General features: G+C 51.3%; 1 protein-coding gene across 2 annotated transcripts; it reads right to left on the reverse strand.

The window, feature by feature from the left end:
- Positions 1–12195: 12195 nt before the first annotated feature.
- On the reverse strand, positions 12196–36004 carry LOC119975246 (lens fiber membrane intrinsic protein-like). Of its 2 annotated transcripts, none has more exons than XM_038814931.1 (5): positions 35853–36004; positions 29164–29385; positions 26487–26636; positions 16562–16696; positions 12196–12485 (listed from the first exon to the last, which is right to left on the reverse strand). In XM_038814931.1, exons 2-5 carry the CDS (start codon positions 29336–29338, stop codon positions 12424–12426), a joined length of 522 nt encoding a protein of 173 aa, XP_038670859.1. In that variant the 5' UTR covers positions 29339–29385; positions 35853–36004; the 3' UTR covers positions 12196–12423. The 2 variants fall into 2 exon arrangements, with proteins under 2 accessions (XP_038670859.1, XP_038670858.1); XM_038814930.1 differs by lacking the exon at positions 35853–36004 and adding an exon at positions 35579–35846.
- Positions 36005–53169: the final 17165 nt, after the last annotated feature.

Raw genomic sequence — 53169 nt, forward strand, 5'->3', positions numbered from 1 at the left:
GAACTTTTGAGGCTTTCCACCGGGGCTGTATAAATCAGAGCCTCCGAGGAGGGCTCGGGGTTGGAGCAGTTTTTGGAGGGGCTGGACTTCCCATTGGTGGAGAGGGCAAGGGGCAGGGGTTGGAGGCGCCGTTGGAGTTGGTGGAGGTTATGGATGTATTGCTCCATGCAGTGGGGGAAGGCACCGGGGCCGGATGTTTTCCTAATGGAATTTTAAAACAATTTGAACTACTGGTGCCACATTTATTGGGATTTCAATGATTCTTTGTCAAAGTGTGCTGCAGGCCACGTGGGCACAGGCGTCGTCGATCTGTCTGATCCTGAAAAACGGACAAGGATCCCATGGGACTTACAGACCTATTTTATTCTTGCTTGCCAATGCAAAGACCTTAACTAAGGTTCTGGCGAAGCGTCTGGGGGTGTTTGCCAGAGGTGGTATGAGGACCGACAGTTTGGCAAGGGTTGACAGTTGTCGGCCAATATCCAGAGATTGTTGACTCTGGTCCTGTTGCCCTCTGGGAGGTTGCCTGAAGTAATCATCTCCATGGATACAGAGAGGCTTTAGATCGGGTGGAGTGGAGGTACCTGTTTGAGGTCTTGGACAATTTGGTTTGGGCGAACATTTATCTCCTGGGTGAAGTTTTGCATGGTGCCTGGAAAGGGGTCCAGAGATGAGACCTCTTAAAACTGAAAAACAAGGAAAACACTAGAACAGTTCTACATATTAAGGATTGAGTTAATCATAGAAAGTATACCAAGTAATCATTATTAAATATTAAACATGTATTTTAGGACATAGCAGTAAAAAGCATTTAAACTCTTGCTACAAGCAGTGGCCATAATGCATGATGGGATTCAAGCTAGCTAACTTGCCCATGTTTTTGAGAAAACTGATTGTGTGGTCAGCAAATTACACGGTCAACGCAGTAAACAGTTCTTATCAGTGCCCCCAATATCCTGTCTCAAACAATCCATGGTGTAAAGGAAACCAACTTTGGCATCCTGCCCCTGGATGAACAATGAGTGGACAGAACTGACTGTGACACGTAGGATGTAATGTCAAAAAGCAACTTTAGAATGGACACAAGATCCTGGTAAACAACAGGCGACGGGATAGGTTAAATCATGAGCTGATCACAAGTCAACATTTTGCTTAAAGTAATTTTACTGGTAATAGAAGTGACAGCTCCAAGGATTGGATCAAGTCCAACTGGGGTGGGCTACTGATTTTTGGGAATCCTATAATTTTATGTGTCAGCCAGATTGATCGTGACATTTATCCAGATCCTTCTCCCATGCACATGAACCAAGCTTGGAATAATAGAGCCGTCTTAACCAGGTTGATGTGTCTGCTGAGCTGTGTATTAAGCTAAGCCATAACTATGAGTGAGGAACCCTACGTAAAAGCTGGCTCAATACTCAGGCCTTGGAAACAGTCCTACAGTGCCCCTGGCGAATGTCCGGGCAACGCAGTGAGCTCAGGGTATTTCTGGTTATATTGAGGCGCAAGGCAGAGATGCCCATTGTCCTTGTTGTTGTTTGCACTGGCGATCGAGCCTTTGGCCATCGGGTGGGTGGAGAGGTATTCAGAAGAGGGGCAAGGAGCATCGGGTGTCCCTGTATGTGGACGATCTGTTGTGCGTTCCAGATCCTCTCTTCCGTGTGGGAAGGATAATGGAGCAGCTGAGGAAGTTTGAATCCTTCTCCGGGTACAAGCTGAATGTGAGCCAGAATGAGATTGTCCTGGCGAATCCCCTGGGAAGGGGGCAGAGTTGGAGAGGCGGCCTTTCAAGCTGGCCAAGACAAACGAGATATTTAGGGATTTAGGTGGCGAGTGACTAGGCCCTGTCACACAAGCTGAACTTGGCCAGTCTGGTGGGAGGGATGTAGGGGGGGTTAAAGAGGTGGGATGCCCTCCCACTCTCTTTGGCGGGCAGAGTACAGACAATCAAAATGAACATTCTGCCGAGGTTCTTAGTTGTGTTCCAGTCTCTCCCGATCTTCCTTCCCAAATCTTTTATCGTTAATTTAGCGTGGCCAATTCTCCTATCCTGCGCGGAGGTAAGACACACGGGGGAAATGTGCAAACTCCACTGAACCACAGTGCCGCCAGCGTTACCAAATCAAATGTTCGATTACTGGCAACGAACATCGAGAAAGTGCGAGGGTAGTTTCAGATGGAGGGGTGGGGGCAGATAAAGGAGGCCTCCTGTGTGGATTATTGTCCGTGAGCATTGGCTACGGCCGTTCCTCCGCTCTCTCCGACCAGATTCACGATAACCCCATTAGCGGTGGCACCTCGAAGAATCTGATATCAGTTTAGGCAGCTATTTAAATTGGGAGCAGCATTTAAATTGGGAGGAATGTTATTATTGTCACGAATCTGCGGGAACCATAGGTTTGCACCTATGAATGGATAGCAATGTATAAGACCTGGAAGAGGGAGGGGGCCGAGAGGTTCAGGGGTCTGTTTGTGGAGGGAGTTTCACGGGGCGGGAGGAGATGATGGAGAAACTTCAACCCAAGGGGGACTACGTTTAGGTATCTGCCGGTGAAGGACCTAAACTGATGGGCAGGATGATAGCTCTGGAGGAGATGGGAAGGGAAGACATCCGATATATAGGGGTGGTTGCTTGGAGACAGGAAGGCTCCGTCAGAGGAAGTAAGGGGGAAGTGGGAGGGGGGCTGGGGCTGGAGGGGGGGATATAGAGTGAGAATTTGCACAGGATGAATTCCACCTCTTCTCATGCCAAGCTGAGCCTGACACAGTTTAACGAAATCTATCGGGCACACTTGACTAGAATTGAGCATGAGGGGGATCTACCCCCGACTAGAGGACAGATGTGAGTGTGTTTGAGAAGGGCGGCGAACTACTCACACATGTTTTGGTCCTGCCCTAAGTTGATTAGGTTCTGGGGTCTGGTTTTGTTGAAGCCATGTCGGTGACCGTGGTGGTCAGATTGTAGCAGCGCCCATTGGTGGCGATCTTTGGGGTATTGGACCCAGCAGAGGTTCTTGAGGGGAGGAAGGCTGATGTCTTGGCCTTCACCTCTCTGATAGCCCGGAGACGGGTCCTGCTTGGCTGGAGGTCATCGGCACCACCTGTGACCTGGGCATGGTTGGGAAACTTGGCACAGTTTCTGAGATTGGAAAAGATTAAGGATGCCACCAGAGGGTTGGAGGAAGGGATTTACTTCAGGTGGAATCCGCTCATCGCCTGCTTCAAGGATCTGTTCATGGCCAACAACTTGAGGGGGTAGGGGATAGAGGATGGGGTGCAGTGTGGGGGTGATGGGGTTGGGCCAGGGGGGTGGGGGGCTAGGGAGTTTGAGGTTTTTTTAGTTTGTTAAAACAAAAATGGCAAATTGTTTGTATCATATTAAATATTTTTGACTGTGCATTTTCGGCAATACTTGGAAATATATTTTTTAGAAAAGATCTTCATCCCCTCCCTTTTCTACACTCAAGTGGAAACAAACCCAGTCTGTCCACTTATCCTCATAAAACAAACTGCTCATTCCAGGTATAGACCTCGTACACCTCCTCTGAAACGCTTCCAATATATTCCATTTTTACTGAAATAAGGAGACCGAAACCGCACACAGCGTTTGAGATGTGGGCTCACCAATACCCTGTATAACTGAAATACCTTCCTGTTACGGCAACATCCGTAGGAGGGGAGAACTGTGTTTAATGTTTCGAGTCCATTGGGTTCTTCATCAGAACTAAGAGACAGGGAAATGTGTTTGATATTAAAGTGTAACCTGGGAGTGATTGTAACAACAAGCGAGAGAAACAGAGTGAGTGAGCGAGAGAGACAGAGATAGTCAGCGAAAGAGAGCCATAATGAAAGCAGAGAGGGTGAGAGAAAGGGAAACAGAGGGAGAGTGAGCGAGAGAGACAGAGACAGAGAACGAGAGACAAATAGACCAAGAGACAGCGAAAAAAAGAGTGAGCAAGAGAGAGAAAAGAGAGTGAAAGACAGAGCGAGACTAGAGAAATGAGAGAGGGGGAAACAGAGAGACAGAGAATGAGAAGGCAGGAAGAGAGCAAAACAGAGACAGAGGGAGAGAGGGAAACAAAAAGAGAGTAAGCGAGAGAGTGGCAACATGGCCACTTAGCGAGAGCCAGCCAGAAGTGGGGCGAAAGGAATATGGCGATGTCGATGCTGGTCGGGGTAAAAGGGGTGAAAGACGACGTGGTAAAGTTGAGAGGCCCTCAGTCTGGCGGGAGTAAAGATCCTGTGACACCCCCAAATAGGGAGAGGAGAGGGGGTGGGAGTGCTTCAAAACCATTTGACCCTTTGAGTCAAACTTATCATCAGAATGAAGCAGTTCCCTAAACACTGACCCACTGACAGTGCAGCACTCCCTCAGTACTGACCCTCTGACAGTGCAGCACTCCCTCAGTACTGACCCTCTCACAGTGCTGCACTCCCTCAGTACTGACACTCGGACAGTGCAGCACTCCCTCAGTACTGACCCTCTGACAGTGCAGCACTCCCTCAGTACTGACCCTCTGACAGTGCAGCACTCCCTCAGTACTGACCCACTGTCAGTGCAGCACTCCCTCAGTACTGATCCGCCGACAGTGCAACATTTGCTCAGTACTGACCCTCTGACAGTGCAGCTCTCCCTCAGTACTGACCCTCTGACAGTGCAGCACTCCCTCAGTACTGACCCCCTGACAGTGCAATGCTCCCTCAGTGCTGACCCTCCTATAATGCAGCACTTATTCAGCAATAACCCTCTGACAGTGCAACACTCCCTCAGAACTGTCTCTCTGACAATGCCGCACTCCCTCAGACCTGACCCTCTGACAATGCAGCACTCCCTCAATACCGACCCTCCGAAAGTGCAGCACTTGCTCAATACTGACCCTCTGACAGTGCAACACTTCCTCAATACTGACCCTCCGAAAGTGCAGCACTTGCTCAATACCGACCCTCTGACAGTGCAGCACTCGCTCAGTACTGACCCTCTGACAGTGCAGCTTTCCCTCAGTACTGACCCTCTGACAGTGCAGCACTCCCTCAGTACTGACCCTCTGACAATGCAGCACTCCCTCAGTCCTGACCTTCGGACAATGCGGCACTCCCTCAGTACTGACCCTCCGAAAGTGCAGCACTCCCTCAGTACTGATCCTCCGACAGTGCAGCACTTGCTCAATACTGACCCTCCTATAATGCACCACTTCTTCAGTAATAACCCTCTGACAGTGCAACACTCCCTCAGTACTGACCCTGTGACAGTGCAACACTCCATCAGTACCGACCCTCTGACAGTGCAGCACTCCCTCAGTACTGACCCTCTGACAGTGCAGCTCTCCCTCAGTACTGACCCTCTAACAGTGCAGCACTCCCTCAGTGCTGACCCTCTGACAGTGCAGCACTCCCTCAGTACTGACCCTCTGACAATGCAGCACTCCCTCAGTCCTGACCTTCGGACAATGCGGCCCTCCCTCAGTACTGACCCTCCGAAAGTGCAGCACTCCCTCAGTACTGATCCTCCGACAGTGCAGCACTTGCTCAATACTGACCCTCCTATAATGCACCATTTCTTCAGTAATAACCCTCTGACAGTGCAACACTCCCTCAGTACTGACCCTCTGACAGTGCAGCACTCCCTCAGTACTGACCCTCCGACAGTGCAGCACTCCCTCAGTACTGACCCGTTAACAATGCAGCACTCCCTCAGTGCTGACACTCCGACAGTGCAGCACTCCCTCAGTACTGACCCTCCGACAGTGCAGCACTCCCTCAGTACTGACCCCGTTAACAATGCAGCACTCCCTCAGTGCTGACACTCCGACAGTGCAGCTCTCCCTCAGTACTGACCCTCTGACAGTGCAGCACTCCCTCAGTACTGACCCTCTGACAGTGCAGCACTCCCTCAGTACTGACCCTCCGACAGTGCAGCACTCCCTCAGTACTGATCCTCTGACAGTGCACACTCCCTCAGTACTGACCCTCTGACAGTGCAGAACTCCCTCAGTACTGACACTCTGACAGTGCAGCACTGCCTCAGTACTGACCCTGTGACAGTGCTGCACTCACTCAGTACTGACCCTCTGACAGTGCAGCATTCCCTCAGTACTGACCCTGTGACAGTGCAGCATGTGGTGGACCACTGTGTACTCCTGTATTAGGGGATGTAAGGTATCAACGGATCTCCTGGATTCCGGATCCCACTCTGTCCCAATCCAAGGGTTCTGCATGGTCACTCTCACTGTCCAGGGCGTAGAGTTCAGCGGTTTCCACCTCTACGTCCTCCCCAACCTCTGCGCTGCACTATTGCTGGGCCTGGATTTTCAGTGCAATCTCCAGAGCCTTACCCTGAAATTTGGCGGGCCCCTACGTCCACTGACCATTTGTGGCCTCGCAACCCTCAAGGTTGACCCCACCTCCCTCTTTGGTAATCTAATTGCGGATTGCAAGCCCGTCGCCACCAGGAGCAGATGGTACAGCACCCAGGACAAGACCTTTATCAGGTCCGAAGTCCAGCAGCTGCTTCGGGAGGGTATCATCGAGGCCAGCAACAGCCCCTGGGGAGCTCAAGTGGTAGTAGTAAAAACGGGGGGAGAAACACAGAATGGTCGTGGACTATAGCCAGACCATCAATCGGTACACGCAGCTCGACGTGTACCCCCTCCCACGCATATCTGAGATGGTCAACCAGATTGCGCAGTACCAGGTCTTCTCAACAATGGACCTGAAGTCTGCCTACCACCAGCTCCCCATTCATAAATCAGATCGTCCATACACTGCCTTCAAGGCGGACGGTCGGCTCTATCAATTCCTTCGGCGTCACTAACGGGGTCTCGGTCTTCCAAAGGGAGATGGACAGAATGGTTGTCCGCTACGGTTTGCGGGCCACGTTTCCATACCTAGACAATGTCACCATCTGCGGCCATGACCAGCAGGACCACAACGCCAACCTCGCTAAATTCCTCCGGACCACCACTCTCCTCAACCTTACGTACAACAAGGAGAAGTGCGTATTCAGCACGACCCGCCTAGCCACCCTCGGCTATGTGGTCCAAAATGGACTTCTGGGGCCCGATCCCGACTGCATGCGCCCCCTCATGGAGCTTCCCCTCACCCACTGCCCCAAGGCCCTCAAACGCTGCCTGGGGTTCTTCTCCTACTACGCCCAGTGGGTCCCAAACTATGCGGATAGGGCCCGCCCACTCACACAGTCCACTCAATTCCCCCTTGCGGCCGAGGCACAACATGCCTTCGCCCAGATCAGAGCAGACATAGCCAAGGCCGGGATGCACGCAGTAGACGAGGCACTTGCCTTTCAAGTAGAAAGTGACGCTTTAGACGTCGCCCTCGCCGCCACTCTAAACCAGGCAGGCAGACCCGTGGCATTCCTTTCCCGCACCCTTCGGCACTCATCCGTTGAAAAAGAGGCCCGAGCTGTCGTTGAAGCGGTGCGGCACTGGAGGCATTACCTGGCCGGCAGGAGATTCACTCCCCTCACTGACCAACGATCGGTAGCCTTCATGTTCAACAACACGCAGCGGGGCAAGATCAAGAATGATAAAATCTTGCGGTGGAGAATCGAGCTCTCCACCTATAATTACGAGATTTTGTATCGCCCCGGCAAACTCAACGAGCCCCCCAACGCCCTTTCCTGAGGTACATGTGCCAGCGCACAAGTAGACCAACTCCAGGCCCTGCATGACAGCCTTTGTCACCCGGGGGTCACACGAATGTACCACCTCGTCAAAGCTCACAATCTGCCCTACTCCATCGAGGAAGTACGGACAGTCACCAGGGACTGCCTGGTCTGTGCGGAGTGCAAGCCGCACTTCTACCGGCCAGACCGCGTGCGCCTGGTGAAAGCGTCCCGCCCCTTTGAACGCCTCAGCGTTGTTGCTCGTTTTACTGGAGTGTGATTAACACGCCTCCGTTTAAAGGCCGTGTGCTTAACACTACTATGGCTCTGTGTATGTAATTATGCTCGGAGTCGCCAGGTGCCGTATTGAGACACCGTCACAAGTATATCAAGGTCAGGTTCAAAGTAATAAATCTGTAGACCGATTAGTAAGTCCAAACGATTGGTGTTTATTATAACAAATATAATAAATACACATGCATACGCTAAAGAGACTAACTTACTTCTAATACTAAACAACTAAATACTTATCTAGACAGGAACAGGCAAGGTCAGGGAACAAGGCCTTCGTCCCGTTCTTGGTCTGCAACTCTCTGAATCGTAAAGTTGTCAAGATCTAGCAAGGTCTGGATCACGTAGCGATCGTTGTATTGGCACTTACAGTTTGATGGCTGATGGCTCAACGGCTAGTGATGAAACTGGAGTCAGGATGCGATGTAACAAACAACAAACTCGGGTCGGAGTAAGCAAGCAGTCCTGAGCCGGAGCAAAGCAGAGCAGAGCCGGAGCAACAACAGAGCAGAGCCGGAGCAACAACAGACCGAACCATGTGCGGGGTCTACTCTTATAGGTCCTAGAAGTCCGTGCCCCCTTGGGGCGGTTCTTTTACCTGCCAGGTATCGATTGGGCCTCTCCCAATCAATATCTTCCAAACCCCCCAATCTGAGGGTCGTTCCTCGATGGGTGGGGCGGTCCCTACGGCTCTTTGTGTTGGTTACTGTGGCGCCATTCTGTCTGGGCGTCTACGGAAAAGTATCCATTGATACTTAAATGTTTCTATTGTGCGGGGTCTGGATCTGGACCTCATTACTATGCAGATCTGTTTCCCATTTGCACCTTTGGCTGAAACTCTGCACCTGGCCAAAAACTAGTTTCTGTACATGCAGAATGCAAATTAGTCTTCTGCAAGCTGCTTGTCCTCACTAAGACTGTTTTTCCCTGCAGCCTTAGCAGTTCTCCATTTTGTAGCCCAGTGTCCATCTTAGATGGCTACAGCGTGGATTCCAAAGGTCCCCTCCCCTCCACCGACCGCAACACATATATTCCCATTGTGGTCAATGAATTCTCCAGATTCCCCTTCGCCATCCCATGTCCCGATTATGACGTCTGCCACCGTCATCAAGGCCCTCAACACAATCTTCGCTCTGTTCGGATTCCCTGCCTACATCCACAGTGACAGGGGATCCTCATTCATGAACGATGAGCTGTGTCAGTTCCTGCTCAGCTGGGGTATAGCCTCCAGCAGGACGAACAGCTACAACCCCCGGGGAAAAGGGCAGGTAGAGAGGGAGAACGGGACGGTATGGAGGGCCGTCCAGCTGGCCCTACGGTCCATTACCTCCCAGCCTCTCGCTAGCAGGAGGTCCTCCCTGATGCACTACACTCCATTCGGTCACTACTGTGCACCGCCACAAATAACACACCCATGAACATGTTTTCACCTTCCCTGGGAAGTCCACATCCGGGGTGTCGCTCCCGACTTGGCTCGCAGCTCCAGGACCAGTCCTTCTATGTAGGCACGTCCGACTCCACAAGGCGGACCCCTTGGTGGACAGGATACACTTGCTCCACGCCAACCCCCAGTATGCCTACGTGGAGTTCCCGAACGGCCGCCAAGATACTGTCTCCCTCAGTGACCTGGCTCCCTCAGGTTCCACTCCAACACACTCCCCCACCCGCGCGTCACCCTCCCCTACCCCAGCGCTCCCAACATTAACCCCACCAGGTCTATCCCTCCTTCCCCCGCCCACGCAAGAAGACAAGGAAGATTTTGGCACGCTCCCGGGGTCATCCGACTACTGGCCAGCACCAACACCGCCAGCACCGACATCGGCGACACCAGCACCGACATCGCCGCCACCGTTACCTCGCTCCCAGCGAACCATCAAAGCACCGGATCGACTTAACCTCTATCCCCAATGTAAATTATTTGCAAAACTGTGTATAGTTCCACGCCACCCCCACTGGACACATTTTTAACAGGGGGTGAATGTGGTGATCCGCTGTGTGCACCTGTATTAGGGGATGTAAGGTAGGACCTGCACTACAGGTTCGCCGGTAGCCCCTACCAGCTGGCTCCGCCCACAAGGAGCCGTATACATATGCGTGTCCTCCTTCTGATCAGCCATTTTGCCAGCTGCAGCAGGAGGCCATGCATCTGACTGTAATAAAGCCACAGTTGTACCAATCTGAGTCTTTTGTGCAATTGATCGTGCATCACAGCTCTCCCTCAGTACTGACTCTCTGACATTGCAGCACTCCCTCAGTACTGACCCTCTGACAGTGCAGCACTCCCTCAGTACTGACCCTCTGACAGTGTGGCACTCCCTCAGTACTGACCCTCTGACAGTGCAGCACTCCCTCAGTACTGACCCTCTGACAGTGCAGCACTCCCTCAGTACTGACCCTCTGACAGTGCAGCACTCCCTCAGTACTGACCCTCTGACAATGCAGCACTCCCTCAGTACTGACCCTCTGACAGGTCAGCACTCCCTCAGTACTGACCTTCTGACAATGCAGCACTCCCTCAGTACTGACCCTCTGACAGGGCAGCACTCCCTCAGTACTGACCTTCTGACAGTGCAGCACTCCCTCAGTACTGACCCTCTGACAGTGCAGCACTCCCTCAGTCCTGACCCTCTGACAGGTCAGCACTCCCTCAGTACTGACCTTCTGACAATGCAGCATTCCCTCAGTACTGACCCTCTGACAGTGCAGCACTCCCTCAGTACTGACCCTCTGACAGTGCAGCATGCCCTCAGTACTGACCCTCTGACAGTGCAGCACTCCCTCAGTATTGACCCTCTGACGGTGCAGCACTCCCTCAGTACTGACCCTCTGACAGTGCAGCACTCCCTCAGTACTGACCCTCTGACAGTGCAGCACTCCCTCAGTACTGACCCTCTGACAGGTCAGCACTCCCTCAGTACCGACCCTCTGACAGTGCAGCACGTCCTCAGTACTGACCCTCTGACAGTGCAGCACTCCCTCAGTACTGACCTTCTGACAGTGTAGCGCTCCCTCAGTACTGACCCTCTGACAGTGCAGCACTCATTCAGTAATGACTCTCTGACAGTGCAGCACTCCCTCAGTACTGACCCTCTGACCGTGCAGCACTCCCTCAGTACTGACCCTCTGACAGTGCAGCACTCCCTCAGTACTGACCCTCTGACAGTGCAGCACTCCCTCAGTACTGACCCTCTGACAGTGCAGCACTCCCTCAGTACTGACCCTCTGACCGTGCAGCACTCCCTCAGTACTGACCCTCTGACAATGCAGCACTCCCTCAGTACTGACCTTCTGACAGTGCAGCACTCATTCAGTAATGACTCTCTGACAATGCAGCACTCCCTCAGTACTGACCCTCTGACAGGTCAGCACTCCCTCAGTACCGACCCTCTGACAGTGCAGCACGCCCTCAGTACTGACCCTCTGACAGTGCAGCACTCCCTCTGCACTGAGCCTCTGACAGTGCAGCATTCCCTCAGTACTGACCCTCTGACAGTGCAGCACTCCCTCAGTACTGACCCTCTGACAGTGCAGCACTCCCTCAGTTCTGACCCTCTGACCGTGCAGCACTCCCTCAGTACTGACCCTCTGACAGTGCAGCACTCCCTCAGTACTGACCCTCTGACAGTGCAGCAGTCCCTCAGTACTGACCCTCTGACAGTGCAGCACTCCCTCAGTACTGACCCTCTGACCGTGCAGCACTCCCTCAGTACTGACCCTCTGACAGTGCAGCACTCCCTCAGTACTGACCCTCTGACAATGCAGCACTCCCTCAGTACTGACCTTCTGACAATGCAGCACTCCCTCAGTACTGACCTTCTGACAGTGCAGCACTCATTCAGTAATGACTCTCTGACAATGCAGCACTCCCTCAGTACTGACCCTCTGACAGGTCAGCACTCCCTCAGTACCGACCCTCTGACAGTGCAGCACTCCCTCAGTACTGACCCTCTGACAGTGCAGCATTCCCTCAGTACTGATCCTCTGACAGTGCAGCACACTCTCTGTATTGACCCTCTGACAGTGCGGCACTCCCTCAGTACTGACCCTCTGACAGTGCAGCACTCCCTCAGTACTGACCCTCTGACAGTGCAGCATTCCCTCAGTACTGACCCTCTGACAGTGCAGCACTCCTCAGTGTGTGAGGGGACGGCAGGACCAAAAGAGGGAGTGTGGGAGAGAGACCGTGAAAGGGAGTGTGAGAATGGAGGATTGGGGGGGCTCATGTGCGAGAGAGACACGGGGAGTGCTGTTGCCCCTGAAAATAATTGCACATTGCTGACACATTTTTGCTTTCCAGGTTTTTATTCATGTTTCGAGAGTTTTCCCGAATGTTTCAATTTTCACTCCAGCCTTATCTACACGAGGTTTGACATTCAACTTCATAAAACCAGCAAGAAGATTATCTGGAGAAAGGCAAAAGTTTGAATCCAATAACAGTTTCTAGCCAGGATGTGGATGGCCTTGGCAGCTTTACCAGGTGAACTGGTCTTTCCCATTCCCATCATTCCCTCCTAGCGTGATCCGGACATTCTCCGACACTCGCTCATCCTATAAGCACACATATAGAAGATTCCTGGAAAGGTGGAAATAGGACATGGTTAACAGGGCAATGAAATCCATCGCAATCTTCCCTCCGGCCTCAACTCTCCCAACCCCCGCTGGAAATTCCAGTTCATCCCAAACTCTGCTGCCATGATGTCCAAACTGGCATCACCCCTGTTAGCTCATCACATTTGGTTACTCATTGACCTCCATTGGCTCTCAGTCCGCATATGTCTCCATTTACAAATTCACATCCTTGTTTTCAAATCTCCCCTCACACTATACAACCCTCCCTATCTCTGTAGCTTTGTCCAGCCCCTACAACCCTCCCTATCTCTATAACCTCCTCCAGCCCCTACAACACTTCCTATCTCTGTAGCTTCGTCCAGCCCCTACAACCCTCCCTATCTCTCTAACCTCCTCCAGCCCCTACAACCCTCCCTATCTCTGTAGCTTTGTCCAGCCCCTACAACCCTCCCTATCTCTGTAGCTTCGTCCAGCCCCTACAACCCTCCCTATCTCTGTAACCTCCTCCAGTCCCTACAACCCTCCCTATCTCTGTAACCTCCTCCAGCCCCTACAACCCTCCCTATCTCTGTAACCTCTTCCAGCCCCTACAACCCTCCCTATCTCTGTAGCTTCGTCCAGCCCCGACAACCTTCCCTATCTCTCTAACCTCCTCCAGCCCCGACAACCCTCCCTATCTCTGTAGCTTCGTCCAGCCCCGACAACCCTCCCTATCACTGTAACCTCCTCCAGCCCCTACAACCCTCCCTATCTCTGTAACCTCCTCCAGCCCCTACAACCCTCCCTATCTCTGTAACCTCCTCCAGCCCCTACAACCCTCCCTATCTCTCTAACTTCGTCCAGCCCCGACAACCCTCCCTATCTCTGTAACCTCCTCCAGCCCCGACAACACTCCCTATCTCTATAACCTCCTCCAGCCCCGACAACCCTCCCTATCTCTGTAACTTCCTCCAGCCCCGACAACCCTCCCTATCTCTGTAACCTCCTCCAGCCCCTACAACACTCCCTATCTCTGTAACCTCCTCCAGCTCCGACAACCCTCCCTATCTCTGTAGCTTCGTCCAGCCCCCACAACCCTCCCTATCTCTGTAACCTCCTCCAGCCCCTACAACCCTCCCTATCTCTGTAACCTCACCAGCCCCTACAACCCTCCCTATCTCTGTAACCTCCTCCAGCCCCGACAACCCTCCCTATCTCTGTAACCTCCTCCAGCCCCTACAACCCTCCCTATCTCTGTAACCTCCTACAACCCTCCCTATCTCTGTAGCTTTGTCCAGCCCCTACAACCCTCCCTATTTCTGTAACCTCTTACAACCCTCCCTGTCTCTGTAACCACCTCAAACCCCGACAACCCTCCCTATCTCTGTAACCTCCTCCAGACCCTCCAACCCTCCCTATCTCTGTAACCTCCTACAACCCTCCCTATCTCTGTAGCTTTGTCCAGCCCCGACAACCGTCCCTATCTCTGTAACCTCCTACAACCCTCCCTATCTCTGTAACCACCTCCAACCCCGACAACCCTCCCTATCTCTGTGACCTCCTCCAGACCCTCCAACCCTCCCTATCTCTGTAACCTCCTCCAGCCCCTACAACCCTCCCTACATCTGTAACCTCCACCAGCCCCTACAATCATCACCATCCGTTATCCGCCAGCCCCTACAACCCTCCCTATCTCTGTAGCTTTGTCCAGCCCCGACAACCCAGCCTATCTCTGTAACCTTCTACAACCCTCCCTATCTCTGTAGCTTTGTCCAGCCCCTACAACCCTCCCTATCTCTGTAACCTCCTTCAACCCTCCCTGTCTCTGTAACCACCTCCATCCCCGACAACCCTCCCTATCTCTGTAACCTCCTCCAGACCCTCCAACCCTCCCTATCTCTGTAACCTCCTCCAGACCCTCCAACCCTCCCTATCTCTGTAACCTCCTGCAGCCCCTCCTGCAGCCCCTCCAACCCACCCTAACTCTGTAACCTCCTCCAGCCCTATACCCCTCGCTATGTCTATAACCTCCTTCAGTGCCTACAACCCTCCCTATCTCTACAACCCTTCAACCTGTGTAACCTCCTCCAGTCCCCGTACTGTAAGCATATATGGGTTAGTAATTAGGGTTAACGTGGGATTGGGAACAATACCACCCACAATGTGCTACAGGCTGTCACATGGCGAGAGTAGCAGCTCAGTAATGGAGCAGTCTAAAAGCAGCGAGGTGTCAGGATGGAGATAAATCTGGATCGTGCTTTGCCCCCGAATTGTACATGTCAGCGTGTGTTCACGATGAGCAGTTCAGGTTCACCACCTGATAGTTAGACATCAAACAACTTTAAAACAGAGATCCTGTTGTAGAAAATTCAAACTTTGCAGAAATGTGAAGGCCAAGGGAGTGAGGTGATCCAGGTCATTAAAGTTTGGAAAGGGTCTCGATAAGGTCGATGTAGAGAAGATGTTTCCACTCGGAGGAGTGGGAACAGAACTCGGGGCTGATGCACGATGAATTGTACAAAGACTAAGGTTGGATACAACTGTGGCTTTATTGCAGTAAGATGTGTGGCCTCCCACAGCAGCTGGCGAAATGGCAGCTGAATAGAGGACACGCTCCTCCTACTGGGCGGAGCCAGCAGGGCAGTGGCTACCGGCGAATCTGTAGTACAGGTCCTACCTTACATCACCTAATACAGGTGTAACAGTGGTTTACCACAGGGGCCATCAATATTCAACAGTCACAAATAAATCCAATGGAGAATTCAGGAGAGTAGGGAGAATGGGGGACTCGCTCTCACAGGGAGTGGGGACATCTGGGACTCGTTGCCAAAAGGATTGGGGAGAATGTGCAACTCGCTTCTACAGGGAGTGGGGAGAATGTGGGACTCACTCCCAATGGGAGTGGGGAGAGTGTGGGACTCACTCCCAATGGGAGTGGGGAGAATTTGGGACTCACTCTTGCCAGGAGTGGGGAGAATGTGGGACTCCCAGAGGGAGTGGGGGGATTGGGGGACTCGCTCCCACAGGGAGTGGGGAGAATGTGGGACTCGCTGCCACAGGGAGTGGGGAGAATGGGGGACTCACTCCCACAGGGAGTGTTGAGAATGTGGGACTCGCTCCCACAGACAGTGGGGAGAATGTGGGACACGCTCCCACAGGGAGTGGGGAGAATGTGGGACACGCTCCCACAGGCAGTGGGGAGAATGTGGGACTCACTCCCGGAGGGAGTGGGGAGAGTGTGGGACTCACTCCCGCCGGGAGTGGGGAGAATGTGGGACTCGCTCCCACAGGGAGTGGGGAGAATGTGGGACACGCTCCCACAGGAAGTGTTGAGAATGTGGTACTCGCTCCCACAGGCAGTGGGGAGAATGTGGGACTCACTCCCGGAGGGAGTGGGGGGATTGGGAAACTCGTTCCCACAGGGAGTGGGGAGAATGTGGGACTCGCTGCCACAGGGAGTGGGGAGAATGTGTGACTCGCTCCTACAGGGAGTGGGGAGAATGTGGGACTCACTCCCAATGGGAGTGGGGAGAGTGGGACTCACTCCCGCCGGGAGTGGGGAGAATGTGGGACTCACTCCCGGAGGGAGTGGGGGGATTGGGGGACTCGTTCCCACAGGGAGTGGGGAGAATGTGTGACTCGCTCCTACAGGGAGTGGGGAGAATGTGGGACTCACTCCCAATGGGAGTGGGGAGAGTGGGACTCACTCCCGCCGGGAGTGGGGAGAATGTGGGACTCACTCCCGGAGGGAGTGGGGGGATTGGGGGACTCGTTCCCACAGGGAGTGGGGAGAATGTGTGACTCGCTCCCACAGGGAGAGGTGAATAGTGTTGATGTATTTAAGGGGGAAGCTGGATGAACACATGAGGGAGAGAGGAATAGAAGCAGATCGTGATGGGGGAGATGAATAGAGGGGATGGGATGAAACTCGTGTGGAGCAGGGACATCAGCATGTAGCAGATGGGCCAAATGGCCTGGTTCTGTGTGCATTGTTGTGGGTGCTGGTGTAGCTCAGCACTGTCCCTGCTGCCAAGGAGGGTGCATTTCTGGGGGGGAGTTCCGATGAGTTGGATTGTTCGATCCTTTTGTCTAAAAGCTTACCTGCAAAGAAGGTCAGGAGCATTGCCACCCAACCCAGAATGTAGGACCAGGAGAACCGCCAGTCACCAAAGCGTTTGCCCAGGAAATTCACCGTAACGCCAGTGTAGACAGCCATTGCCAGCAGCACCATGAAAGCTGGGCAGGTAAAGAACGAAAAGATGAACATCAATAACACGGGGAATATCATCACCTTCAATATGCTTCAATTCAAACTCCCACACCTCCTCAAAGGTATTACACCCTCTGTATCATGCTCATTATCTGCCTTCCTTTCTCTCTCACACGCTCTGTCTCTCTCTCTCTCTCTATCTCTCTTCCTTTCTCTCTCCTATCCACTCTGACATTCTCACTCTGTCCCTATGTCTCTTCATTTTGATTTTTCTCTCTCCCTCCCTCCCTCTCCTTTTCATGTTGTTTCCTTCCTCTTTCCCCCGTCCTCTTCTCTGATTTTTAAAAATATCTTCTTCCTCCCCCCCCCCCCCCCCCCCCCCCCCTCTCTCTCTCTCTCTCTCTCTCTCATTCAGCCATTCTCTTTCTCTCATATCCTCATCTTTCTTTCATTGTCTCTCCGTTCTCGGTCTCCGGCCCCATTCCTTCTACCACCCTGCTTCTCTTCCATTCTCTCTCCCCCAACCTCTCCTTATTCTCCCTCTGCTCTCCCTCCCTCCCACCATCTTCTCCCACCATCTCTTTCCCCTCTCCCACCAGCTTCCCCTCTCTTCATCCCCCTGTTGTCCCTCTATCTCTCCTTCTCTCCCCCCTATTTCACTGTCTCTCTCTCTCTCCTTTTCTCCCTCATACTCTCTCTCCACCTTTCTATCCCTCTCTCTTTCTCTCTCTCTTTCTGTTTGGGTTTGAAAATGGAATCTTATGGAGTGTACTGCCTGGCTTGCCATAGTCCAGTGACTCCACCATGAGGCAAGCTGACTGTAGGCTGCCATTTCTTCCCAAGTCAATAAATCCTCTTGTTGAGAACCCACTGCAGTAATAGAGCTGCCTTTATACATGAAATGTGGTGTCAGGAAGTGAAGAAAAATATATTTCTGAGGCCTAGAAATGATGCAGAGAAGACGGCGAGAACTCACAAACACATAAAAATTCAAGTCTGCAAAATCGCTGCTGAAGGACAAAGGTAAAGCACACACAGACTGAAAGTGAAATACTGGCTGCAGAGAGAAGACACAGCTAAGAAAGGCACACAGACGAATTCCAATTTGCAGATAGCTACTTTACAAGGATTAAGTATAAGCAGATACAAGAGAACAAAAGCCATGCACAAAAAGACTGTGAATAAATTACCAACAGCGTAAAATTGGCTGCAATTGGCTGTAAATTTTCCACTTATGACCCCAGTCAAGATCAATGGTGATACATAGCAAAACTGGCCATTTTTCCACTTACAAAGAAACAGCCATGAGGTTGCAAAAGGCGTAATTAATAATCCTGAACCAATGAGATTAACCACACTTTAACTCTGCTGTGAGGGGTGGGGAGGGGGTGGACAGCGGGGAGGGAGAGTGCGACAAAATGTATACCTTCCTAAATCTAACTGTGAAGCAGAGAAAGCAGATGGCAGATATTTTGAAAGAGTGAATGTTACATATGAGCAATATGCATTCAACAGTAGAGTTCAGAGTGAAAACTAGACCAGCAAAAAAAACATGACTGCAGTAAAATAGCTGGCAGAATCTCATGAATTCGGACTGCTAAAAAAATGACCTGACATGAGATTGATTAGTCTTAGGCGTGTAGTTACCCTCGGCGAGAGCAAATCTACTGCAAGATGAGAAACTGGCCTGTGTCAAAATGTGGCAATTGTGAAACACCACTCAGAGCACATGTATGGCAGAGTAGGCCAAGAGATCACCATGCTGAGAGACAGGCCAGGCCAAAAGAGCAGAGCAATCGCAATCGAATGTCGGAATTTCAGATATATTGTATTATGCGTACTTGGTGCAGTAAGGGTTAAAACCCTAGGATAATAGTGTTTTTTAAAGAATCCTGGTTTGAAAGATTTTGGGAGCCAGGGGTGCAATTAAAGCATCGTAAAAGTTTGGGCTAATAGAATGTTGTTTGGATTAAGGGGGTAGTAAGGGTCCTTCTTGTTTATTCCCTAATTCCCATTTCTTTTATTTTGCCATTATCATTTTTGATCCATAGGTGATTATTGGGCATGTGTCTTTAAGTCAAGTAGCAGAGAAAATGAGGAATTCAGAAGTTACAGGTGAGAACAGTCTGTTAGTCTCTGCTAGTTTGAACAGGGGATCACAGACTTTTCAGCATCAGAGAGAGAGCTGGGGTTGGACTCAGATTGATTGATTGTCTGGTGGGCAATGAATTGGCAAAAAGGCCATACTCGGTCTGGTAACAGGTGGTGAGTGTATCCTATCCCAATGGGATAGTCCTCAGAATCCCAAGGAACTCAGTTTGAATCCTTGAAGCATACCGAGCTGGACTCTCTTGAGTGCTTCCTCCAGAAAGGCTGTGAGTGCTGTATTTCTGAAACTACAGAGACCTGAACAGATCTAGAGTAAAGTCTCAGACTGAAAGCAAAGTTTGAAGAAGAATAAGGTGCTGAAACTCACCATCTGAAACAAAGACTTTTTTCTTTGACTTATGATTTTTACCCCTTTCCACCCCTCTGTGTTTGTCTTTCTTGTGCATGTCTGTGTGTGTGTATGTGTAGACGGTGAGGGAAAGTTAAAGTGGGGAATTAGGAATTATATAGTAGTCAACCAGTTGAATCTGCTGCATATTTCATTACAGTTCTTGTTATAAATAAACAGTAATTGTGTTTACATTTACAAACCTGGTGACTGTAATTATTGGGCAGCCAAAGACTTTGTTTTTTTTCGCAAAGAAGTATTGTTCATTCACTTGTGTTGTGATTCCGGGTCAAGTGGGGCTGGAAGTGACCGCGTGCTAGCCCATGGTGTCTTAACAGGGTTCCCTGTGGAGTTAATTAGATTCCACCTTGGTAAGATGACGTAGTTCCCAGGAGGAGCCAAGGTATTGGCCATTTTTCAGAAAACAGAGTTGTTTGAGTTTTCGATGGAGATGTAAGCAGAAGGCAAGCATCCCAGTTCAGTTTAAAAATGTGTCTGCAGACATGTTAGCAGTTCCTTTCCAAGCCATTCAGAAGAGTGTGTTCAGAAGGTTAGTGGAAACCAGCGGAAGCAGTTTCTGAAGAAATACAGCCAGAGTTTCTGCATTGTTCTGACATGATTCAGATCTTTTCTTTAAAGCCATTTCAAAAGATCTCTATTTCCCAAAGAACATCTCTGTAAAGCAAGTATTCCTGAGTGCTAACTGTATTTATCAGTGGATTCAGAGCTGTGGTGTTTTTTTTTGTTGTTGTTTGAGTGGGAATAAAGATAGCAGTTATGGGTTACTACATTCACTGTATTGAGTAGTATTGTTTAAGGGGAAATTGTAAGTTATTTCCTTGTGCAATGTTAAAGACATTTTAATATTGTATTAGTAATAACGTTTATTTTAATAAACCATTTCTTCATGAAATCACTCCTGGAGCGAGGTATCCTTTCTCACAGATTTACAAAATTAAAATAAAATATTGGGGTTTCTGTCCAGTATCCTAGACACTGTTGGGGTCTGGTCTGGGATGGATATAGCGGACAAAGGGCAGGATGCAAATACTGCGGAAAACACGGGAACAGAGGAATTTTCCAGCACAGGGAAAGCAGTGGTTACAACTGAAAGAAACAGAATCATTTCTCACACAAGAAAGAAGCAAAGCAAGTCGACAGAGATGGGGGCCACTGGAGAGATATCAGCAACGAGTCTGATACAGAATTACACACAATACATCAGGTTAGTTCTGTCAAGTCCATAGGAGATAAATGAATTGTGACTGTTACAATGTCTGCAGAGGGAGAATATCACATTTACAAGAAATGTCACATATAGGGCAGCACAGTGGCCTAGTGGTTAGCACAGCTGCCTCACGGCGCTGAGGTCCCAGGTTCGATCCCGGCTCTGGGTCACTGTCCATGTGGAGTTTGCACATTCTCCCCGTGTCTGCGTGGGTTTCACCCCCACAACCCAAAGATGTGCAGAGTAGGTGGATTGGCCACGCTAAATTGCCCCTTAATTGGAAAAAATAATTGGGTAGTCTAAATTAGAAAAGAAAAAAAAAGAAATGTCAGATAGAAACGGGTGCATTACGCAACATAACAACCTTCACAGGCCTGTGTGAACTGGTTCAATATGCTGGATCTGAAAACGAGGCCCTGCAAAGTAAGATTGAGGCTATGCGATGATAGGGTATTCATATTGAGAGGACACATTAGTCTGAGAGTCCATTGCAATGGCAAGGAGGAAGATCTCAAGTTCCAGACCTTTAATGGAATGCTACAGTCACTTATCTCATTTGGGAAAAGTCTGAAGCCTGGGCTGGTAAACCTGATTGTACCCAGAGTGAGGGAGACACGAGACACCGGAGAGAGAGTGAGAGAATATTCAAGTGAACTGCAACAGAACTGCTGACCGTGTCAGCACAATGGAATGCATAAGCAGCAGGTAAATATTCTGCAGGAAAATGTCTGCATCAGAGCTGAATTTGAAAGTTTGAAGGGCAAGATTCCAGCTGAGTGTATACCGGTGAAAACACAGGATGAACTGCAGTCTTCAATGGGCCAAGTGTGCGGGACGTGACCAAACAAATTTCAGACATGAGACAAAGTCACCAGAAGTAAAGAATGACCCACAAGTTCAATTTGAAGCAACTCAAAGTAGAAATTGGAAAAAAAATCCCCAACCTGATATGCAGGTACAACCACAGACAGATATGCCCAACGAGTGAAATGACTCCCTTGCTGTCGCCAGTCAGTCCGGGAGAAGAGATTGCACAAGCTCTACTGCGTATGGAACTCAGTAAGAAGTCTTACAACACCAGGTTAAAGTCCAACAGGTTTGTTTGGAGTCACTAGCTTTCAGAGCACTGCTCCTTCCTCAGGTATGAAACTACCATCAAACCCAGAGGTTCATGGTTCCTCAACAAACGCAAATGGAACAATAACAGTCACCAAGGCAATAAAGGCCATGGGAACGACATTCCTCGGGCAAAGAACATCGCCCAATTTCAATTGCAATGTCAACGCGCACAAGGACCATTAAGTGGACAGTATGGAAGTTCAAACGGACATAGACAAGTTGGTGAAGTCGGCAGATAGGTGGCAGATGAAGCTCAATGTGGAGAAGGGTGAGATGATTTTGGTCGGAAGAACATGACGGGGAGAAACTGTTCCCGCTCATAAAAGGATCAAGAACAAGAGGGGCAAGATTTAAAGTGATTTGCAAAAGAAGCAAATGTGATGTGAGAAAAAGCTTTTTCACACAAAGTGAGTGGTTTGTGAACGCACGGCCAGGAAATGTGGCAGAGGCAGCTTCAATCGAGACATTCGAGAGAGCATTAGATGATTATTTGAAAATAAAAACAATGTTCAGCGGTGCAGATGCTCGTTTGGAATGCCGGCAGAGACACAATGGTCGGATGGCCTCCTTCTGCACAGGAACAATTCTATGATTGTGTGATTCTGTCAAGAGATGGGCAATTTAAAGACTGTTTACAAATGTAGGAGCAGCGACTGACTGGCAGAACAAACAGTTGGGCATGCATGAGAACAGTGGGTGTATCATGGGTAACATGGGTAACTCATAGCCCACAGAAACCATAATTGATGTCCTGGTGGGGCTCATGGACTACGAGCTAACCCAATAGTGGGCGGAGACCTGCCCAGCTGGGGCTCGTAAGATCGAACATAAAAGCCGGCCCGAGCAGGGACCGGCATATTGGTTGTCCCAACGGGGACTGCGAAGTGTAAATAGTTACTGTTGTGGGCAGACTCTCCCTCTCTCTCTGTCTCTCCTCCACCTCTCTCTCCCATCCTATCTCTCTGTCTCTGCCTCTCTCTCTCTCCCGTCTATTCCTGTCCTGCGTTCACACCCACCCTCCCTCTCTCTCTCTCTCTCTCTCTGTCTCTGCCGCTCCTACTCTGTCCCTCTTTCACTCTCTGTCTCTCTCTCTGTCTCTCGCCCTCTCCTCCTCTCTGCCCCCTCTCTGTCTCTCACTGTCTCTCACCCTTTCTCTGTCTCTCTGTTGTCTTTCCCTTTCTTCATCTCTCTCTGTCTCTCTCCCTCTCTCTCTCCGGGGCTGGTTTAGCACAGTGATAAATAGCTGGCTTTGAAAGCAGACCAAGGCAGGCCAGCAACGCGGGTTCAATTCCTGTACCAGCCTCCCCGAACAAGCGCCGGAATGTGGCGACTAGGGGCTTTTTACAGTAACTTCATTTGAAGCCTACTTGTGACAATAAGCCATTTTCATTTCATTTTTTTTCATTTCAAATGTCCTGCAAATGGAAAAATATGTGCCAAATTGCACAACAATGCATTTCCAGTGAGATGCAACAAGCGACAAAGGTTAATGAAATCCATAAAATGCAAAAGATGAAAAATACATCAGTGACAGATGGATTCACTGAAAAAAAGCAATATGTGGATGAAAATATGGCTGTAGGGCTAGACGGTGCATTTTCTGTGGGTGTCATCTACACCAATGAAGAAGCGGAAATTAAGAAAACTTTAAAAGAAATGTCAATAATCAAAAATACAGATGATTGGGCAATTCCAATGATAATCAACAAAACTATAATTGGTACAAACTGGATACTGGCGCTAGAGCGAACCTAATAAATCAAGATGACGTAAAAAAAACTTCAAGTTAAACCAGAAATAGAAGACAATAACTATATTTTAAAAGACGATAATGGGAGACAATTAGTGACCTTTGGAACCTGCAAACTGCCGATCGAAGTCAAGCAACAAAGATTTTTCATCAAGTTTGCAATAAGTATACAAGCAAATTAATTTAAAAAAAATAAATAAATTTAGATTACCCAATTATTTTTTCCAATTAAGGGGCAATTTAGTGTGACCAATCCACCTACTCTGCACATTTTTGGGTTGTGGGGGCGAAACCCACGCAGACACGGGGAGAATGTGCAAACTCCACACGGACAGTGAACCAGAGCCGGGATTGAACCTGGGACCTCAGCGCCGTGAGGCAGCTGTGCTAACCACTAGGCCACCGTACTACCCCTTACAAGCAAATTAAACGTCTTTATTAGGTGCGAAAGCGTGTGAGAAATTACAGCTAATGCAGTGAGTAGATAGCGAAGACTGTATATAACTGCCACGCACAAGGCGACCACAGATGCAAATTTAACACAGGCTCCGAATGATACATCCAATCAACTGGCTAGTATTCCACAGACAGGGAACAGAAAAGAATATTACACTGAGCGGATGGTAGACTGAGAAGATACGGATGCTATTGAGAGCGTGAAACAACACACAATTTGTCATGTCGGAAGTCGACGAGCACAAAAGAATTTTCAAAGGAAAATTAGCAAACGGTTTCAAAAGTAAACCTACCAGAGTTTTTACAGGTAAACCAGAAAGTGGTTTCAAAAGAAAACCAGTGAGAGGTTTCAATGGAAAACCAGCAGAAGCTTTCAAAAGAAAAGCAGAGAAGCCTGACAGTGATTTCACTGGGAGAATGTTGGAAGCAAGGCAGAAACATCAGTCCGGGAAAGTGATACATGAACAGGATGGATCCAAAGAGGACAAAAGAAACTATGAAAAGCTCAAAGATACATCAGGTAAGCCAATGGGACTGATCTTGAGCACACAAACAGAAACAACAGAGTGATAATGCTTACATAAGAACATAAGAACTAGGAGCAGGAGTAGGCCATCTGGCCCCTCGAGCCTGCTCCGCCATTCAATTAGATCATGGCTGATCTTTTGTGGACTCAGCTCCACTTTCCGGCCCGAACACCATAACCCTTTATCCCTTTATTCTTCAAAAAACTATCTATCTTTACCTTAAAAACATGTAATGAAGGAGCCTCAACTGCTTCACTGGGCAAGGAATTCCATAGATTCACAACCCTTTGGGTGAAGAAGTTCCTCCTAAACTCAGTCCTAAATCTACTTCCCCTTATTTTGAGGCTATGTCCCCTAATTCTGCTGTCACCCGCCAGTGGAAACAACCTGCCCGCATCTATCCTATCTATTCCCTTCATAATTTTGAATGTTTCTATAAGATCCCCCCTCATCCTTCTAAATTCCAACGAGTACAGTCCCAGTCTACTCAACCTCTCCTCATAATCCAATCCCTTCAACTCTGGGATTAACCTAGTGAATCTCCTCTGCACACCCTCCAGCGCCAGTACGTCCTTTCTCAGACCAGAAGAAGAAGATAAAGCAACAGAAACGACTAATACGCAGACGGATACACATGAAGAGATGACAACAAATCTCAATGAAGATGTTCAGGCTGCGACTCGGATTCCATAGCAATCTATATCATGTCCGACTAGAGTACTAGGAAGATTGCAACAAACTAGGAAGAAGACTGATCAGCTAAATCTTTGAACATTTTTGCATGTGCATAGAAACATGATCATCATCTCAGTGAATGTAATTGTAAATACACATTTTGAATGTAATGTAATTTCAAAATTTGCAAAGAAAGGGGGATGTAATGATTTCTAGTATATTATCTTTGTATACATACAGTAAGAAGTCTTACAACACCAGTTGAAAGTCCAACATGTTTGTTTCAAACACTAGATTTCGGAGCACTGCTCCTTCCTCAGGTGAATGTATATATACGAATGACCATGTAGAATAGTGTTTAATTACAGTATCCAACCACTAGATGGAGCACAACTCAACCCACACGATGGTCCATGTGCTTTTGGAGTGAGTTAGGAAAGAGGATTGGAGACAGTTGTGTTTTTCCGTAGTTCTGTGTATTGCAGTTATTTGATCTTAAACTTACCTTTTTCAGCATACTTAAGAATTCACAATTTTTAGTGTAATGTAAATAAATTGACTTAGATTTAGTACAAAGTTCTTTGTAGCAACACTACACCCTTAATATTAATTTAAACAAAAAACATCACATCTCTTTCTCTCCCTCATTCTATGTCTCCCTGTGTGCCTTATTCTCTCTCCCTGTCTCTCTCTTCTCCTCCTTCCATCTCTCTCTGTCTCTCTGAATCTCTCTCCCTGCCTCCCCCTCTCTCACTCTCCCTCACTCGCTGTCTCTTCGTGTCCTTTCTCTCACCCACTCTCTCTATGTCTATCTCTCCCTCGCCTCTGTCCCTCTCTCCGTGACACTCTGTCTCTTTCTGTCTCTTTCTCTCTCCCCTTTGTCTATCTCTCTGTCGCTTCCTCTCCTCTCTCTATCTCTACTCTCCTCTCTTCCGCTCTCTATTTCTCTCTATCTCCTCTCTCCCCCTTTCTGTCTCTCCCCCTCTCTCAATCTACCCCTCTCTTCCTCTCTCCCTTTCTCTGTCTCTCTGTCTGTTTCTCTCTCCCTTTCTCCCTGTCTCTCTCTCTTCATCTCTTCCTCCATCTCAACCTCTCTCTCACCTCTTCTCTGCCACTCTCTCTCCTTCCCCCTCCCCCTCCCGTCTCCTTCCCCCCTCCCTCCCGTCTCCTTCCCCCTCTCCCTCCCGTCTCCTTCCCCCTCTCCCTCCCATCTCCTTCCCCCCCTCTCTCCTTCCCCCTCTCCCTCCCCTCTCCCCCTCTCCCTCCCGTCTCCTCCTCTCTCTCCTGTCTCTCTCCCCATCCCTCCCCCTCTCTCCCTCCCCTCCCCCTCTCTCTCCCTCCCCTCCCCCTCTCTCTCCCTCTCTCCTTCCCCTCTCTCTCTCCCCTCTCTCGCTCTCTCTCTCATTCTCTCCCTCTCCTATCTCTCTGCCTCTTCTTCTCTCCCTCTCCCTCTCTGTCTCTCTGTCCCTCTCTGTGTCTCTGTCTCTCTTTCTCCCCCTCTGTCTCTCAGTTGCTCATGGACACACTGCTCCAGTTGTGTAATGAGCGCTCAGTCAATACTCACTGGATATGAAGAACATGACTCCAGCTGCAAAGGTGCGGTTAAATCTCTCGAAGAAGGAAAAGTGAGCGAAGGCGAGAGCTCCTGCAATCAACCCAGCGAAACAGGACATCGCAGAAAGGATCATAAAGGCCCTGGTAGCATTCCAGTAAGCTGCAGCAAAGAGAGGGGGTGGAGAGGGAGAGGGAGAATGGGGAGGGGGTGGGAGGGGACAGTAGTTGGAGAAAGAAGAGTGGGACAGAAAGAGAGGGAGAGCCAGAGAAAGAGAGGAAGGGAGAAAGAATGGAGGAGAGTGGAGAGAGACACAGAGAGAGAGTGGGCAGAGAGGGGTGGAGAGAGAGCGAGACAGAGGGAGGGAGGAAAAAGTGAGAGACAGAGGAAGGGAGAGACAGGGAGGGAGGAAGAGGGGGGAGAGATGGAGAGAGGGAGAGACAGAGAGAGAGAGGGGGGAGGAGAGCGAGGGGAGAGAGAGATCGGAAAGGCAGGGGCGAAACCCAGCGAGAAAGAGAGACAGAGAGGGAGGAGAGATAATGGGGGGAGTGGGGTAGGGGAAAGACACAGAGATAGAGTGGGGAGAGAGACACATCGGAGTGACAGAGAGAGAGAGAGGGAGAGTGAGTCACATGGGGAAGAGGAGAGGGAGAAAGCAAGAGAGAGAGGACAAAGTAGAGAGGTGAGATGTGGCAAAGGATGGAAGGAGAGGAGGAACGACCAAATAGGGATAGAAAAATAGAGAGGGGAGGCAGAGAAAGAGTAGGAGAGGGGGGGGGGGGGGGGCATAGAAAGCGGGAGGTGCAGAGGAAGGGAGAGAAAATGTGGTGGAAATGAGGTGAGAGAAATTTGCAGAGAAGAAAGGAAGGAATGAGAAAATGTAAAAGAGAGAGAAAGGGACAGTGAGGGAGAGAGGTGGAAAGAGAGGGGAGAGAGCAGGAGTTGGGGGATAGTGTAAAGGACAGGGATAGACGGGCAGGTGAAAAAGAGTAAGCGACGGAGGGAGATAGAGAAATAGTGAATGAAAGCGAGAGAGAGAAAGAGAGAGAGCAATGGGGCAGAGAATGAGTTGGAAGTAGAGAGAGACAGAGTGGAACAGAGAGGAAGGAAGGAGAGAGAAGTTGAGAGAGAGTATGAGAGCGATAGAGGGAGAGAGAGAATAGAGAGAGAGAGAATGGTATGAGAACAGTACAGAGGAGAGTTTGGATGGAAATTAAAGCAGGATAAGAGGGAATGAAGATATTAGACATGGTTCCAACCACACCATCCAGAACAAATATTCAGTCACCACCATACCTGCTCAATTCATGAGTTCAATTATCTGTCTGTCTTGGGAATTCACTCTGTACCTAACCCCATGCTGTACCTGTCCTGGGAGTGTTTGATGGGGACAGTGCAGAAGGAGCTTCACTCTGTATCCAACCCCGTGCTGTACCTGTCCTGGGAGTGTTTGATGGGGACAGTGTAGAGGGAGCTTTTCTCTGTATCTAACCCCATGCTGTATCTGTCCTGAGACTGTTTGATGGGGACAGTGTAGAGGAAGCTTTACTCTGTATCTAACCCTGTGCTGTACCTGTCCTGGGAGTGTTTGATGGGGACAGTGCAGAGGGGGCTTTACTCTGTATCTAACCCTGTGCTGTACCTGTCCTGGGAGTGTTTGATGGGGACAATGTAGAGGGAGCTTTTCTCTGTATCTAACCCCGTGCTGTATCTGTCCTGAGACTGTTTGATGGGGACAGTGTAGAGGAAGCTTTACTCTGTATCTAACCCCGTGCTGTACCTGTCCTGGGAGTGTTTGATGGGGACAGTGTAAAGGGAACTTTACTCTGTACCTAATCACATGCTGTAACTGTGCTGTGAGTGTTTGATGGGGACAGTGTAAGACCATAAGAAATAGGAGCAGAATTAGGCAACTCGGCCCATCAAGTCTGCTCCATCATTCAATCGTTGCTGATATTTTTCTCATCTCCATTCTCCTGCCTTCTCCCCATAACCCCTGATCCCCTTATGAATCAAGAACCTAACTATGTCTGTCTTAAAGACACTCAGTGATTTGGCCTCCACCGCCTTCTGCGGCAAAGGGTTCCACAGAGTCACCAGCCTCTGGCTGAACAAATTCCTCCTCATCTTTGTTTTGAAGAATCGCCCCTTTCGTCTGAGATTGTGTCCTCTGCTTCTAGTTTTTCCTACACATGGAAACATCCACATACACACACACAGAAGCATATGCACACACAAACACACTCACACACACTCGAACACACTCACACATATACACACCCAGAAGCACATGCAAGCACACATACATACACACACAGTACATGCACACATATAAACTTACACACAGAAGCACATACACACACATGCACATATATATACACACACACAGAAACACATACACATACACACAGAAGCACATATGCACGTACACACAGACACACATGCACACATACACACACAAGTACATGTACAAATATACTTGCACACACAGCAGCACATGTACACATATACAAACATACACACACACACAGAAGCAGATGCACACATATAATCACACACATATACATACACATATACATACACATATACATACACAGAAGCAGATGAGCACAAATGCACGCACATGCATACATATATACATACACTCATGTACACACATATCATGCTCTTGATGTGATTACATTCTCACCGATACTGTCGGTCTGCATGTAACACTTGTTTGCGATACAGTATCTCCAGAGCCCCTGGTGTGCAAAGCTCCCCGATAGCCGGTACTGCATCCAGTAATCTGTCGCTGTGGACACCACCAGGAGAACGTTACCCATGAAGGCACAGAAGAGACCTCCGCCCATGAAACTGTACATGGCTGTATGTGTGCTGACTGCTGCCTGAGTAACCGAGGGAAAGATATCTGAGAGAGAGAGAGAGAGAGAAAGAAGCTGGTTAGAGTGCCAAGTGGGATATTCTAAAATAAAGCGCGACCATAGCCCAACGTGCAGTAACGGAGCCATGGCCTCCAACACCCCCGGCCACTGCGATCTGATTATCTCCCTGATGTTCTTATACGGGGCCAACAGTCTACCGCTCTCTCGGAGAGGGGGGCCCGATTCACAGTGAAGACTAGCCCTGCTGGCGATTACTCTGATATTTTAACAGGTCACCTTTGGGCCCACCTTAGGTTGGCTATTCAACCACAGGGGACCTCACGATTACCTATTGGTCAATCTGGTCAGAGCAATGGTCGCTAGAATATGGATTGAATTGCTGCCATTCTTGATTGAGTGAATGGGGAGGAAGAGCAGGATAATAAACTATCCAGGAACTCTTTCCCTAACAGCACAGTGGATGTACCTACACCACACAGACTGGAGTGGTTCAAGAAGGTTGCTCCACACCAGTTTCTCGAGGGGCAATTAGTGATGGACAATTAATGCTGGTCGAACCAGGGGCTAGTTTAGCACAGGGCTAAATCGGTGGCTTTGAAAGCAGACCAAGGCAGGCCAGCAGCACGGTTCAATTCCCGTACCAGCCTCCCCGAACAGGTGCCGGAATGTGGCGACTAGGGGCTTTTCACAGTAACTTCATTTGAAGCCTACTTGTGACAATAAGCGATTTTCACTTCATTTCATTTCAGCGACAGCCACAACCAGTGAACGTATAAAAGGTCAAGCTACTCAGAAAAACACACATCAGCATAATTCACTCTTGCTCCCTTGTCAGCTCCCCCCCCCCACGCCCGCCCCCCCCCCCCCCCCCCCCCCCCCGCCCCCCTCACCCCCCCGACCCAAGACAGGCAATCCATGATCATTGACATCATTAGGAATGGCAGTAACAAGAGTGTCACATGTTTGCACAATTCCCACTCTGCATTGTCAGAGGGTCAGTACTGAACGAGCGTAAAACGCAAGGAGATTGTACTAAGGGAGAGCCGTACTGTCAGAGGGTCAGTGCTGAGGGAGTGCTGCACTGTCAGAGGGTCAGTACTGAGGGAGAGCCGCACTGTCAGAGGGTCAGTACTGAGGGAGTGCTGCACTGTCAGAGGGTCAGTACTGGGGGAGAGCCGCACTGTCAAAGGGTCAGTGCTGAGGGAGTGCTGTACTGTCAGAGGGTCAGTACTGAGGGAGTGCTGCACTGTTAGAGGGTCAGTATTGAGGGAGTGCTGCACTGCCAGAGGGTCAATACTGAGGGAGTGCTGCACTGTCAGAGGGTCAGTACTGAGGGAATGCTGCACTGCCAGAGAGTCAGTACTGAGGGAGTACTGCACTGTCGAGGATCAGTACTGAGGGAGTGCTGCACTGTCGGAGGGTCAGTACTGAGGGAGTGCTGCACTGTCAGAGGGTCAGTACTGAGGGAGTGCTGGTTGTCAGAAGGTCAGTACTGAGGGAGTTCTGCACTGTTGAAGGGTCAGTACTGAAGGAGTGCTGCACTGCCAGAGGGTCAGTACTGAGGGAGCGCTGCATTGAAGAGGGTCACTACTGAGGGAGTGCCGCACTGTCGGAGGGTCAGTACTGAGGGAGCGCTGCACTGTCAGAGGGTCAGTACTAAGGAAATGCTGCACTGTCAGAGGGTCAGTACTGAGGGAGTGCTGCACTGTCAGAGGGTCAGTACTGAGGGAGTGCTGCACTGTCAGAGGATCAGTACTGAGGGAGCGCTGCACTGTCAGAGGGTCAGTACTGAGGGAGTGCCGCACTGTCAGAGGGTCATAGAACATAGAACATAGAACAGTACAGCACAGAACAGGCCCTTCGGCCCTCGATGTTGTGCCGAGCAATGATCACCCTACTTAAACCCACGTAACCCGTATACCCGTAACCCAACAATCCCCCCATTAACCTTACACTACGGGCAATTTAGCATGGCCAATACTGAGGGAGTGCTGCACTGTCAGAGGATCAGTACTGAGGGAGCGCTGCACTGTCAGAGGGTCAGTACTGAGGGAGTGCCGCACTGTCAGAGGGTCAGTACTGAGGGAGTGCTGGTTGTCAGAAGGTCAGTACTGAGGGAGTTCTGCACTGTTGAAGGGTCAGTACTGAAGGAGTGCTGCACTGCCAGAGGGTCAGTACTGAGGGAGCGCTGCATTGTCAGAGGGTCACTACTGAGGGAGTGCCGCACTGTCGGAGGGTCAGTACTGAGGGAGCGTTGCACTGTCGGAGGGTCAGTACTAAGGAAATGCTGCACTGTCGGAGGGTCAGTACTGAAGGGATGCTGCACTGTCAGAGGGTCAGTACTGAAGGGTTGCTGCACTGTCAGAGGGTCAGTACTGAGGGAGTGCTGCACTGTCAGAGGATCAGTACTGAGGGAGCGCTGCACTGTCAGAGGGTCAGTACTGAGGGAGTGCCGCACTGTCAGAGGGTCAGTACTGAGGGAGTGCTGCACTGTCAGAGGGTCAGTACTGAGGGAGCGCTGCACTATCAGAGGGTCAGTACTGAGGGAGCGCTGCACTGTCGAATGGTCAGTGCTGAGGGAGCGCTACACTGTCGAATGGTCAGTGCTGAGGGAGCGCTGCACTGTCAGAGGGTCAGTGCTGAGGGAGTGCTGCACTGTCAGAGGGACAGTACTGAGGGAGTGCTGCACTGTTGTTGGGTCAGAACTGAGGGAGTGCTGCACTGTCAGAGGGTCAGTACTGATGGAGTGCTGCACTGTCAGAGGGTCAGTACTGAGGGAGTGCAGCACTGTCAGAGGATCAGTACTGAGAGAGTGCTGCACTGTCAGAGGGTCAGTACTGAGGGAGTGCTGCACTGTCAGATGGTCAGTTCTGAGGGAGTGCTGCACTGTCAGAGGGTCAGTACTGAGGGGGTGCTGCGCTGTCAGAGGGTCAGTACTGAGTGAGTACTGCACTTTCAGAGGATCAGTACTGAGGGAGTGCTGCACTGTCAGAGGGTCAGTATTGAGGGAGTGCTGCGCTGTCAGAGGGTCAGTACTGAGGGAGAGCTGCACTGTCAGAGGATCAGTACTGAGGGAGAGCTGCACTGTCAGAGGATCAGTACTGAGGGAGAGCTGCACTGTCAGAGGGTCAGTACTGAGGGAGAGCTGCACTGTCAGAGGGTCAGTACTGAGGGAGTGCTGCGCTGTCAGAGGGTCAGTACTGAGAGAGTGCTGCACTGTCAGAGGGTCAGTACGGAGGGAGTGCTGCAGTGTCAGAGGATCAATTCTGAGAGGGAGCTGCAGTCTCGGAGTTGTTGTCTTTTAGGATGACACATTAATCTGACGCTCCATCTGCCCTTTCGGGTGGGTGTAACAGATGACATGGTCACTTTTTGAAGAAGAGGAGGAGTTGATGATGGGTGGTGGCTGAGCTGGGAGGGAAGTTGTCTGCGGTCTTCTGGGATCAACGTTTTTTCCTCACTCAACGTTACTAACTAGAACAGACTCTGATCTGGGTCATTGACACATTGCTGTGGGATCTTACTGTGTGTGAATTGGCTGCTCCATTTCCTGCATTACAACAGTGACCTCACTAAAATAAAAATCCCTCTTTGCCTGTGAAAGGCTTTGGGACATCTGGAGGTGGTAACAGGCACTCGAGAAATGCAAGTATGTCCTTTTTTGAATTTTGTGGAGCCGGGAGCATTTTGCAAAGACCTCCAATGTAGGAATAGCGTTATCTCCCCTCAGAATGACCCCCCCAACACCCTCTCACCATCTCTCTCTCTCTTTCTACCCCCGCCCCCCCCCCCCCCCCCCACCATCCCCTCCACCTACATCTTGATACAAGCCACCAAGACCCAACCCAACCATTCTGTCAGACATTCTCTGTTTCTGGAGCATTCCCCAACTCCAGCACAAAAGCTTCCTTATTTTCATTCACGCCTCACCGTCTTCCCGAATTCCCTCCCTCCAGTATCTCCCCGCTCCGTCTACTGCCCTTCTATGTTCCCTCTCCTAGCCCGCAGAATGCCTGATCGTTCTTCACCTGTGCACTTCTTCCTTCCGTCCCTGGCTGTCCGAACCTTCTTCCCGGATTCTCATCTCCCACCCCTCCATCAGCTGCAGCTCACCCCAAACTCCTCTCTCCCTGCCTCCCTGGTCCACCCCCGCCCCCCCCCCCCCCCCCCCTCCGAGGCCTGGCCCATAGCACTCGTCACTCACCGCTGCTCTCACTGCTCCCTCCCCTCGCCACGAGGATCCTCGTCCTCAATTTCAAACCCTGTTCCCCTATGACCATGACCTCCATGTCTCACCTCCATTGCTGAGCTTTGACATGTACACCTACCCAGCTCAACCTCCCCCCCCGCCGCCCCCCCGCTTTGACATGTACACCTACCCAGCTCAACCTCCCCCCCGCTGCCCCCCGCTTTGACATGTACACCTACCCAGCTCAACCTCCCCCCCGCCCCCCCGCTGCCCCCCCGCTTTGACATGTACACCTACCCAGCTCAACCTCCCCCCCCGCCCCCTCCCGCTTTGACATGTACACCTACCCAGCTCAACCTCCCCCCCGCCGCCCCCCCGCTTTGACATGTACACCTACCCAGCTCAACCTCCCCCCCCCCCCGCCCCCCCGCCGCCCCCGCCGCCACCCCCCCGCTTTGACATGTACACCTACCCAGCTCAACCTCCCCCCCCCCCCCCCGGCCCCCTGCCGCCCCCACCGCCTCTCTTGACCCCTCCGCCGTTAAACTATTTGAGTGTTTATCAAACATCTTGTGGAGAATGGGCAGAAGATTCCTCTGGTTAAAAACTGGGAAGACTGAAGCTACCTTTTTCAGTCTCCCGCTCCAGACTCAGTTCCTGAGGTAATGAATCGAATGTCTCCCTGGCAACTCTCTGAGAATGAGCCAGCCTTTTCGCAACATCCCATCTGATCCTGAGATGAGTTTCCGACCACATATCCGCGGTGTTATTCAGATCGGCTATTTCCACCTCTGTAACATCGTTCAATGTCACCCTGTCTTGGCTCATCTGCTCCTGGAATCCTCGTTCACACCTCCATTACCTTCAGACTTGTCTATTCCAATACCGTCCTGGCTGGTCTCCCACAGTCTATCTTCCGTAAACTGGACAAGGCCCAAGACTACGCTGCCTGTGTCCTTGTCCATACCGAGTCTTGCTCACCTATCACCCCTCTCCCCACCGGCCTCGCTAAGCTACAGCAACCCCAGGGATGCAATGTCTTCATTTTAAAATTCTGCTCCTTGTTTTCAAATTATTCCTCACCCTCCTTACAACCCTCCGTATCTCGGTAACATCCTCCAGCTCCTGCAACCCTCCTTATCTGCGTAACCTCCACCAGCATTTATAACTCTCCCTTTCTCTGTAACCTCCTCCAACCTGTATAACCCTCCCTATCTCTGTAACCTTCTCCGGCCCCTACAACACTCCCTCTCTCTGTTATCTCCAGCCCCTACAGCCCTTCCCTTCTCTGTAACCTCCTCCGGCCCCTATAGTCCTCCCCCTCTGTAACCTCCTTCAGCCCCATTGCCCTCCAGATCTCTGTAACCTCCTTCAGCCCCTATAACCCTCCCTTTCTGTGTAACTTCCTCCAGCCCATACAATGCTCCCTTTCTCTGTAACCTTCTCCATCCCCTATAACCCTCCTCATCTCTGTAACCTCCTTCAGCCCCTACAATGCTCCCTGTCACTGTGAACTTCTGCAAGTCCCCTTCGATTCTCCCTACTTCTATAAACTCCTCCACCCCATACAACCCTCCCTGTCTCTGTAACCTCCTCCAGCCCCTATAACTCCCTATCTCTGTAACCTCCTCCCGCCCTTACAATCCTCCCTATTTCTGTAACCGCCTCCATCCCCTACAACTCACCCTATCTCTGTAACCTCCTCCAGCCCCAACAGCGCTCCTCGATCTGTAACCTCCTCCAGCCCCGACAACCCTTCCGATCTCTGCAATCTCCTCCAGCCCCGAAAACTCTCCCTATATCTGTAACCTCCTCCTGCCCCTCCACCTCTCCCTATGTATGTAACCTCTTTAAGCTCCCTAAACCCTCCGTGGTCTCTACGCCATTTCAATTCCTGCCCCATTCAACCTCTGTTGCTCTGCCATCGGCGGCTGAGCCTTCAGCGACCTGGGGGGCTCCAGAGCTCTGGAATTCCCACCTGAAACACCCTCCACCTCTCCAGCTCTATTAAGATGCGCCTCAAAACCGACCTTGTTGATGGATCTTGTGGTCGCCAGTCCCAAATATCTCTCTATGTAGCTCAGGGTCAAATTCTCTTTGACATATGCTTCCGCGAACTGCCTCGATGACTTTTTTGCGTGGGTCCACAACAGTGTTCCAAAGCACGATCTTGCCGATGTTCGAATTTTCAATGGTGGGTTGCGGGAAGGGGGAAATCGATTGGGAACAGTAGTAGAATGTCGAGATAGAGGGAGAGAGAGAGAGAGAGAGAGAGTGAGAGAGAGAGACAGAGGAGATTGTTACCTTGGCAATTATGCGTCTGGAAGGACAAGACCAAATCTTTGCTCGCATGGGGGGCAAGTCGGATTGGAAAAAGGTTGAGTCACTGGTCGTCCAATGCAATTACTGGAGTGAATCTGTCGACAAGGGGAATTCTATTGTGAGCCCAAAATTGGCCCAATCGACAGGCTGAAGGAGCCCGGCCAATGAGGTGGCAGAGATCAGAGGGGGGGGGGGGAAGGGAGGGGGGAGGGTTGTGGCTGTCAGGGTGGGGGCTGGGGGGGCGGGGGTGGTGCAGCGCTTCTGGAAGGTTCCGATGTGTCCAGGCTGCAGTTTGGTTCTCAATGCATCTGCTGAGCGAGGCAGATTGGGATGAGAGTGGCAGTGAGGGACAATCAAATCACACACACACAATCGGCAGAAAATGGGATCAGGCAGAGAATAGGGCAGCTCACTACATAATAGCAGGCGCTCGAGCTAATGCCACCCTTTCAGACCACGGCCTTTAGCCATTTGTTAGACAAGCTCACAATTCGATAGTTTGCACAGCCTCTCCCACTCTGCCACCTCTGCAAATCTCCCCAGGGTCACGAGATACTCTTTTATTTTGTGACAGACATGTTTCATCGGTGGCTCCCTGGGGGTGGGGTGGGGGAGAAGGACACACCGCACAATCCCCTCCACAGCCATCCTGCACGGTAGCACACTCATTAGCACTATGTCTGCGTGGGTGTCCTCCGGATGCTCCGGTTTCCTCCGTGTCTGCGTGGGGTTCCTCCGGGTGCTCCGGTTTCCTCCCACAAGTCCCTAAAGACGTGCGGTTAGGTGAATTGGATATTCTGAATTCTCCCTCAGTGAACCCGAACAGGCGCCGGAATGTGGTGGCTGGGGGATTTTCAAAGTAACTTCATTACAGTGTTAATGTAAGCCTACTTGTGACAATAATAAAGATTATTATTATCCACCCCCCTCCCAACCGTGTCTCAGAGGCGCAATCTTGCACATTGCAGACACTGCCAGAAGAATAGCTACGTACATCCCGGCTGCACCACTTTCAGAGTCAGTACTGAGGGAGTGCTACACTATCAGAGGGTCAGTACTGAGGGAGTGCTGCACTATCAGAGGGTCAGTACTGAGGGAGTGCTGCACTGTCAGAGGGTCAGTACTGAGGGAGTGCTGCACTGTCAGAGGGTCTGTACTGAGGGAGCGCTGCACTGTCAGAGGGTCAGTACTGAGGGAGTGCTGCACTGTCGGAGGGTCAGTACTGAGGGGGTGCTGCACTGTCAGAGGGTCAGTACTGAGGGAGTGCTGCACTGTCAGAGGGTCAGTACTGAGGGAGTGCTGCACTGTCAGAGGGTCAGTACTGAGGCAACGCTGCACTGTCGGAGGGTCAGTACTGAGGGAGTGCTGCACTATCAGAGGGTCAGTACTGAGGGAGTGCTGCACTATCAGAGGGTCAGTACTGAGGGAGTGCTGCACTGTCAGAGGGTCAGTACTGAGGGAGCGCTTCACTGTCAGATGGTCAGTACAGAGGGAGTGCAGCACTGTCAGAGGGTCAGTACTGAGGGAGTGCTGCACTGTCAGAGGGTCAGTACTGAGGGAGTGCTGCACTGTCAGAGGGTCAGTACTGAGGGAGTTCTGCACTGTCAGAGTGTCAGTACTGAGGGAGTGCCAAACTCTCAGTGGGTTCAGACTGAGGGAGTGCTGCATTGTCAGAGGGTCAGTACTGAGGGAGTTCTGTACTGTCAGAGCGTCAGTACTGAGGGAGTGCTGCACTGTCAGAGGATCAGTACTCAGGGAATGTTGCACTGTCGGAGGGCAAAATACAACTACATCATTGCACAGTCCAGGCCAATAAGAACCTCTTTGTACTTTTTCTTGCGCTTTCCTTACTCTTAAAGACCCCCTGTTGGAACCTCATATGCTTCTCGTAAACGTCCTTTCTACAACCCACTGGTAATATTAATCAATGAACGTCTGGCCACTCATCTGAATATGTAAATGTCTCCATTTTCTCCTCAATACATTATTTCTAATGTAATAATGGTCCAGAATACACTCCGATTCTATTTCCCTGTCTGCTTTTTGACAGAACTGCTTTATCTCTGAATCTTTCTGCTGCAATTCAACCAACTAAAGATATCTGCTTCAAGCACCACTGCTCTTGTTCTTTATCAACCATCTGATCAAACTGAGGCACCATGGTGGCACAGGGGGCAACACGGTGCATAGGGGGCAGCACGGTGGCACAGGGGGCAACACGGTGCATAGGGGGCAACACGGTGCATAGGGGGCAACACGCTGCATAGGGGGCAGCACGGCGCAAAGGGGGACACGGTGCATAGGGGGCATCACGGTGCATAGGGAGCAACACGGTGCATAGGGGGCAATACGGTGCATAGGGGGCAACACGGTGCATAGGGGGCAGCACGGCGCATAGGGGGCAGCACGGTGCAAAGGGGGACACGGTGCATAGGGGGCAACACGGTGCATAGGGGGCAATACGGTGCATAGGGGGCAACACGGTGCAAAGGGGGACACGGTGCAAAGGGGGACACGGTGCAAAGGGGGACACGGTGCATAGGGGGCAACACGGTGCATAGGGGGCAACACGGTGCATAGGGGGCAACACGCTGCATAGGGGGCAACGCGCTGCATAGGGGGCAGCATGGTGCATAGGGGGACACGGTGCATAGGGGGACACGGTGCATAGGGTACAACACGGTGCAAAGGGGGACACGGTGCATAGGGGCAACACGGTGCATAGGGGGCAACACGGTGCATAGGGGGCATCACGGTGCATAGGGGGCATCACGGTGCATAGGGGGCAACACGGTGCATAGGGGGCATCACGGTGCATAGGGGGCAGCACGGTGCATAGGGGGCAACACGGTGCATAGGGGGCATCACGGTGCATAGGGGGCAGCACGGTGCATAGGGGGCAACACGGTGCATAGGGGGACACGGTGCATAGGGGGCAACACGCTGCATAGGGGGCAACACGGTGCAAAGGGGGACACGGTGCAAAGGGGGACATGGTGCATAGGGGGCAACACGGTGCATAGGGGGCAGCACGGTGCATAGGGTGCAGCACGCTGCATAGGGGGCAACACGGTGCAAAGGGGGACACGGTGCAAAGGGGGACACGGTGCAAAGGGGGCAACACGGTGCATAGGGAGCAACACGCTGCATAGGGTGCAACACGGTGCAAAGGGGGACACGGTGCAAGGGGGCAACACGGTGCATAGGGGGCAACACGGTGCATAGGGGGCAACACGGTGCAAAGGGGGACACGGTGCATAGGGGGCAACACGGTGCATAAGGGGCAACACGGTGCATAGGGGGCAACACGGTGCATAGGGGGCAACACGGTGCAATGGGGGACACGGTGCATAGGGGGCAACATGGTGCATGGGGGCAACACGGTGCATAGGGGCAGCACGGTGCAAAGGGGGACACGGTGCATAGGGGGACATGGTGCATAGGGGGCAACACGGTGCATAGGGGGCAGCACGGTGCAAAGGGGGACACGGTGCATAGGGGGCTGCATGGTGCACAGGGGGACACGGTGCACAGGGGGTGGCACAGTGGCACAGGGACGGCACGGTGTACAGGGGTGAACAAAGAACAAAGAACAAAGAAAAGTAGAGCACGGGAACAGGTCCTTCGGCCCTCCAAGCCTGTGCCGACCATGCTGCCCGACTAAACTACAATCTTCTGCGTATCCCTCTATTCCCATCCTATTCATGTATTTGTCAAGATGCCCCTTAAATGTCACTATCGTCCCTGCTTCCATCCACCTCCTCTGGCAGCGAGCTCCAGGCACCCACTACCCTCTGTGTAAAAAACTTGCCTTGTACATCCCCTCTAAACCTTGCCCCTCGCACCTTAAACCTATGCCAACTAGTAATTGACCCCTCTACCCTGGGGAAATGCCTCTGACTCTCCACTCTGTCTATGCCCCTCATAATTTTGTAGACCTCTATCAGGTCGCCCCTCAACCTCGTTTATTCAACCGTTTATTCAACCGCTCCTCATAGCTAATGCCCCCATACCAAGCAACATCCTGGTAAATCTCTTCAGCACCCTCTCTAAAGCCTCCACATCCTTCTGGTAGTGTGGCGACCAGAATTGAACATTATACTCCAAGTGTGGCCTAACTAAGGTTCTATACAGCTGCAACATGACTTGCCAATACTTATACTCAATGCCCCGGCCAATGAAGGCAAGCATGCCGTATGCCTTCTTGACTACCTTCTCCACCTGTGTTGCTCCTTTCAGTGACCTGTGGACCTGTACACCGAGATCTCTCTGACTGTCAATACTCTCGAGGGTTCTACCATTGACTGTATATTCCCTACCTACATTAGACCTTCCAAAATGGGTGGCATGGTGCATGGGCACAGTGCACAGGGGGTGGCACAGTGGCACAGGGGCAGCATGGTGCACGGGGTGGAACAGTGCATGGGGGGGTGGCACAGTGACACAGGATGCTGCATGGTGGCACAGTGGTTAGCACTGCTGCCTCTCAGTGCCAGGGACCTGGGTTCAATTCCGGCCTCAGGTGACTGTGTGGAGTTTGCATTTTCTCCCCGTGTCTGTGTGGGTTTCCTCCGGGTGCTCTGGTTTCCTCCCACAGTCCAAAGATGTGTAGGTTAGGTGGATTGGCCTCGCAAAATAGTGTTCAAAGGGTTAGGTGGGGGTATTGGGGTTAGGGTGGGAGCGAGTGTCTAGGTAGGGTTCCCTAACTAGAGCATTCCCTATCTAAGGTTGTATGGCATAGAGATGGGAAGTGCCGCCCATACTACCCTCCACAGGAGTTCACTCCTGCCACCATCACGGCGGTCTACAGCCCACCCCAGGCAGAAGTGAAGAAGGCACTTGATGAATTGTACACTGCTATAAATAACAATGAAACAGAACACCTGGAAGCCTTATTCATCGTGGCCAAGGACCTCAACCGGGCCAAACTCAAGAGTGTGCTGCCAAAATTCCACCAACACATCTGTCCCACCAGGGGCCCCAACATCCTTGACCACTGCTACGCAAAAATCAAGGGCACCTACCGATCCATCCCCTGACCCCACTTCAGAAAATCGGAACACAAGATGGTGCTCCTTCTCCCGATATACAAGCAGAAACTTAAGCGGGAGAATCTAGTTAAGAAGGTCGTGCAGTGCTAGTCCCAAGCAACGGAAGAACTCGTACACGACTGCTTGGAGTCAGTGGACTGGCCCATATTCGCGAACTCAGCAGCCAAGCTAAACGAATATGCCACCACCTTCACAGACTTCATCAGTAAGTGTGTAGAAGATTGCATGCCGAAGAAGGTAGTATGTACATTCCCTAATCCCAAACCATGGTTTAACTGGGAGATCAACTCCCTATTGACGGCCAGATCTAAGGCGTTTCAGACAGGCGACCCTGACCTATACAAGAAATCAGTTTGCATACCGCTACAACCGGTCCACAGCAGACGCCATCTCCCTGGCCCTACATTCATCCCTGGAGCATCTCGACAACAAGGACCCCTATGTCAGATTCCTATTTGTTGACCACACCTCCACCTCCATCTTCAACACCATAATCCCAGCCAAGCTCATATCAAAATTCTAAAACTTAGGACTTGGCTCCTCACTCTGCAACTGGATCCTCGACTTTCTGATCCATTGACCACAATCAGTAAGGATAAACAACAACACTTCCTCCACGATAGTCTTCAATACCGGGGCCCTGCAAAGCTGCATCCTCAGCCCCCTCCTGTAGTCCCTATGCACACTTGGCTGTGTGGCAAAATTCGGCTCCAACTTCATCTACAGGTCTGCTGATGACACGTCCGTAGTGGGTCGGATCTCGAACACTCAGAATGACGAGTCAGAATACAGGAAGGAGATAGATAACCTAGTGGAGTGGTGCAATGACAACAATCTCTCCCTCGATGTCAGCAATACGAAAGAGCTGGTCATTTACTTCAGGAAGCAAAGTACTGTACACACCCCTGTCTGCATCAGTGGTGCCGAGGTGGAGATGGTTAGCAGTTTCAAATTCCTCGGTGTGCACATCACCAAAAATCTGTCCTGGTCCATCCATGCTGACGCTACTACCAAGGAAGCACAACAGCGCCTATACTTCCTCAGGAAACTAAGGAAATTCGGCATGTCCACATTGACTCTTACCAATTTTTACAGATGTACCATAGAAAGAATCCTATCGGGCTGCATCACAGCCTGGTATGGCAACTGCTCGGCCCAAGACCATAAGAAACTTCAGAGAGCCGTGAACATGGCCCAATCCATCACACAAACCTGCCTCCCTCCCATTGACTCCATCTACACCTCCCGCTGCCTGTGGAAAGCGGGCAGCATAATCAAAGACACCTCCCACCAGGGTTGTTCTCTCTTCCAACCTCTTCCATCGGGCAGCATATACAAAAGCCTGAGAACACAGACAAACAGGTTCAAAAACAGCTTCTTCCCAATTGTTACCGGACTCTTGAATTACCCTCTTATGGACTGAACTGGTCTCTTCACCCATCTTCTCTACTGAGTAGTACTACACTCCGTATGCTCACCCGATGCCTGTGTCTATGTATTTACATTGTGTATTTATTCATGGAACAATCTTTCTGGGCTGCACACAGAATAATACTTTTCACTGTACCTCGGTACACGTGACAACAAATCAAATCCAAATGTTGCCCCATGGTAGTAAAACCATTCGAAACTCAAACTGGTTGGTAAATTGCTTCTATGTGTTTCGTAAACCTTCTTCCGATCCTCTAATGGTGAATTTTATCTTTTCCAATTTGAGGAATTCTGCCACGTCGGACAGCCAGTCTGCAGCCTTGGGTGGCGCTGCTGAGTTTCCGGCGGGCGATCAGGGAGGCAAAGGCTAGGGCACCACTAGTGGGGGTACGCATCCAGTTGCGTGAACCGGTTAATGGTCTGGCTGTAGTCCACAACCATCCGGTTATTTTCCCAGGTCCGGACGACCACCACTTACGCTCTCCAGGGGCTGTTGCTGGCCTCGATGATCCCTTCACTCAACAGTTGCTGGACCTCTGACTTGATAAAACCCATGTCTTGGGAACTATACCGCCTGCTCCTGGTGGCGACGGGCTTACAGTCGGGAGTGAGGTTCACAAAGAGCGAAGGGGGGGAGACCTTGAGGGTCGCGAGGCTGCATACCGTGAGGGGGGGGTAAGGGTCTGCCGAACTGTAGGGTCAGGCCTCGGTGACTACATTGGAAGCCTAATCCAAGCAGTAGGGGTTGCGCAGAGGTGAGGGAGGACGTGCAGCTTAAAACAAGTGTACTCGGCACCCTGCATCGTGAGATTAGCGATACAGTATCCCCGGATCTGAACCGAATGGGATCTGGAGACAAGGGAGATTGGGATGCGGGGTAGATGAGAAGGGAGCAGCTCCTTGCCTTGTCAGGGTGAACAAAGCTCTCCATGCTCCTGGAGTCGAAAAGACAGGGGGTCTCGTGCCCGTTGATCCGGACGATCATTATGGAATTTTTCAGGTGCTTTGGCTGCGACTGGTTGAGGGTGACTGTGCCAAGCTGCGGGTAGCCTGTGTGGTTGGCGGTATCACAAAATGACGGCCCCCATGAGTCGCACATGTCGAGCTGGGTCGAAGGTGACAACCGAAATGGCCGCCACCATCAGTCGCACGTGTCGGTCTGTGTTGGAGCCGGCAGCCAAGATGGCAGCCCTCACGAGTCATACGAGGCTGATGACGCGTCTGAAGAGGGCGTTCCCGGCAGGCACGCTGCCACATTGCGGGGTCTGCAGGCCTGTGAGTCCATGGGTCGGGCCTGGTGAGTTTTTGACTTCTGGGCTTTAGGTCAGCCCAGACAGTCTCTGGCGAATTGTCCCTTTTTGCCACAGGCGCTGCACGTTGCTGTGCCAGCTGGGTGTGGTAGTCACCACTGATGTATAAATTGTATATATAGGATGTTGATATAGGTGCTTTATGGTAAGGCCCCTGTACTACAGGTACTAGGGTAGATCCTTGCCTGCTGGCTCCGCCCAGTAGGCGGAGTATAAATGTGTGTGCTCCCCATACAGCAGCCATTTCATCAGCTGCTGTAGGATGCCACACATCTCAGTGTAATAAAGCCTCGATTACATCCCACTCTCGGCTTTTACTGGGCAATGCTGCCGGGGGGTGTTGACCCTGGCTGCAGAAGTAGCACCCGGTCTGGACGGGCAGCCGCATGGCACATGGCTGTGACGTAGTCAGGTCCGATGGGGGCCGCGACGATGGTGTCCATGAGCCGTTCGCTGCGTCCGCAGGGAACACACTGAGGCTCTGGTAGGCCACCTCTAACGAGGTGGCTAGTTTTACCGTGTCCCGCAGGTCAGTGGTCCCGTTTTCCAGCAGCCACTGCCTGATGTACTTCGATCGGACCTCAGCCACGTAGGGGTCCCAGATTTGTAGCTTCATGTGCTCATCGGCCATCACATCCTGATAGCTACAGTTCCTTAAGAGTCAGGGTTTCCAGGTCCTCGTCCAGCGATTCCTCGGCGTGTTGACGGTGAGTAGTGAGGAGGTGTCGCGCGAACACCTCGTTTACGGGCTTCACGAAATGCGCCTTGACGGTCGCGACCGCCGCGAGTTCGAGTTTATCTGGCTTCAGAGCGGCTTCCATGGTGCTGTCTATGGATAATAAATTGTTAAACCGTCAATTCACTGTGAGACCGTAAGAACGAGTGAACATTAGGCTTTATTATCCATGAACTCGCCTGCCAGAGTCGGCTGTACAGTTGAGTGCCACCCACAGGTGGCCGGACTATATATCGCCCCGGTGAGGGCGGAGCCAGAGGCGGAGCTCACTGGGGTTCCAGTACAGTACCTGGAAGTAGACCATATCATCACTTCCAGGTCATTGGTCACAGCACTATACAGACAGCTCATACTTCGGCGAATAAATTCACCACACCTCTCCTGCAGGGTCAGCCATACATATCACGTGAGTGTGCCCCTGCACGACGGGGTTTCCCTTTACTTGTGGGCCATCCAAGATGGCCACCATTGTCTTCTTTGTTCCAGCTGTTCCCATATGCGGCCTGTTGTGACCAGCGTTCTACCCTCCCTTTCTCCCTCCCCCCACCTAATCTCCAACTGCCCCCCCCCCCCTTCAAGGCCATCTGCCCTTTCCATCCCTTCTTCTCTTATCCAGTACCTCAATTGCCTTCCCCCTCCACCTTTATGTCTCATCTTCCCCTTCATCCTGGTTTGCTTTTTTGCCGCCCCCTTCTGCCAGGCACTCCTCCATTTTTGGAGCTGCGCCACGACCCTTCCTCCTTTTTACCCTCGTGCACGGGCACAATCGCCAGCGTGGTGGCTCCTCTCTGTGAGCAGTTCCTTCTACCCTCAGCCCGGTTTGTTCCTTCCCCCATTTCTCGTTTCAGTGTACCTCTGCTTCCCCCTCTGCAATGTCTAAACATTGAAGACAGGAAGAAAGTCTTGTGTATGTTCTTGATTGTCTATTAATGCTGTCTTCCCAGTTTGTTTTTTTCGGATGAACTCATTTGCTTCTCCCGACATGTTAAATACTGTTCTTTATTGTCGTAAGTTACCCAAAGTCTCACCAGGTACAACATGCCAAACTCCCCCTTGTTTTTAAATAAAGCCACTTTGGCCCCAGTAAACCCCGTCCGGCACTTGGGCAGGTCAGTTCCAATATCCTGGTATATGCGGATTGTATGTCCATTCCTTCTATACGACCGCGTGCTCCTCACCCAGTTATGCACTCACTCTGTGTCCTGAAATCTACGGGGCTAAATTCTCTGTCGGACAACGGGAAATCAGGAAAAGCAATTGGGCAGAGAATCGGTTCCGACGGCAAAATCGTGATGGGCGCCAATTTCACTCCAAATCGCAATTCTCTGCTGCATCAACAGAGGCGTGAATGTGTTCTGGAACGCATTAGAGGGCCCAACCCAGTACTCTCTGGGGCCTCCGTGATTCTTTGCTTCTGATGGGCCGAATTCCCAACGGCGAGGCTCACTTGTGCTTTTAAAAATCGCGAAACTGGCGTCATGGCTGACGGGGAGAGAGAGGAGGTAGGACACAGAGAGGAGCATCTGTGTGCTGCCAGGCTGGACACTAGGCCCTGGTTCTGCAGAGTGACACTGACCGTATGGGTGCCCTAACCTCCACCCCGCACCCCACCCTCTGCCATAGCACCCCTCCCCCCACCTGGCCGCAACCCGCCGACGGGGCATCAGGGGTCCAACCCAGGGCAATGCCCCTATGGAGGCAACAGGCAGGGGGCCATGGAGCGTACCGCTGGCAAGGGTAATGTCAGTGATGGTACCCCTGGCAGCTTGAATGGGTGCCAGGGTCAGAGCTCCCATGGTGCTGGGCACCAACGGCCAGGGTGCGGGGATGGGAGGGAGACATGTGGTGGCAGAGTCTGCAGTGCCAACCTGGTTGGGCACGGGGGCACGCACCATGCTAACGTGTCGGCCTTTTACCCCCTGCAGACAATGTATATTGCAATTCAACCAGCAATGGTGGCCTTGCTGCGAGTTGCTGCAGCCCTGGGGGATGCCCTGCAGCTGTACGAGTTGGAGCTGCTCGAGGAGGAAGAAGCTGCAGTGGAGTGCGCAGCAGCAGAGCGTATGCCAGAGGAACAGGAGGCAGCCGCCAGGGTGCAGAGCCGACCGCCCAATAGACTGAGGAGGAGGAGGTGCAAAGGAGGCGCCGTCTATGTGTACCGGCAGTGCCTGTGATTCAGGGACCTGCTGGACCGGGCATGCAGTTGAAGACTATGGCTGAGCAGAGACAGGGCGACATACCGCAACATCTGGCACCGTGGGGGAATGGGGGAGGACACCCAATCCGGGAGGCCGTCAAGGTGACGGGCACCCTGAATTTTAATGCCATGGGTGTCATGTTCTGTAGACTGTCCAATATAAAGGATGAGCTGCGTAACATCTAGTTTAAATAATTTATTATGAAACAACTACTTGATAAAGATAACCAGAATAAATAAAATAAGAGTAACACTAACTAACTATCATAGAGCTACTGCATAAATATGTCTATTCTTCAACATGACTTACTCCCAGGACACACGGTCAACTGGTGGTTTACACTGCCACCTAGTGGTCGGAGGTCATCTATAAACATTATCTACAGAATTGCTTTATGCATATCATCACAACGGGGTCCTTCCAGGCGCTGAGTGGGGACCTGTCCGGGTTCTTACAGAGCTCGGTGCTCAGGTGCATCCATGCTGTCACAGAGGCCCTATATGCCCGGTCGGCACAATACATCAATTTCAATGTGGACCAAGCCCACTCGCATATTTCATAGATATTTCATAGAATTTACAGTGCAGAAGGAGGCCATTCGGCCCATCGAGTCTGCACTGGCTCTTGGAAAGAGCACCTTACCCAAGCCCACACCTCCACCCTATCCACATAACCCAGTAACCCCACCCAACACTAAGGGCAATTTTGAACACTAAGGGCAATTTATCATGGCCAATCCACCTAACCCGCACATCTTTGAACTGTGGGAGGAAACCGGAGCACCCGGAGGAAACCCACGCACACACGGGGAGGATGTGCAGACTCCGCACAGACAGTGACCCAAGCCGGGAATCGAACATGGGACCTTGGAGCTGTGAAGCAGTTGTGCTACCCATTATGCTACCATGCTGCCCGGGCAGCGGGGTTCACCGCTATTGCCGATGTGTCCCTGGTCCACGGAGTGATTGACGCAAAGCATGTGTGTGGGGTGAGGGTGGTGGGGGGGGTGAGGGTGGTGTGGGGTGAAGGTGGGCTGAGGGTGATGTGGGGGTGGTGTTGGGGGCAGGTTGACACACATGGCATGGGGAACCACAACTAAGCGGCACAACTAAGCGGGGTCTCACTTCCTCGCCCATGGCCGATCTCCACCCTGGCGACCTCCCTTTTCTCTGGGCCTTCGACTACGTCCAGGGCTCTCTACTCAGCTATTTAAAAAAAAATTTAAACTGAGCCACGAGACTTTAGGGGCCGTCAGGTTCCCTCCAGTTTTCACCCACTCCCAGCGGTTATGGGAAGCCTTCTCCTGGAGGGTTGGGCAGGGAAGGGCAGTGGGGAACAGAGAATGACAGTGTTCGACAGTCCGATGCATTCAGCCCACGGGGTGGGTAGCTGGTGGCCTCAGTCCCGGGGGCACTCGGCCATTGCGGCCGGTATGTTGCCTGAATGTGATGCAGGGTGGGGGTTCTGCCGCCTTCCGGGTGGGGGATGTTGTGTTCTGTTGTTTCCTTGATTATGAACATGCACATAGAACACAAAGATATAATTGCTACAAGTATTTATTCTTGATGGTAACCATGCGTTTCTATTTACAAATGATTCTGTCTATGTTACTGTAAAGCTATGGAAGGAGATGTCTGTCCTCTTGTCCGTCCTGCGACCAAGTGTCCGCCTCCCTTTCGACACCCAATTATATATGTCTGTGTTGGTGACTGGCTCCACCTGCTGGTGGGAGGTCATAGCTATCCGAGCATGTATTGGTTAGGGGCGCTATTATATACAAAGATATACATTGATACAACTATGTACAATTATACATAGGTATGCTTACACGCATATCACCACATCCCCCTTCCTTTGGAGAAACATGCTTTTACAATCATGCGACTTAAATATCCCTATTCATGATCACATTTCTGTTTTAAGAAAGTAGTATTCGGTCATAGGTTCAGTCTATCAGGCTATCGCCATATTCTGGACGACCGCCTGAGTACCAGCTGGGCTGGTGAGCATGTCTCATCTGCATCAATCACTAATCCTTCCCCTGGCACTAGTGCAGACGCTTCAGTTGCCCCAATGTGTGCTGGATCTTCTGTGCCGATTTCGATCTTGGGGGTGTTTTCAGACTCGTCTGCTGGGTTGAGTACAAAGGTTCACTGCACCTTGAGCAGAGCTTTTCGGCTTCGGTGCAGAAATGAGCCATCCTGGGTGAGCCCCCTATACGGGCTTGGACCCGCTTGCTGGACAACTGTTGCTCGCCTTGTCCACCCTCCGCCATTTGGATTCTTGCCTCTGACTGCGTCTCGTATTTGCAAAGGCTGGAGTGCCTTTATCCAACCATTATCCAACATGACAATGGCGGTTAAACATGCTGTGCGAAGATTGATTTTACTTGTTGGATCACACAGTTTGCTGTCGCGTTGTACAACTGTGCCACCTCAGGTAGTTAGAAAGGTAATCAATGACAACCAAGTAGTTGCTCCCTCGAAAGTAGAACAAGTCCATCCTGACTTTGTACCATGGGCTGGTAACAACGTCTTCCATCTGCGTAGGCTCCTTGCTTTGCCTGCAGTGGAATTTCTGACAGGTATCACACTGCTCCACCATACCTGCTATGTCCTGCGTGACTCTGGACAGTATACCACCTCCTGGGCTTTGCATTTACATTTCTCAATGCCTAAATGTCCTATGTGCAGCTTTTTAAACATAAGAGGCCGTAACGAGTGGGGGATGACAATCCTGTGCTGCCTTAAAAGCAAACCATCCACCTCACGGAGTTCAGCGCAAATGTTGCAGTAGGCAGGGCAGGAACCTTTTGGCCAACTTCAGACACCTGATCACCTTTTGAAGCATCGGATCCTTGGCCGTTTCTGCCTTGATGAGCTTTGATTTCTCATCCAAAATCAGTAGTGATGGGGCCACCATGTTGACATGTCGTGAACCTCATCTCCCCCTGGACAGACTTCATTTTCGGACGCAGCTCTTGAGTGTGTCAGCGACAGCCAGAAATTTGCCTGGTGTGTAAATCCAGTTGAAGTCATACCGCTGAAGTTTCATCAGAAGCCATTGTATCCACGGGGGCATCTGGCATAGATTCTTGTGGACTATCGAGTTTTCTGGCAGCTCAAGCTCCGTGACAAGTCCTAGGTATTCTTTCTCAATTTGCGCATACCTGCGCTCGGAGTCCCTCGAGGCATATGCTACCATCAGTCAATCCCCATTCGCACACTGTTGCAACAGCACTGTTCCGATCCTGTCTAGAGATGCATCCGTGGAGATTTCTGTCTCCTTAGCCAGGTAGAAGAAAGCCAACACAAACGCCATTGTGAGGGAGACACAGAGCCCTCTCCATTCCTGCTCATGTTTCGGCGATCACTGGAAAATGGACTCCCTGAGCTGGGACGTTTTGGTGGCCAGGTTGGGAATTAATTGTCTACCAAAATTGATCATACACAGAATTCGAAATAAATCCTTTTTATCCGTGGCCCTCGACGTGTTAATGATGGCCCTCATTTTCTCATCTTCGGCTGTACCCCCTTCGATGATACCCTGTCTCCGAGAAAAGTAATGGCACCAAGCCAACTTGGCATGTCACCTGATTAAATTTGAAGCCATTTTTTACCCTTTGGAGCACTTGCAAGAGTCGTGCATCATGTCCCTCACGTGCGGATCCCCAGATTATGATGTCATCCAGATATGCACGGACACACAGCAATCCTTCCACTATGTGTTCCATGACCCGATGAAATATTTCCGATGCAGAGATGATTCCAAAGGTCATCCTTGTGTCTGCGCACGTTTCCTCCGGGCGCTCCAGTTTCCTCCCACAAATCTCGAAAAACGTGCTGTTAGGCAATTTGGACATTCAGAATTCTCCCTCTGTGTACCCGAAAAGGTGCCCGAACGTGGCGACTAAGGGCTTTCACATTAACTACCACCCCCACATTGATTCTGCATACACTTCCCGCTGCCTCAGGAAGGCAGACAGCATTATCAGAGACCCCTCCCAGCCAGACATTGCCTTCTTCCAGACCCTTCCATCAGGCAGAAGGTACAGAAGTCTGAAGACTCACACATCTAGACATTGGAACAGCTTCTTCCCCACAGCTTCAAGACTCCTCAACGACTCCCCCTCGGACTAATCTGTTCCCTGTAAGAACACTATTCATGAAGCCCTATGCTGCTGCTCTTGCTCATGTATTTGCTTTGTTTGGCCCCTTGTTCTGCACTGTAACCAATCACTGTTTGTTCATGTACCGTTTGTCAATGTTCTCTGTTGATTATTCTTTTTGTCGACTATGTATATATTGTGTGCGTTCACTTGTCCCTGGAAAAAATGTACTTTGGTACATGTGACAATAAATCAAATCAAAAAATCAAACTTCGTTGCAGTGTTAATGTAAGCCTACTTGTGACAATAATTTAAATAATTTTTTATTGAAATTTTTCGATACAAACATTTACCCCTACTACATTTTAAATTATAACACAACAAATCCCCCCTGGAATATCCTCCCCACGCCCTCCCCCCGCGCGCACCCCCCCACCCTCCCCCCCCCCCCCCCCCCGCGCTAACCAGTCTAGCAACCAAACCGTTTTTCCCTTTCTGCCGATGGCCTCGGGCAGTCATTGCCCGCGACCCCCCGCTGACGTGCTCCCTTCGTTGCTATCCCCCCCCCCCTCCCTTCCCCCCCCCCCCCCCCCTTTCTCCCCGGGTTGCTGCTGTTTCGGCCTCCAGTTCCTATCTCTGATCCAGAAAGTCAAGGAAGGGCTGCCACCGCCGGAAGAACCCCTGTACCGACCCTCTCAGGGCGAATTTGATTCTTTCCAATTGGATGAAGCTTGCCATGTCGTTTAAACCAGGTGTTAACACTTGTTGGCCTTGTGTCCCTCCACTGAATCAAGATCCTTCTCCGAGCTACCAAGGACGCAAAGGCCAATATTCCGGCCTCCCCTGCCTCCTGTACTCCTGGCTCCACCCAACCCCAAAAATCGCTAGCCCCCACCCTGGTTTGACCCTGGTTCCCACCACTCTCGATACCGTCCCCCGCCACCCCCTCCCAGAACTCTTCCAGTGCCGGGCACATCCAGAACATATGTACATGGTTCGCAGGGCTTCCCGAACACCTAACACACCTGTCCTCACCCCCGAAGAACCGACTCATCCTAGTCCCCGTCATATGGGCTCTGTGCAGCACCTTAAATTGGATGAGGCCCAACCTTGCGCACGACGACGACGAATTGACCCTCTCTAAGGCATCCGCCCATGTCCCATCTTCTATCTGCTCTCCCAGCTCCGCTTCCCACTTGTCTTTCAGCTCCTCTATCGATACCTCCTCCACCTCCTGCATTATTTTGTAGATGTCCGAGACCTTCCCTTCTCCGACCCAGACCCCTGACAGCACCCTATCACTCACCCCTCTATCGGGAAGCAAGGGAAATCCTTCCACCTGTCGTCTGGCAAATGCCTTCACCTGCAGGTATCTAAACGTGTTCCCCGGGGGGAGCTCAAATTTCTCCTCCAGCTCTCCCAGGCTCGCAAACCTCCCCTCTATGAACATGTCCCTCAGTTGCCTGATGCCCGCCCTGTGCCAGCTCTGGAATCCCCCGCCAGTGTTCCCCGGGACAAATCTGTGGTTCCCTCTCAGTGGCGCCGCCATCAGACCCCCCACTTCCCCCCTGTGTCGCCTCCACTGCCCCCAGATTTTAAGGGTGGCCGCCACTACCGGACTCGTGGTATACCTTGTGGGGGGGAGCGGCCATGGTGCCGTTACTAGCGCCCCCAGGCTTGTATTGCCGCAGGACGCCCGCTCCATACGTTTCCAAGCTGCCCCCTCCCCCTCCATCACCCACTTGCGCACCATCGATGCGTTCGCCGCCCAGTAGTATCCGGAAAGATTGGGTAGCGCTAATCCTCCACTGTCCCTACTCCGTTCCAAGAAAATCCTTCTCACTCTAGGGGTGCCATGTGCCCACACATAGCCCATAATGCTGCTAGTTACCTTCTTGAAGAAGGCCCTGGGGAGAAAGATGGGCAAGCACTGGAACAGAAACAAGAACCTCGGGAGGACCGTCATTTTGACTGACTGCACCCTCCCTGCTAGCGACAGCGGTACCATGTCCCACCTCTTGAACTCCTCCTCCATCTGCTCCACCAGCCTTGAAAAGTTCAGCTTGTGGAGGGTCCCCCAGTTCCTTGCCACCTGCACCCCTAAGTACCTGAAGCTCTTTACTGCTCTCTTAAAGGGGAGCCGCCCAATTCCCTCCCCCTGATCTCCCGGGTGTATCACAAAGACCTCACTTTTACCCACATTTAATTTATATCCCGAAAAGTCCCCAAACTCCGCTAGTATTTCCATTACCTCCGGCATTCCCCCTTCCGGGTCTGCCACATACAACAACAAATCATCCGCATAGAGTGATACCCGATGTTCCTCCCCTCCCCTTGTCAGTCCTCTCCACCCCCCTGAACCCCTCAGTGCCATCGCCAACGGTTCGATCGCTAATGCAAATAGTAAGGGGGATAGGGGGCATCCCTGCCTGGTACCTCGATGGAGCCCAAAATACTCTGACCTC

The sequence above is a fragment of the Scyliorhinus canicula genome, chromosome 12, assembly GCF_902713615.1.
Source record: "Scyliorhinus canicula chromosome 12, sScyCan1.1, whole genome shotgun sequence".
Classification (NCBI taxonomy): domain Eukaryota; kingdom Metazoa; phylum Chordata; class Chondrichthyes; order Carcharhiniformes; family Scyliorhinidae; genus Scyliorhinus; species Scyliorhinus canicula.

Bases quoted from the DNA above. Each gene is read 5' to 3' on its own strand.
- LOC119975246 (XM_038814931.1), bottom strand. From the start codon at position 29,338: ATGTACAGTTTCATGGGCGGAGGTCTCTTCTGTGCCTTCATGGGTAAC. The intron at 16,697-26,486 runs GTGAGTATTGAC...TTACCTGCCCAG, and splicing joins AGTCATGTTCTTCATATCCA to CTTTCATGGTGCTGCTGGCA. The intron at 12,486-16,561 runs GTAAGCTTTTAG...CCACCTTTCCAG, and splicing joins GCTCCTGACCTTCTTTGCAG to GAATCTTCTATATGTGTGCT.